This window comes from Abramis brama (assembly GCF_963993115.1).
Source record: "Abramis brama genome assembly, chromosome: 20".
NCBI classification, from domain to species: Eukaryota; Metazoa; Chordata; class Actinopteri; order Cypriniformes; family Leuciscidae; genus Abramis; species Abramis brama.
Window position 1 is genome coordinate 16,519,257 of NC_139982.1, and position 72,089 is coordinate 16,591,345.

General features: G+C 37.9%; 4 protein-coding genes across 7 annotated transcripts in view; 3 read left to right on the forward strand and 1 right to left on the reverse strand.

Annotated features, from left to right (window-relative positions):
- The first annotated feature begins 917 nt into the window (after nt 1-917).
- Nucleotides 918-16,981, forward strand: apba2a (amyloid beta (A4) precursor protein-binding, family A, member 2a). 3 transcript variants are annotated; one of them, XM_084094777.1, is made up of 12 exons: nt 940-1,072; nt 5,308-6,888; nt 8,013-8,072; nt 8,198-8,237; nt 8,422-8,567; nt 8,692-8,778; nt 8,964-9,146; nt 10,301-10,480; nt 11,612-11,824; nt 11,900-12,019; nt 12,263-12,403; nt 15,820-16,981. In XM_084094777.1, the coding sequence occupies exons 2-12, from the start codon at nt 5,338-5,340 to the stop codon at nt 15,889-15,891; spliced, it is 2,793 nt and encodes a 930-aa protein (XP_083950903.1). In that variant the 5' UTR covers nt 940-1,072; nt 5,308-5,337; the 3' UTR covers nt 15,892-16,981. The 3 variants fall into 3 exon arrangements, with proteins under 3 accessions (XP_083950902.1, XP_083950901.1, XP_083950903.1); XM_084094776.1 differs by having other exon boundaries at nt 918-1,072; nt 8,201-8,237; nt 11,612-12,019; XM_084094775.1 differs by having other exon boundaries at nt 939-1,072; nt 11,612-12,019; nt 15,820-16,026.
- A 655-nt stretch (nt 16,982-17,636) lies between these two features.
- Nucleotides 17,637-20,147, reverse strand: duox2 (dual oxidase 2; the record flags this gene model as incomplete). Its single annotated transcript, XM_084094780.1, has 7 exons — nt 17,637-17,730; nt 17,991-18,208; nt 18,306-18,520; nt 18,623-18,830; nt 18,918-19,052; nt 19,415-19,472; nt 20,001-20,147. 7 exons carry the CDS (start codon nt 20,145-20,147, stop codon nt 17,722-17,724), a joined length of 990 nt encoding a protein of 329 aa, XP_083950906.1. The 3' UTR covers nt 17,637-17,721.
- Nucleotides 20,148-21,544: 1,397 nt separating this feature from the next.
- On the forward strand, nt 21,545-42,059 carry duox (dual oxidase; the record flags this gene model as incomplete). Its single annotated transcript, XM_084095210.1, has 33 exons — nt 21,545-21,608; nt 22,320-22,403; nt 22,490-22,654; nt 23,899-24,086; nt 24,167-24,368; nt 24,783-24,949; nt 25,126-25,186; nt 27,640-27,736; nt 28,121-28,211; nt 28,484-28,586; nt 29,076-29,242; nt 30,047-30,222; nt 30,330-30,448; nt 30,545-30,685; nt 31,337-31,450; nt 31,555-31,757; nt 31,838-32,023; nt 32,141-32,354; nt 33,323-33,416; nt 33,605-33,765; nt 33,876-33,942; nt 34,035-34,112; nt 35,511-35,689; nt 35,848-36,078; nt 36,402-36,501; nt 37,669-37,718; nt 37,844-37,971; nt 38,652-38,805; nt 39,102-39,334; nt 39,964-40,122; nt 40,207-40,362; nt 41,299-41,427; nt 41,654-42,059. 33 exons carry the CDS (start codon nt 21,545-21,547, stop codon nt 41,774-41,776), a joined length of 4,584 nt encoding a protein of 1,527 aa, XP_083951336.1. The 3' UTR covers nt 41,777-42,059.
- Nucleotides 42,060-58,859: 16,800 nt separating this feature from the next.
- Nucleotides 58,860-72,089, forward strand: part of tjp1b (tight junction protein 1b) — a 126,568-nt gene continuing 113,338 nt past the window's right edge. For both annotated transcript variants that reach the window (XM_084094105.1, XM_084094106.1), the window contains exons 1-2: nt 58,860-59,376; nt 62,537-62,666. In XM_084094105.1, the coding sequence (XP_083950231.1) occupies nt 58,956-59,376; nt 62,537-62,666 (551 nt within the window). In that variant the 5' untranslated portion in view covers nt 58,860-58,955. The remainder of the gene's footprint in view (nt 59,377-62,536; nt 62,667-72,089) is intronic.

Genomic DNA, 72,089 nt, shown 5'->3' on the forward strand with positions numbered 1-72,089 from the left:
CTTTCCAGGAAATTTCAGTTGACAAAAAAATAAAATTGTGAGTGATCTAGGTTTTTACAGCGGATGCCATTGAAACACAGTCTATCCCTCACAGCCTCACTTTCACACCTGTCATGGCGCTGCTCTGAATAAGGTCTATAGTGGACGTAGGGCCTATCCCAAATGGCACTAAAATTAGTAAATGGGACACCCTACAGTGTCATGGACTTGGAACACAACCAAATACAGAAACGCGCTGCAAATAGCACAGAACACAAGGGAAATGTTTCCAGGGGACCCCAATAAGTGACGAACCCGGATGGGACATGCTTATTGCTCAATGTCTACTTTTTATTTTATGAATAAAATAAAGTTTTGTGAACTTTTGCAGTGCGTTTCTGTATTTTATTGTGTTTTCAGTATTTGGAGCACACATGTTTTGTAAAACTGATGAAGATGTTTTCTTTAATTTGCGGTTGTTTTTTCTATTTGCATGTGTTTTCTGAAGTTGCAGCGTGTTGAGCGCTCTCGGCCACCGTACTATCCACTATATTTTCGGACACCACTATAAATGTCTGTCCTCTAAAATAGTGCACTGGGAAATTTCGGATACAGACCCAACTATACTATGTTTAATATTGCATAGTGAAACATATTTTATAAAATATGCACTACATTGTAGTTATGTAGTATGCGGTACACAATACAGTTATGCAGCTTTTCCTAGACATTAATGCTATTTGATCGATAAAGATAAGACTATATGTATTATATTTTAAGTCTGTTGACTTCAGACAGCTCTTGTCACAGTGGAATAAATGATTTTTAAGTTAAGGAAGAATCTGAAGAATGTATTATTTGCTAGTAGCCTATAGCCTTCGTTGCTGTGATTTTGACTGTCTCTTTAAAAAAAAAGTCATAAAGCGCTTCACTGTCCCGGGATGCTGAGGGTGTGTGTGTGTGTGTATAAGCTACATCCACGTTCCTCAGCATCTGTGGTTCATGAAAGACAAGTCCTAACATTTGGTCTGTAAATGTCTGATCAAAACAACGACAGATATTCATTTGGTTGAGCGACGCCAAACTGGCTTCGGTAAGCACTTCATTTTAAAAGCTGATCGTCGGTCGGTTTTAAAATGATATATTACACGTTTCGATTTTAGTCAGTTTTATAATACCTGCACTAAAAAGACAAAATGCACAATGTGCTGATGCTCATCGCCACGTGTTATTTTGTCGTTGTGAGTGAGTGCAGTTTTTAAGCGCGTGCACATTTATGTGGCATCTCAATGACGCTGAAACGGCGACGTATCTTCATATTCTCTGGATGAGGCGGGCATGCTCCTTATGATGTTATGTGCAGAAACAATAGCATTTTGACCATGATTTACGGAGTATGAGCTGTGTTTTTGATTCATTTGTGCTGTGAGGAGTCCGCGTCGATGGATGTTGCAGTAACGTTAATTCAGTCTCTATATGGCAAGCTGTTTTAACTTTTAATCATTCGCAGGATATGAATTGTTGATATCAACAATTCAATGTTCACAAGTTAAAATGTGAATTCTTTATATCAGGAATTAGATGTAACAATGGCAATTTTTTTAATATCAGGAATTACTTTTCCATTAGTAAAAATGTGAATTCTTAATGTCAACAACTAGCCTACGCAATCACTCGCAGAAATACAAATTCTTGATATCAAGAATTAAATTTCAATTAGTAGGCCTAAAAACTATCATTCTTGATATCTGTTATTATATTTCCACTAGTTAGCCTAAATGTCACCATAGTCTGCCATTCAAATTCAGTTGTTATCAAGAATTGATTTAACATATCAGAAATACAAATAGTTAAATGTCATCATAGGCTGCCATTCAAACTCAAAGAATTGATTTCTCACTTGTTGAAATTCCAATTTCACATATCAGAAATACAATTCCTACTAGTAAAAATTAAATTGTTGATATCAAGAACAGACATTTGCACTAAGAACCACGCAATTACTGATATAAAAAATTATCATTTTTACTAGTAAGAATACAATTACAGATATCAACAATTATAGTTTTTACTAGTTGAAATTTAATTCTTGATATTAAGATTTCGTATTCCTGTGAGTGTGATATCAAGAATTAACATTTTTACTAATGGAAATGTAATTCCTGATATCAAAAATTGCCATTGTTACTAGTAGAAATCTAATTCTGATGTCAAGAATTAGCATTTTATGTGAAAATTGAATTATTGATATCAAGAATACATATCCTGGAAATTAATAAATGTCAAAATGGCTTGCCATAGCTTGAGATCACCGGAAGAATGGATCGTTACGTCAAAACTGCTGGGTGTGAGGGTTATTTTGGTGCTGAAGGAGGTTATTTTAGAAACTTTTAAAAAATATTTGAAATTCAGAATTGAAAGAATGTTTTGTGAAGCTGTTATATATGGCAATAGCTGTACAAATCTGACCATACAATATGTTATCTGACCATACAACCTTGCTAAAAAAAAACCCCAGCTTAAATCAGCATAAAACGCTTTTATTGTCTGTTGGGGTGTTTAGAGAGGTTTGGAACACTTTTTACCTGGTCAGACTTAGAGACCAGATAATCCAACTGAACACCAGCTTGGTCAGGTTGGGAGACCAGTTTAAACCAGTTAAGGCCAACAAAGCTGTGTTTATTTTACTTGCTTAGGCTGGTTTAAGATGGGTGTTTTTTTTTCAGCAGGGAAGTGTACAGACAAAAGCATTTACATTTAGATGAGACAGAAACTCCCTGCAGATCTAAGTGTTGCACTTGTACCTTTACATTTCAAACCATGTTTGACAGATTGTGCATTTAAGTAAATGTTCTTTACCAGCCCATTTAGCTTGTCAGATATGGGCACATCCTTGTATTGTTTTTTTTTAAATACATTGGTCATAAGGTAATATGGTTATAAGGTAATATGAAAATATAGATATGCGTAGAGAATTAGAACCTAATTAGAACTAAAGAATTAGAAAGTCATGGTAAATTACTATGGTGTTTATACATTTTCGAGTTATGTTTTAAAATATTTCATTAGTTAAAAAATTGCTCAATTCGAGTGCAATCTGTATAAATGATTTTAGTCCTTATTATGAATGAAAAAAAAAGCTTTTAAAACCTGGAAATATCAGGGCATTTTGAATATATTATTTCCTATTTATTTTCTGCTCTAAGATATTTAAATATTTGATTGAAATGGCTCTTTTGGGGTACAATTATCTCTATAAAATAAACTTAAACAAATTATCTCATAATCGAGAATTATCTGAAAAGTTATGGAAATTCATTGTTCATAATGTGTGTGAACCCTGGAATTGTCATGGAAATTTATTGGGCAAAAGGAGTGGGAACCCCGTGACATTCAGGAACTTAAGATAAACCTAAGTTTTATTGCATTCAAATACTCAAAATGGTGTTTATTTCAAACCTATTTTATTAAATGAGCTTCACAGAAAAGTAAACGATGGCACATTTACAGTATGCATTGCTGAATAAGAAAGCTCAATTTAGACCAAATGGGAAAAAACTCTGCAAATTCATTGACAGTTGCTGAAAATAAATGAAGATTAAGGAAGACGGGTATATTGGCCTGCTGGAAGTTGCTTGCTGATCTAATAGCTATACTAATGTGTTCGATTACATGCTTCAACCAAGACAACATTTTCAGCTTAGGCTTGCTGTTTTTTCTTTTAAGGTCTGGGCCAATTTACACAGTTTATCTGAAGTTGCAAACTGTGAGTTGCCTAATTAATGAGGAATAAGAATCAATTTACTTTGCAAATTTAGATAAATCACATTAAATGCAGATAGCAAACTTAGCTAATCTTAACAGTGGCTGAAAAAAAACATTCTACTGCCACCACTGAATTTCCATTCTTAAATATGTAGCAATCCAATGGCCTATAGCATTTGGACACTTAAGCCATGCTTAAAAGGCTGTTTTCAAACTTTGTTCCTTTGCTCCGCTTCTGCAGGTAGGTGTTACCCAGATTCCATATTTCCTGATTTTCAGTATCCTGAAAAAAAACAACTTGATAATTATGAAGATATCATCCTAAAACAAATTTGGCCATCTGTGTTGAAGCAAGCTTGTGTTGTATAAAAGGACAAATTAAGTGAGACACGTAATCAAAAGCAGGAGGCCGTATGTCCACTGGGAATCTGATACCTCTCATCAAGGGAGAAATCCCTGTGGTGCAGGAAAATATCAGCATGTTTCCTGCTGATACACCTGCTGAATTGTGCAGATCTGTCTCCCTGATGCTGTGGTGTACTGTGCTTGATGTGGATGAGGCTGTTTTCCTCAGAGGTTTTAATACAGCTCAGGAAATTTAATAAAGATCAGGGAAGTCAAGGTGTAGATATAAATTGCATATAGAATGATGCCTTATAATCAGTTCTGGATATTGGCGCATTTTATTCCAGGACTTGCTGGAATATTTGCACACTTTATTTTACTACATAATTTATTGTCCCAAACATTAAGTGCATACATATTGAGAATATCTTTATCTCTACCTGGCTAATACATGTTTTATTATTGGTTAGTATGTTGCAACTTTTGGACCTGTCAAATGTAGAAACTGTATTTTGCATTATTTGTATTAAATAAATGATTTAATCCTTATGATGATTATGTGGCTGTTTTTTCCCTGCATAAAGGTGCGGTCACATTTACGGTTGAAATCCAGCCATTTCAATAGGAATCCACACGATCAGTAATTTCAGGGCGAAAGATCAAGCTAATTTCAAGTTCAAGTTGGTCACATGGATTCACCACATTGACCAACAGAAAGCTGCTTGGTTTGAAAATGACTTATGTTTGAGCTGTGCTTCATATTACTGCACTATTGACAATGGACCACTTTTGTCCCCGAAATTTCACTACTGTGACCACACCTTAACCCCCTGGGGTCGTTTTCAACCAATATTGAAAAGCTAGTCTTCCACTTCCACTGTGATGAAGACACCTTGTGATTTTGATCTTAAAATCATTTTAGTGGTTTAATATGAAGAATGTTCCACATATGTGCCGCTGCATGGATATCTAGAGGGAAGATAACTTAAAAGGGATTGTCGGTAGGTTATAAAGGTAGGTAAAAGTAGTTAGAAGATGTTTTCTTAGTAGATGTCCCTGATTTGAATTGATCAACTGTATGACATTAGCGACTACATCAGTTTGACATAAACAATGTACAGTATTATGTTTCCATTTACAATCACCAACTACTGTAAAGTTGTTATATTTTCTCATCAAAGCCAAATTTTAACTCACTTTTGGCACTTTTTTTTTCAGGGCTGACAGAATCCCACTTCTGTGGGTCTGATGAAGCTAGTCATGGCTCTCATGAGAAGACCAGGGACCAGAGCCATTGTTTCAGAGCTCAATCCTTCATCCTCTAGCACTGCACCTGAGGGAAGTGAAAAGCTCAACGGAGATGGAGCTGATCCAATTCCTGAGCAACTTCCGGACGACAAGCTTGACATCCAACCATCCTCGCCTACGCCAAATAGGTCCTTTCTGAGTGATGGGTCTGGGGACGACTCCATCCCAGGCGAAAGCCCCCTTCAGCCAGATAGTATGGAAGAAGACTCGCTGTCCGAATATGATAATGTAGGATCTGGGGAAGAAGAGGAGGAGCGTGATTATGAGGAAGATGAGGAACTGCAGACTGAAGCAGATAGGATGACCTACTATGTCCACTGTTGTCCAGAGGATGAAAGCTACATGGAAGGAATGGACTGCCATGAAGGTGCAGATAGTGCGGAGTGTCCAGGCACATCTCGGGACGTCAGGGATAGCTGTACACCAGAGGAGGCTTGGAAACACTCAGAAGGCTTTTCCAAGGTACCACAGAAAGATGCACCAACGATGGTCTACAAACGACCAGAGCCCATCACAGAGACGACCTTCGTACAAGCCCCCATGGCTGAGGATGAGGAGGATGAAGAAGAGACTGAGGAAGAAGTCGAGGAGGACAGTGAAGAAGAAGACAATGATTTTTTTCACTATGTAGGGAACAAAGTGGAGTTGAACAACAATGAGGTCCCACATAAAGGCGGTTGTTCTGAAGTCTTTCTCAGAGACAACAGAAGTCGTCCCCAAGAATCTAGTCATGATAAATTGGGACAAGAAAGTGATTCAGTAAGTAACTATAGAAGGAACCAGGACATTTCCAAACACCCAAGGGATATCCCTCCAGGGTCAAGTTGTGCTCCTAGGAATCGAATGGAAAGCGTTCAGGAAGAGTGTGCTAGTGGCTGTCCAAAAGATTGTGATGTCCCAGTGGTTAGAGAATGTAGAGGAGACACTAGACAAAGTTCCAGATTTAGAGGGCATCATTCGGAGAGAGTACACAACAGAGACATTGCTTACCAGGACAGTAGCGGGGTCAACAATAAAGCTAAATTTGCAGATCCAGAGGACAGAGGTGCTTGGAAAAAAAGACATTTGCTAAAATACTCTAGAGAGGACGACAGGGACGGAGATGGGAAACATTCACACGAGCAAAGTAAAAATCCTGGAGACAGCAAAAACAGAGGACATGACCATCCCATTTGTAATCACAAACCAAAGGTTGAAAAAGAGACAAGGAGCTATGGGGATGTTGAGGAAGACCAGATTGTGATTGGAGTTAAGACCAAACTTAAAATTGCTCCAAATAACTCATGGAGGAACAAAGATCAGACACCTGATCAGACAAATAATGGGAAAGGGGCTCCTGTCAGTTCCAGGGCCTCTTCAACATCATCAGGCAGGAGAAACAGCCAATCCAGAGCCCATGTTAATACACCTGTACAGTCCCCAGACAAATGGCTACATAAAGACTCGGCCAAACCTGTTCAGAAGGAGAAGACAAGGCCTAGACAAGAGCAGGTAACTGTGAATTCTTTGGTATAACTGTCAAGAAGTCTTTGCTTTCTCTTTGCAGAGGAACTGCAACATTTGGATCCATTTGAATGGATCCTTGTTATTGTAGCATTTATTCCAGGTTAACCCATTCCTAAATGCCAAAAAATGTGGATGGTGGCTTTGCATGTTGATCAGACAGCCTGTTCTTGTCTTATTTGGAGACTCTTAACTACATTGCACTGGATTTCAACCAAGTGGTCTGCCTCCTTCTAGACAAGCATTAGACAAGTGTCTCCAATGAGATTTGAAGATTTCCATCCATCCATTCTCCAAACCTCTTGTCCCCTGTTAGGTCGCAGGGGTGTGTCTCGGGCTGCAGGGGAGGGAAACACTCTGGGCATGTGGCCAGTCAGATTTGAAGATTTGCTCTAAACAATAGACTATTCAATTGTTAGTGTTAAAGGGTTAGTTCACCCAAAAATGTAAATTATCCCATCATTTACTCACCCTCAAACCATCCTAGATGTATATGCCATTCTTCTTTCAGCCAAACACAATTGGGGTTATAATAAAAAAAATATCCTGGCTCTTCCAAGCTTTATAATGGGAGTGAATAGTGAAAAAAGCACATCCATCCATCATAAAAGTAATCCATACGACTCCAGAGGGTTAATAAAGGCCTTCTGAAGCGAAGCGATGCGTTTTTGTAAGAAAAATACAAAAGTGGTTGTTGGGAAACCAACACAACATTCCTTTATGCAAACCTTTAGCCATTTGGTTCCAATTATGCTAAAGCTAATTGTGTTAATTTAACTAATATGTATACAGGGGCCGAATTTTTGTGTTGCATTCCCTAAAAATCCAGTTGTTTCGCCCCTGCTTATACATATACTTCTTGAAATGTATAAACTTCCATGTATACCCACAAATAATCTAAACAGTTTAATACATTTTTGGGTTCTTGAAAGATGAAATTGTAACTGCTACAACTGACTAGATATTGGCTACTGGCTTTTTAATACAATAGCACTAACAATACCATTACAGCTTTATGTTTTTATCAATAATCATTCATCATCATCATGTCAATTATAAATTGTACCTATATATCAAAATATTATTATTGTCTGTTTTAATGTTTTCGACAGGTTCCTCAAAGTAGTCCAGAGGACAGTAGTACAGAGCCACCATCTGGACAAAAGAGACCGGCAAGTTACCTAGTTATATGCTGAACAGTAATCTCAGAGTCGGTTCTGTCCCTCAGAATACATCCTTTGGGGCAAGATGTAACCTGAAAAGGGATCTGTACCTTAATTATCGTTTTGCTTTTCAGCAGATCCAGAGAAATCCCTCTTTTCCAAGCTTTGTGGATAGTAAGTTCTGTTTTATTTTAAACCCAACTGAGACACAGACCTTTAAAGATTTGAAATATCCATCTGTACATTTGTTAATCATTGGTATATAATTGATAGTAGAGTCACGTTAAGGGTATTAGCTCAAATTTCAGGTGGTTTATGAGTCTGGTTGTTTATCCTGGTCTTTGAATTTGTTTTCTAGTTCCTGGTCCATGTGAGCCAGAAGATCTCATCAATGGAATCATCTTTGCTGCAAACTACCTCGGCTCTACCCAGCTGTTGTCCGAAAGAAACCCGTCTAAAAGCGTGCGCATGAAGCAAGCGCAAGAGGCAGTGGACTTTGTTAAGGTATTTTATAAGATTCTCCACACAAATATAATTTAATATCCATTAAAAATAAAAGTTAAGTTTCAGAAGTTCTTTCTCAGTCCACTAGATGACACTGTAACCTTTGTGTAACTGTGTTCTTTAGTCTGTAGAGGGTGAAGCTCAGAGTTTGACTGAGATTGACTTGTTCATCTCAACCAAGGCCATCAAGGTGCTCAATGCTGACACACAGGTGGGTAAAGTTCATATAAACCTGGTAATTGTCAATATATATACAGTATCGTGTAGATACTGATAAGTCGTTACGGTGCTCTAGTAATGGGAATGCAGGTTTGAATCTGGCCTGTGTCAATTCCCAATCCCATTTTCCCCTTTCTGTCTTAATACTTCCTGCTTCCTCCTGATCGTTGTTCACAGGAGACGATGATGGACAACGCTCTCCGCACCATCTCATACATCGCAGACATCGGTAGCGTGGTGGTTCTGATGGCGCGCCGGCGTCTGTCTAACTCCTCCTCACTCGACTGCACAGAATCAGACCTCAGCACAGAAAGTCAGAAGCAGTACCGCATGATGTGCTACGTTTTTGAGTCGGAGGATGTGAGACTTATTTTTATTTTATTTATTTTTTGGGGGAGAAAAGCTGAAGTGTGTCTTCTTGTCCTTTTCGGTTGACATGACATTATTTGTGCAATTACAAATATTTACCAGTTTGTTACTTACACACTTTAATCTAACGGTCAAAAACTGCATAATGAATCTGTCCTCATATCAGTGTTGAATGGTACCCTCTTATAACTAGCTACTATGTACTTATCTGTCTGTATATTGTTATAATATACACATATTATTAGTCAGAAACCCAAATGGAATATTTTGTGCTTTCATGCACTGATTTTATAGGGGAAAATCTGCAGAATTCTGTGGAATTTATAGATTTAAATGCAAGATTATGGATTTAAATGTGGTAAAATTAGCTGAGAGTACTGCGCTTTTAATGTTAGCCGAAAGTTAAATTAGCCTAGACATTTCATAAACAAACATGCAATGTTTAATATTCAATAAGCAACATTTAATATTTAATAAACAAACATTATATACTTAAAGGTAACTGAATGCATTATCAAATTAGCCAAAATAATTACTAAACAAACATATATATATTAAATTATAAAAAACACTCTTATTGGAAGCTGAAAATAAAATTATTATTATAAAGCATATAATATTAAATATTCAGTAAGAATTTATTTATATTAATATTTAATTAAAATAACAATCTCATTGGTAGTTGAAATCATTATCAGAAAATTAGCCTAAATAATTGCTAAGCAAATATATAATGCATAATATTCGATAAGAAATATTTTACATGTGATAAACACACACTATCTTTGGTAGATGAAGGCATTATCAAATTAGTTTAAATAATTACTAAACAAACAGGGAGAGGCAGGGCATGTGCATAGCTGTATGATTGACAGGTGTTCCAGTACTGTGGAATTCTGCGGGCAAAGATAATTGTGGGTTTGTAGTTCATTCCTCCTCTAGTCAGTTTTGTATTTATTCTTCATCGTGTTAACAATGAGCTGTATAAAATATCTGCTCATGTAATTGTTTTTTTGAGTCAAGCACTCTCTCACTCAGAGATGTCGTCACGTCTTCAAGTATCATCCTCTCGCTGAGTGGTTCACCTCCTCTCTCTCTCTCTCTCTCTCTCTCTCTCTCCCCCCCACACACACACACACACACAGGCCCAGCTCATCGCACAGTCCATCGGTCAGGCGTTCAGCATGGCCTACCAGGAGTTCCTCCAAGCCAATGGGATCAATCCCAAGGACCTCAGCCAGAAAGACTACAGTGACATACTGAACACACAGGAGATGTATAATGACGACCTCATCCATTTCTCCAATTCTGAAAACCTTAAAGAGGTAATAATGAAAGCACTGGAAACCTTAATCATAGCAGCTCGGAAATGTAGCTGCAGACGTGTTGCGATGCTCCCGCGAGTCGAACCTGTCTATTCCAGATCCCCTTCTTCCAGTCTTTCCTAATGTTTTTCTATCACTTTTAATTTTCCTATCTAGTTGTCGACCAGTTTGGGTTTCTCAATGCTGCTGCCAGTAGAATTATATATATTTAATTTATTTGATTTAATTCAACAATTTTATAACTATGGCAATAAACACAAAATGATTTGTATATACACACAAACTGTGTATCTATTATATATATATATATATATATATATATATATATATATATATATATATATATATATATATATACATATATACATATATATATATATATATATATATATATATATATATATATATATATAAACATATATAAATTATATGTATTTATTATTTTAATACATTTTTTAATATTAATAGATTACATTTTTATATTATTTACCATATTCGTTTTTATTAATAATATTATTAATGTTTATATTATTTTGTAATTAATCAAACATTTATTTTTACTACTGGTATTTATTTTATTTTCACAATATTTGCTACCAAATGATCTCAAAAATCTGAGTTTTAGAAAACTAAAATGTGCTAAAAGCTATAAATATGACAATAAAAACATGAATTAGTGTATATACACATAAACTGTTACTATTATATTTATATAATTGTGTGGATGAGTATATGTGTGTGTTTGTTAATATATATAAGTAATTATAATTTTTTACATTTTAACAAACATTTATTTAATAAAACATTTTTTTCCCCACAACATTTACTACAAAATGCTCTCAAAAAAAACATTGAAATATTAAAAAACTAAAATGTGCTAAAAGCGAGCCTGGTTATCACCTGATGTCCATAACCACATAATTGCTAAATACTGACCGATTAATTGGTGTATATGCAAAACTAAATGCAAAAAAAACACAAATAAAACGTGATCTGAGGATTTTTTTGGGGGCTCGTTCTACATCATACTTAAAATAGCACCTGCCACCCCATATTCATTTTATGAATGGAATAATCTTTGCCTTGAAGTTCTTTCTTTACTTTTAGTCAATTTTGATTTTTTGTAACCAGCTTCAGCTAGAGAAGCAGAAGGGGGAGATACTGGGTATGGTGATCGTGGAGTCGGGCTGGGGCTCAATCCTGCCCACCGTCATCTTGGCCTGCATGCTGAACAACAGCCCCGCCGCCCGCTCCGGCAAACTCAATGTGGGCGATCAGATCATGGCCGTCAACGACACCAGTCTGGTGGGCCTGCCTCTCGCCACCTGTCAGGGCATCATCAAGGTTTTGACATTCTTATGCATGTATTCAACACTTGTGTGTCGTCAGATTGCAGTATTACATATGTTTGTGTTTCAGGGCTTGAAGAATCACGTTCAGGTGAAACTGAGTGTAGTGAGTTGCCCACCTGTTACTACTGTCCTCATAAAGAGACCAGACCTGCAATACCAGCTCGGTTTCAGCGTTCAGAACGGAATAGTAAGTGTCAAGGATCAAGAAAGACACTAAAATACCTCAGTAAGATGTGTCACTGAAAAAAAATGACACACATCAGCTTTACCAACATCTAATGCTTTACCAAAAGATGTCATTTTCAGTACAATAAGCTATCTAATCTAATCTTATCTAATCAGCTGCTGTGTATTTGCACAGTTAGGGGACTTTTTGTTGTATCATGACTTCTTTGCAATCTTACTCTGTCATCCTGTTGTTGAATTGCAGATCTGTAGTCTGATGCGTGGAGGTATTGCGGAGAGGGGAGGGGTGCGTGTCGGACACAGAATAATTGAGATAAACGGACAGAGTGTGGTGGCGATGGCGCATGAGAAAATCGTCCACGCCCTTTCAGTGTCCGTAGGAGAGGTACGGCTTTATATATACATATGTTTTGGTGGAACATTAGTAATAATCTAGCCTCTGGAAGGGGTGTAAAAGTACAGCGATGCTGGACACAAATATTAGCACATTAAAATATTAGACCTTTAAAATATTAGCCCATTAAAGGGTCAGAAATGCCTTAGCCAAAAACTTTCTTTGGTTAAGGTAAAACGGTTTTCACATTTAATTGTGCTTGAATATTAAGATTAATTTATTTCAATAAGTGTGAATATATATATATATTTATATATATATATATACACACAGGGTTTGAAATGAACTTTTTCACTCACCAAAACTTTTCAGAACTTCTACTAGCCAAAAAAGAAAAAAGAAATGAACCAGATTAACTACGTCACAGTTTATACAGTATATACAGTACAGGTCAAAAGTTTGGAAACATTACGATTTGTTTATATTTTGAAAGAAGTCTCTAATGCTTATCAAGGCTGCATTTATTTGATAAAAAATACAGAAAAAAACTGTAATATTGTGAAATATTATTACAACTTAAAATAATAGTTTTCTATTTGAATATACTTTAAAAAATAATTTATTCCTGTGATGCAAAGCTGAATTTTCAGGATCATTACTCCAGTCTTCAGTGTCACATGTGACATCTGGTCTATCACATGATCCTTTAGAAATCATTCTAATATTCTGATTTATTATGAGTGTTGGGAACAGTTCTGCTGCCTAATATATTTGATGAATAAAAGGTTAAAAAGAACTGCATTTATTCAAAATAAAAAATATTTTCGAATAATATAAATCTTCTTTACTATCACTTTTTATCAATTTAACACATCCTTGCTGAATAAAAGTATTGATTTATTTAAAAAAAAGAAAGAAACAAAATTACTGACCCCAAATTACTGACCAGTATATTGTTGTTACAAAAGATTTCTATTTTTAAAACATTTTTTTTATTTTATTTTTTACTTTTTATTCATCAAAGTATCCTAAAAAAGTATCACAGGTTATGAAAAAATATTAAGCAGCAGAACTGTTTCCAACTTTGATAATGAATCATCATATTAGAATGATTTCTAAAGGATCATGTGATAGACTGGAGTAATGATGCTGAAAATTCAGCTTTGCATCACAGAAATAAATGATAATTTAAAGTATAATAAATTGAAAACCAATTATTTTAAATTGTAATAATATATCACAATATTACATTTTTTTTCCTGTATTTTTGATCAAATAAATGCAGGCTTGATGAGCAGAAGAAACTTCTTTCAAAAACATTAAAAATAGTAATGTTTCCAAACTTTTGACCTGTACTGTATATGGATTTCATACATCCATCTCCTCCCTTCCTCTTTCTTCCTCATCCTTTTTACCAAAAATGTATTTTAGGTGGAGAGATCAATACAGTGCAAAGAACATAAAAAAATGTAGGATGTTGGAAAATAAAAATGTCTTTTCTGTTAACCAAATGCTTTTTAATCATCGCTTTTGCTTCAATGCAAATGAACAAGCGCGCCAGCGTGTGTTGCGTAGTGATGGGCAAGTTCTAGTTAGCCAGATATGTGCATATTCTGCGCAATACGCTGTATTTAATATATCATGATGACTCACGAGTTGAGTATTTGCATTAAATCTGCGCAGATTTAGCTTAAACAAACTTCCCCAGCAAAGTGATTAAACATAATAAATAACACACCAATTTGGTTGGTGATTTGACAGCGTTACCCGCCACAGTGGTTTGGCGGCTGCTTAATTTCAAACGCTGTTTACAGTATATATACACACTCAATGGACACTTTATTAGGTACACCTTGATAGTACCAGGTTGGAACCTTTTGCCTTCAGAACTTAATTCAGCCTTAATTCTTCATGGCACAGATTCAACAAGGTGCTGGAAACATTCCTCCAAGATTCTGGTCCATGTTGACATGAAATCATCACGCATTTGATCTGAATCACCTGTTCCTCCACATCCCAAAGATGCCCTATTGGATTGAGATCTAGTGACTTTGGAGTCAGTTTCAGTTTAGTGAACTCATTCATGTTCAAGAAACCAGATTGAGATTATTTGAGCTTTGAGACATGGCGTGCTATCCTGCTGGAAGTATCCATCAGAAGATGATACACTGTGGTCATAAAGGGATGGACATGGTCAGCAACAATACTCAGGTATGCTGTGGTGTTTAAACGATGCTCAGTTGGTACTAAGGAGCACAAAGTGTGCCAAGAAAAATATCCAACACACATTACACCACCACCACTATCAGCCAGAACCGGATTCATGCTTTCATGCTGTTTACCCCCAAACCCTCTGAAAGTCACAGCAGAAATCCAGACTCAACGTTTTTCCAATCTTCTATTGTCCAGTTTTGGTGAGCCCGTGTGAATTGTAGCCTCAGTTTGCTATTCTTATCTGACAGGAGAAGCACCGGTGTGATCTTCTGCTGCTGTAGCTCTTCTGCTTCAAGGTTTGACGTGTTGTGAGTTCAGAGATGCTCTTCCGCAGACCTCGCTTGTATCGACAGGTTGAGTTACTGTTGTCTTTCTATCAGCTGGAACCAGTCTGACCATTCTCCTCTGACCTCTGGCATCCACAAGACATTTTCTCCCACAGAACTGCCGCTCACTGGATATTTTCTCTTTTTCTGACCATTCTCTGTAAACCCTAGAGATGGTTGTGCGTGAAAGTCCCAGTAGATCATCAGTTTCTGAAATACTCAGACCAGCCCGTCTGGCATCAACAACCATACCATGCTCAAAGTCACTTAAATCATCTTTCTTTCTTCCCCATCCTGATGCTCAGTGTGAACTTCAGCAGATCGTCTTGATCATGTCTAAATGCCTAAATGCATTGAGTTGCTACCTTGAGATTGGCTGATCAGATATTTGTGTTAATGTGGAGCTAAACAGGTGTACCTAATAAAGTGGCCAGGGAACTAAAATTATTTATCAAGTTTTTCTGAGAAAAAGTGTGAAACTGGCTTTTTATACATACATTATGTATTATTATTATGTATTAAGTGTGGATGAGGAACATGCCTAAAATAGAAAATGTATGACGTATCATTTCAACGCTGTTGTTAAATTATTAAAAGAAAATGTTAAAAGCAATTAAAAACACTCAATAAAAAACGGAAGCTAGTTATATACGTGGTTTTTTGTTATGACAGTGTAATTAGTCAGTTTTCAGATTCGACTGAACTCGAGTACAGTACAAATTCCTCAAAACAATACGCAAGTACTGTACAGTTATGAAGAATAATTAGTACTTTACACCCCTTGCTTTTTGCAGTGAGTCAAAAAAAGCTGACCTTTATTTAAGTCATCATCCTTTCTCGCATTTTTGCATTCAATTATTTTTATTACGTAGTTCATTAATGACGTGAATGCTATTAAAATGAGGTATCTTTCCTTTTTCTCAACAGATTAACATGAAAACTATGCCAGCCGTCATGTTCAGATTGTTAACTGGTCAAGAGACTCCGGTGTACATATGAGGAATCATAAACCTGGGACCTTTTCCTGCAATGTTAAAAAAACATTTACAGCTCCTCCTAAAAAAAGTAATTATATAAAAAAATATTCATCTTGCTTCATGTGGCTGCAGACTGCATGTAAAGATCATTAGAAAGAGTGCAAACATGCACACATAATCACATAATTACTTTATCAAAGGGGGGCTGTTACTTGCTTATTAATGCAATTATACATACAGTCTTCCATGGCAGACTTGTTAGTTTGTATATATGTTAAATGCCTTTCGTTCAAGCCTTTTGGTTGCACTTTATTTTACAGAGTGTGTACTTACAGTACACTTACCTAAGAAAGTACTGGGTAACATAAGGTAACTACATGGTTTAAGGTTAGGTTTAGGGGTAGGTTCAGGGTTAGTACCTAGTTATTACACAGTTATTGTAATTACTATGAAAAGTACATAGTATGTACATGGGGAACAGGTCTGTGAAATAAAGTGCTACCAGCCCTTTTGAGTTCTTTAAGTACTTAGAAGTACTTATGAATGAAAAATACCAAGTGACTGTACTAAAGTTAAGACACTGACGATTTAATCGACAAAGTAGGGCATTATCACTACATTTAATTAACAATACTCATTTCACAAACTCAAAAATTGGACTAAAGCATGCTAAAATCCAAAGATTACTGTTACATTTTCTGAATAGGCTGCATTTCAGTTCTTCTGGCTGTCCTCGGTGTCTCTGTGATAAATGGGTACTGTACACTATGAATGACTCATTTCTGTAGATTACTAGTTCAGCATGCCGGATTTTGAAGACTTAAAGATATACTAATCAGAAAACCTGAGCTACATTCATGTTCATGCATGATATTATAAATAATAGAATGAATGAGTCAGAATTATCTCATGAATGAACTCCATCTACATTTCAGGTATGTCATTTTAGTGCTTATAATTTTTTTCTCTGAGCATTAAATCCACACACATATAGCAGTGTTATTTTAGTACCAATGATGTACTATTATAGTTTTTGTTGATATTTTGAATTAGATATTTTGTTTTCATTTTAATTTTGGTCATTTTAATAAAGGTTTAGTAATTTTGTTGTTTTTTAGTTTTATTTTGTGTGCTTTTTTATATCTATATAGTTTTTCTGTAATTGTAGTTTATTTACTTTCATTAAAGTAAATGAAAATATTTTGAGAGATTTTTTTTATTTAATTTTTATTTCAGTTCATGTTTTTTTATTTCAAGTATTGCTGTCAAATCGATTAATCGCGATTAATCACATTTAACATATATACACACATTATATGAACACAAAATTATGTTTATATATATACACATACACACACAACACATATATAATATATACATGAATACAATAATATATATACACACATATATTATATAAACACAAACTTTTATGTTAGAAGCGATTAATCGATTTGACAGCACTAATTTCAAGTAATGAAAATGGGTTTTTATGGTTTTAGTTTCTAGTTAATGATGATAAGCCTGGTTTAATATACCTTGAATTAAATTACCTGTAAACTTCCACATTCATGTGGTTATGAATTCAATCTTGGTATCGCCAAATGTCGTTATTGCAATAATGTGTGCATAGTATCTCATTTAGTTCATACTGTAACACAAATAATGAAAATGGACACATTGTAGAATTTGATTTTTGTTTTAAATATTTTATTTGTGCATTATGTACATGTATATGCAGTAGAACAATAGAATAGAACAATAGAATCAGTAACAATTTTATATACAACAACTCCCAGAAAGTTTCAGTCTGCAAGTTTTCAAGTAGTAGTTGTGGACGACAACAAACCGCCCCTCAAAGCTTCTGTTGAAAGAAAGAAGAAAAGAAAAAAGAAAACAATTAATATTTCAACAGCAAAGACAGCATTTTTAAACAATTAATGACATCATTTTGGTGTTAGTAGTAATATGCAGTCGTTGTATGGAAAAGAGCAGCATGAAGATTCTTCAAAACATCTTATTTTGTGTTCCACGGAAAGAAACTGAAATGAGAGTGCGTAAATAACGACCAAATCGTTTCGGCTAATGTTAATGAAAATGCATTTATTTGTGTAGAAAACATACTGTTATTGTAGTGATCTGCCGAGGCAAAGAGCCATTCCCCGTCGGCGTGATGTCATCAGAGATCACTCCCTCTAGAAAGCCTGAGTTGAGGTAGCATTCACCGGTATGGCATTCGTCTTCCTCGTTGTCCACGCCAACACTGAACGCCTCCCTCATCCTCGCAGGAAATAGACAATCCAGTAACACCACCACCAAACCAATCACAGCGCACAGTAAACCTGAAAATCAACCGTAATCGTGTTATAAAGTATTTTATATGCTTTCCAAGTCAAAAACCTTTCGAGAGTGTCCCGCTTTCACATTAGGAGCATTTACCCGTTGCCAAAGCGATCCAGAAGGAATGGCTATAGTCTGTCCTTAAGGACTCTGCACCTATACTGAAGTCACACTGGGGCAGGTTGTATATAGTTGAGAAGGAAGCCATGGAGAAGAAGATGAAAGCAGCCGTGGCTATCATCATGTACCCGGCGTAGAGGATGACGGGCATTGAGAAGAGGATATTGGCCACCAGCCAGCAGCAAAAAGCCGTCCTGCGGGAGAAGGCCATTCTTTAGCTTGTTTGCATTTGTTGAATAGGACGGAGTTTCTTTACACTACAGTAAGAGATTGGTGGTGACTGTGTGTTGGTTTACCAGAGATTGGCTGAGGCGAAGCGGCCTGAGTATCTGTACTGGAAGATGAGCCCGCAAGCGCTGTTGCGTGTGAACTTCTCTGCGATGTAAAGGATGGGGTTGGGAAGACCCCTCTCGAGCGCGTCGCCGTACTGCTCATCCACGCTGCTCGACCAACTGAAGATCTCGTTGTAGTCAATGGTCTCGTTTATCTGTGATACGGGCTCGCCTGTTGGAACAGATGTCAAAAGACCCGGTCAGGGTTTTTGTGGACCAAAAAAGTGGACCAAAAATGTCGCGGACTCGTCCTGTTCACCTCTGAGTGTTATGTTTATTCCGTACAGGCCCACGTGAAGTCCCACCTCAGCGGACACCACTGCGTTACTGAAGGATTTGTAGGTGGCGTTGGCCTTCACGCTGGCTTCAGCCCAGTCTCCGGTAAAATTCAACACTGAAGCAGACAAGAGGAGTTTAGCAAATCATTAATGAAAATGTAGGCCATACAAGTTTTGCATCTTATATAATAAGTGGACTTAAAGGGATATTTGTTTCTATTGTTCCAGCTGAATATTTCGTACTCGCACTTAAAATTGTTAATGTCGTTGCATTACATAACATATATGTCAAACCAAGTGGCATTAAATTTAATGAAAGACAATCTCTGGTTATTACTTTGACCTTGGTTAAAAGTCATTGAAAGATTGGTGAAGTAAAGCATAACTTTAACTTGGAAGTGTGAAAAAAGTTTTTGAGGCCACTATACAGTAACAACTACTAGATTTCTTAATGAACATACTTAATCAAAATACTCACCAACTAAAACACCACCGATAAATAAACTAATGATTATCCTAAACATCCAGAACAGTCTCTGAAAAAAAGAGGACATTATATTTTAATGTTCTTTCATGTTTTGCAGAAATGTAAAAAGAGATGATGTAAAAGACTTTTCACTATGGTTTATAAGTTAATAAGGGTTTAAGTTATAAGTTAATAAAAAATGTCACCTAAACTGACAAAAGGTGTTATTTTAGTCTTAGTGTAGACCTTGTGATTAGAAAATAGAAAATTAATCTCAATATTTGTAAAACAATAGAAAGAAATACTTTAAATAGCCTACTATATAGGCTATGTTTGACAACTCCGGTGAATTCAAGGTACAATGAAACACCTTTTACCTCAGAGTTTACAACAATTTGACATTCACAAAATCAAAATGTAAAAGAAATGGCATCGTCATAATATTACATTTACATTTCTTGATGTTTAAAACAATAATTTCTTCGCCTTTCTATCATCTCACATTCTAATTTTTCATTTTCCCTTATTGGAAAGCTGTAGAAGATGCATTGTTTTTAAAATAGTGTTCTAGAAGAATTGATTCAACTCGCTCACTCACCGATTTTCCACGTATTCCTGGTAGAATGAAGATGAAACTGACAGCCAGAACCGAGAAAACCAGGATGGCGACCAGCAGGCTGATGTCGACGATGAACGGGCTTCTTTGTAGCGAGTAGAACGGGTAAATGCCATCGTAGAAAGTCATCTTCCCTCCACAGGCGAGAACTAAAGCTGAAAGCAGGACAGTGTTGGCAAGAGGCTCGGTTACCTGAAGATTGCAGATAACAGTCTAGTGTGCGAATTATACAGTGACTTTCAAGGGTATCGAAATTTTACGGCCGCTATTGAAGTGCGTCTCGCGCAACCCGTTAGTTTGGTCGTTCCAGAGAAATTTGCAATCGTCAACCATAAACCCCCTTTTTTGTAGTTTAGCACTAATTAAGTGCTAAATTATTGAAATTGTAGGTTGTTTTGTTGAAATATCGTACAGATGTGCTCGAGCAGCTTGTGTTGCTGGTTACCTCAGTTTGCAAGCTATTTCCCTTGTAAGAATGTTTTGCTAATGTTCGAATTAAGTTATAAAAAAAGTTATTTATGAATATTCTCTGAACGCTAAACGTCCAGTTTTATACATGTTTTTTTTTTTTACTAAAAATTTAAAATGTAAAAAAATTAAAAATTAGGCATAGGCTAGTTCAATCCTGTTGAAACAAATAGTAAAAATAATAATAAAATAAAAGAGAGAGAGAGAGAGGCTCATAATGTAGGCTTCTTTTTAGACCTCCCAAATTCAATTGTCTTCCAGGAGGATTTAAATTAAATACGGGGGTCAAACTCCGATCATTTAACCCATCACCTTCTCACATTTTCGCACTTATGAATATGATCCATCTTTAAAACATCTATGCAATTACTTAAAATATGCTAAATATATGGCCTAGCCTACAACACAGAAAACGCTACTCATAGGCTATAACAGCCCGTTATGCCGCTTAGGTAGGTCCGTCCAGGTAAACGCACATTTTGATTATCATAAATTTATTCTCTTATTCTCCAAGTCTGACAGAATTAGATGCCGCTTAACAGACATTTACAAATCTCAACCCAACCACAATGCCGCACTGCAACTCACCTGTGGACGCAACGACAGCCGTAAAACAAGACGGGAAAATATGAGTCCTGGAAATAAGATGATCCGGTCTGCGCTCATCTTTTAAACGATCGCGCTTCCTAATAACAGCTTTGATTTGCATTGATTGGTATTTCCAGAAAAAGGAGTCAACCGCTCATGACCAGCCCTGCTTCGTAAACTCAGTGCGAAACAGTCAGGTGTGGATGTGGGTCGGACTCTCATTCCGTCACTCTCAGACTCTTCCTTTTGTTTTCACTGCCATTCGATCTACTGACAGGCGAGGTCTGCTGTTCTCTAAAGACAGGTGTGACTGTGTTTTCTGTTTAATTGCCTTAATATTTGTTTCGAGGTCCATGCTTTGTCATTCTTAAGGTAAGCTGGGTCTACTTTTACACTCACAGCACTTAGTGTTTTCTCTAGTCTGAAGTGAAGTGCTCTTGGGCGAAGAGGTGCTTCATTGGTTTGCAAGAATGGGCTTATGTGAGGTGATCTGGAGGACTTTAACTGCACTGTCTGTTCTCTGTCAAGCTGTTGGTGAGTCTATCTATCTATCTATCTATCTATCTATCTATCTATCTATCTATCTGTCTATCTGTCTGTCTAATCTATTCTATTTTGAATATATAAAAATAAATTTGATCCCCCTTGCATCACTCTTTAATATTTTATATTCTTTTTTAATTCTAATAATACAATGTGTATTGTTAAAAATAAAAATAATTATTATTATTATAAAGAAAAATGATATATAGAAGCAGTGGTCACTCTGTTTAAATAGGAAAATGCATGCATTTCCAGCAATTTGAATATTCATTAGCTATTGGTTGACTAAACATTTGTTAAACATTATGTTACATAATAATATCAGTTATCTTATTCGTGAAACTTACTATGAAGTGTTGCAGTAAGATTTGTGCTTAAAGGTTATTAATTAAAAAAACTATTTCGCAATAAATAAGCAGTGTAGAAAAGTCTCATTGTCACATGAGCTTTTATTTGCCCTAGAAATAGAGCAGAATTTTGCATTTTTCTCCTTCATTTTACACTATAACTATACTTTAACGTTGGTAAGTTTTGGGGTGTAAATTAGATTTTAAAAAGTCCTAGATAAAAAAAGTATGTGTATTTAAAGAACATACTGAATGAACATGCAGTACTGTGAATCATCATATAATGTTTGTTAATGACTTATTCATGTAAGTTATTATAGTGTTGCCAAACTCCCTTTGATCTTGAACCAAACAGGTGCGAGTTCTGCCATTACCTGGGAAATTCAAAGGTATGATGGGTGGTACAATAATTTGGCATATCATGATCGAGGGGCTGCTGGTGAGTGAATTAATTCTTCTTTTATGCTTTTTACAAAAAAATGTAAGACATATTTTTTTCTAAACATCAGGATGTTGCCCCTACAGATGCAGCTCTGGTCCGTTTCTTGCCGGCGCAGTATACGGATGGAGTTTATCTGCCCCGACAGGAACCGCACCTGCCCAACCCCCGCCAGATAAGCAACACGGCCATGAGTGGACAATCCGGTCTCCTGTCATACAAGAACAGAACTCTTCTCTCCCTGGCCTTCGGTGAGTGTCTTCCTTCATTTAAACTAGGTGCAGCCTGTTGATTGAGACACAGCCAGCTCTTTAATTATAGTTTCAAGACATTTTCAGTAAGATTCCATTTCAGTAAAGGCATCCTGAGTGTAATTTACCTTAAAGTATGGAAGCTTGTTTCCAACATGAAATAAAAAAATGAAAAAAAGATAACTGCCACTCACAATAACAATAATAATTGTCATCTCACAATTGTCATCTCACGACTTTTTTCATGAATTGCGATTTTTCTTCTCACAATTCTGACTTTTTTATCGCAATTGCGATTTTTTTTTTTTAATCTCACAATTCTGTTTGGCGATTTTTTGATCTCACAATTCTTACTTTTTTTCTCGCAATTGTGATTATTTTATTTATTTTTTATCTCACAATTCTGACTTTTTTTCTCGCAATTGCAAATTTTTAATCTCATAAATATTTAACGCAATTACTGGTTTATATCTCACAATTTTGACGTTTTTCTCACAATTACGAGATTATATTTCACAATTATGACTTTTTTCTCGCAGTGGCGATTTTTTTATCTCACAATTCGTACTTTTTTTCTCGCAATTGCAAGTTTTTAATCTCATAAATATTCTAACGCAATTACAGGTTTATATCTCACAATTCAGACTTCTTTTCTCGCAATTGCAAGTTTTTTATCTCACAGTTTTGACTTTTTTCCTCACAATTACGAGGTTATATTTCACAGTTATGACTTTTTTCTTGCAATTGCGAGTTTTTTTTATTTCACAATTATGACTTATTTCTCACAATTGCGAGTTTATATCTCACAATTATGAGGTTATGTATTTACTTTTTTTTCCCAATTGCAAGTTTATATTACAATTATGACTTTTTTTCTCACAATTATGACTTTTTTCTCGCAATTTACGAGATTATACTGGTCACTCTTTTCCATGCAATTACATGAATGGGAACTTTTCGTCCTAATCTTCCTCCACGCTACAGCGCCACTGTACACTACACTTTTCAATCCAATCTAAATTTCTTTCTGATCTATCTGTTTACATTTAGGGTTTTCACTCAGCCTGAGCCATCAATCCGATAATATACAGATCATTTTGGTGCATGTAAACGTAGCTAGTGATTGCAGAGGTTCCCAGGGTTTTGCAGCTTATTTTCAAAAGATGTTTTCTTGGTATTGAAAAGGTCAAGGAGAATTTGGTTCCGATGGCCACTTTAACACATGCTCTTTATTACTACATTAGGTTACCATGTGTGGTCTGAGATCTCAGAATCCCGTAGACCTGGTTGCCCACCTGAGTTCATGCATATTGAAGTCCAAAAAGAAGATCCCGTCTTTGGCTCCAACTCCTCACAACCGGTCCTGCTCCAGTTCCAGAGAGCAGAGTGGGACCCGAGCACGGGCAAAAGTCCCAACAATCCCCGTACACAGGTGCGCATGTAGTCACAATTGACTGTAGGAGATTTGGAATAGGCCTTTTGAGTTTTTGATCTACCCATAATTCATTTCAGGTGAATCACGTGACAGCGTGGATAGATGGCAGCTCCATCTATGGATCTTCCAGCTCATGGTGTGATGCCTTGAGAATGTTTTCCAAAGGACTCTTGGCTTCAGGCTCCTCACAGGACATGCCCAGGCGTACTAGCAGTGGTTACCTCATGTGGAGTGCGCCAGACCCCAGTAGTACAAGTCCCGGCTCACAGGAACTCTATGGTGAGATATGGAACAGCTACTTTTTAAAGTTGTAGTACATTCATTTATCACCACACAACAAGTAGTTGCATGGCTAATCAGGAAATTTTGGTTTGGTAAGACTTGAAATATCAACTATTTTCTAGTCATTCTTTCTTGAAAGATTCCTTACAAAAATGCACCATGGTAAACCATAGTTTCCTCCATGCAATAAAGTACGTGATACAGGGCGGAGTGACTTAAACCCCTTTAGATGTTTTATTTGATTACTGTATTTTCACAATATTGTATGGTTTTATTACTTATTTTTATTCTGTTATGTATACCCTTTAATAAAGTGTTATTTTATTACTCAAATGTCTTAAGTGCATTGCAAGAAGCTCATGAAAATGTTGCATGTTGTGGTTTTCAAGTGCACGTTTTGTGTGTTCTCAGAGTTCGGGAATGCCTGGGCCAATGAGAACATCTTTTCGGTCACTGAGGGAATTATTTGGTTTCGTTACCATAATTACCTGGCCTCCAAACTGTACAAGGAACACCCCTCTTGGTCAGACGAAGAGCTTTTCCAAAATGCCCGAAAGAGGGTTATTGCCACATTACAGGTAAAGCAAATAGTCCTCAATTACTGACTCACTTCATGTAACAGCACAGCTGCCAATTTGGAGGGATATACCGCAGTATCCTTCACTTCACATTTCCTCTAAAAACTAGGTTATGAATATAGGGACATTGGTCTAGATTTTAGGATTTAAGGTGTATGTGTTTTGTCTTTCTTCAGAATATCGCATTCTATGAGTGGCTTCCGGCCTATCTGGGAAAACAAGTGTCTTCCTATCCAGGTGAGTTGTGTGTGTGTGAATGTGCACGTGCTCAGGTAATCTGTGGTTTGTTTCAGTCTCAGATGACACACCTACTGAAAGTCACACTACAATTTAAGTTCCATTCACTTCCACTCACATATCACATTAAAGTGCCCCTAATATGCTTTTTCAGATATCGTCCATGTAGTGTGTAATAGGGCTGGGAATCACTGGGTACTTCACGATACGATACGATACGCGATACATTGTTCACGATACCGATAATATCACGATATGGCGATACTGCGATAATCGATATATTATCAGTAATAACTCACAATATATCATGTTTTAAGAAATAAAAAGATTTTTTTTTTAATTAGGAAAATGAATCTCCATTTCGTTTTTGGATGAAACACAATAACAAAAACAACTTGTGTCTTATCAGTTGCAACAAAACAGTCACAGACACTATTTTTGTTTTGCTGCAGATGATTTTTTTCACTCGGGAGAAATCGAGTGGAATCGGTGATGCTCGCATGGTCGCGGCTCGCAGCGTGTGAGAGGAATTACAAGCCGAGCCGAGCACGTTACAAGCACCTCCCGACCTCCCGATAATTTTTAAACATGTTTTTTCACCAGCTGTCCCCTGTTGCCAAATCATACACAACCACGTCGATGGGACTATACCTCAGTGGCAGCAACCATACAGCGTGCGCATACACTGTCACTGTCACACACACACACACACACACACACACACACTTTTCTCTCTCTCTCTCTCTCTCTCTCTCTCTCTCTCTCTCTCTCCCATTCGCAACATGACAGTTTAGCGCGAAAGCCCACGTGATTGCTGCCGGCTCGGGATAAAATTCATGCAGGACAGTCGTGCCTTGTACCAGCTGCTTTGACGCGATTATCAGTTAAACTGATCTCACGACCTCCCGAGTGTCCGAACTCGCACCGTGTACGCCCGCCCTAACGGCTTTTAATATCGATACTTGGCAAGAGCGCATCGAGAATCGATCGCGGGAGAAAATATCGCGAGATATCGCCATATCGATATTTTGGCGCACCCCTAGTGTGCTAGTGTGTAATATAGCTGTTTGTGAATGTAGAAAGGACTCGGGCTTGAATAGATATGATAAAACTGACACCATTGTTACTGTTCATATCTCTGTGTATCAAGTGATAATGAAGACCAATCACAACAGACTGGGCCATCTGACCAATCAGAGCAGAGTAGACCAATCACAACAAACTGGGCCATCTGACCAATCAGAGCAGAGTAGACCAATCACAACAGACTGGGCCATCTGACCAATCAGAGCAGAGTAAACCAATCACAACAAACTGGGCCATCTGACCAATCAGAGCAGAGTAAACCAATCACAACAGACCGGGCCATCTGACCAATCAGAGCAGAGTAGACCAATCACAACAGACCGGGCCATCTGACCAATCAGAGCAGAGTAGACCAATCACAACAGACCGGGCCATCTGACCAATCAGAGCAGAGTAGACCAATCACAACAGACCGGGCCATCTGACCAATCAGAACAGAGTAGACCAATCACAACAGACCGGGCCATCTGACCAATCAGAGCAGAGTAGACCAATCACAACAGACCGGGCCATCTGACCAATCAGAGCAGAGTAGACCAATCACAACAGACCGGGCCATCTGACCAATCAGAGCAGAGTAGACCAATCACAACAAACTGGGCCATCTGACCAATCAGAGCAGAGTAGACCAATCACAACAGACCGGGCCATCTGACCAATCAGAGCAGAGTAGACCAATCACAACAGACCGGGCCATCTGTCCAATCAGAGCAGAGTAGACCAATCACAACAGACCGGGCCATCTGTCCAATCAGAACAGAGTAGACCAATCACAACAGACCGGGCCACCTGACCAATCAGAGCAGAGTAGACCAATCACAACAGACTGGGCCATCTGACCAATCAGAGCAGAGTAGACCAATCACAACAAACTGGGCCATCTGTCCAATCAGAACAGAGTAGACCAATCACAACAGACTGGGCCATCTGACCAATCAGAGCAGAGTAGACCAATCACAACAAATTGGGCCATCTGCCCAATCAGAGCAGAGTAGACCAATCACAACAGACTAGGCCATCTGACCAATCAGAGCAGAGTAGACCAATCACAACAGACTAGGCCATCTGTCCAATCAGAGCAGAGTTTCTATAGAATATATATGTATTATTGTGGTATATCGAACAAAATGAACTCTGGCTGATCACTTGACATGGGTCAGATGGTCTCTTCCTGTTTAATGGGTGGTTCGAGGGCAGAATATGCTGCAAACGGGAGGAGACCTTATGCGCAAGTCAAAAGGTTGGCTAATTTGTGGTTTGTTAAAATATCTCTTATGGTTTGCGTAACATGACAGCATGCAGTCGGCATTTACGTCATTACAGGTTAACAGATTGCAAGCATGTCATTTCGTTCTGTCGTTCTACAGGTTATCAGAAACATGTTGATCCAGGGATCTCTGCTGAGTTTGAAGCTGCTGCTGTGAGGTTTGGACTGACTCTTGCGCCATCTGGTGTGTATAAAAGGTACATTTCTCAATTATTCACTTTTGTAAAATGCACCTCATCAGTTGAATGTTGAAAGCCTTTTTAAAGTTATTGTTACAAACCACTGTTGATAATAATATTGAAGTATTTCTATTAAAATCTTAAAGTATTACATTTACTTACACTACCATTAAAAATGGTTTTGGTTAAAATTTCAGCATCATTACTCCAGTCAAATCATTCTAAAATGCTGATTTGATGCTCAAGAAACATTTCTTATTATTATTATCAGTGCTGAAAACAGTTGTGCTCCTAAATACGTTTGTTTCCAGGATATGTCAATGAATAGAAAGTTAGTGTACATACATACAAAATCCTCAATTGTATCTGTAATTGTGTTGAAATGTGATTTTGGGGATTCAGAAACAGGGCGTGTCACTACAAAAGAGCTGTGAACAACGATGCAAGTAAATCTCCTGGCCTGCGTTTATGCAACACCTTCTGGAACCGAAATGTGAGTCATAACAGACAGGGTTTGGTTTGGATTATGCGACCATATAATTAAAATTTCATGCATGGTGGCTTGGTACTAAAATTTTGCCTGATTTTGTCCCAAAAGATTTATTTATTATATATTGTATAATTAATTTTTATTTATCAATCTAATTAAATGCAATTTTTTAGAAATTAATGTTTAGAAATTATTTCAGTTAAACTGATTAAATAACAATAATAACATTAATATATCATTAAGTTATATTTTATATCTAGTTATATATGTTTTAGAATCCAAACCTGCAGTCCAGTCAGGATGTAGATGAGCTAATAATGGGCATGGCTTCTCAGATCACTGAGCGCGAGGACAACGTCATTGTCGAGGATTTGAGAGGTTGGTTTTTCTTTTGATTAATTGAAAGTGGGCATGAAACGGAAGTTGCGATAGTCTTTTATTATTTATATTGTGACTTATTTCCAAGTGAAATTGCTTCTCGAACAAGAAAAAATATAGGACGGGGCTTGATGTCCATCAGGAATTGATTGGATGGTTGTGGTTTGCTATTGGTGGATCTCATGTGAGTGACAGGTTGCTCCGCCCTCATGCCAGAAAACACATCATCAGAGAAGAGAATAAATTATACTGCAAGAGGGAGGGGAAGTTATTTTGATTAAAGATTATGAGGGCACATTAATTAAAGGGATTTTCATTTTTTGGTGAACTGTCCCTTTAAAAAGTGATGTGCAATGATAAATCATTTATATTAAATACTGTATTTTTTGTTTTTTTAAAACAAGAATGGTCCATTTTGATAAATTTTGTGTATGCTTGACATCAAGATCTATTGGTTAATTCATCTTCTCTATTCCTTTTCTTCATTAGATTACATGTACGGCCCCTTGCGGTTCTCACGCTCTGATGCAGTGGCTTTATCCATCCAGAGGGGGCGTGATTTTGGGCTGCCGAGTTATAACCAGATCAGAGCGGCCCTCAACATGCGGCCGGTTAACTCCTGGGAGGAGATCAACCCTAAACTGAATAACACAAAGGTGCTGTTTAGAGTATCAAAAGGGGCTTTCGCACCGGAGGAACCTTTTCATAGTTCTTAGAACTATTGGCGAAAGTACGCGGATTTTGGCGTGTTCGCACCGCAGGAAATGGGAACGATTTTAGTTCTAGGAACTCCTTTCGGGGGAACTAATTTAGCTCCTACTTCAGAGTAGGGTCTAATCCAGCATTATAGAAACTACCAGTGATGTTAGTGTACGCTGATTGGCCGAACGCACGCGAAACACAAGCACCCGCCATTTTAAAAAAAGCTGTGTACACACAGATTATAGCCTATATATTTACTCCACTAACTAACTCTACAAACATGGAAAATAGTGATAGATGGGCCTCTTGACCTTTACACTGAGGAAAAAATCCAACACAACTTTGAGGGGACCAAGCGAAACATGATTATGTATTTCTGCGCAGCTAGCGACATTGGGCATCAACCACACAGCATACACTAATACCTTTTCATTACTGTCTACTTTCTATGTATAACAGTTCTATCTAATAATGTATTAGACAGGACTGTTAGACAGATCATAAACTAATGAACACGAAGAATGGGAGCATCAGGCTCCGGCATGGTTCTTCCTAGGGGAAGCATTAGATCTCTGGGAATCACCCTGGTAACTAGTTCCGAGAACTACACGGTGCGAAAGCTCCTAATGGCCTGAACGATCAGCAAACATCTTAATAACAATTAGCCCAAACCCCCTTTATTGTGGCGGCGTTGCTTGCACTTGCAAACGCCAAAATGTTCTCTCTCTTTAGTTACATCTCTTTTCACTGCTTTTCAGTTGTTAAGGGAGCTTGCAGAGTTATATGAGAACGACACCTCCAGACTAGAGCTGTTTGTGGGTGGCCTACTAGAAACACAGGAAGGACCAGGTCCAGTGTTTTCTGCCATCATCCTGGACCAGTTTGAACGCATAAGGAATGCTGATCGCTTCTGGTTTGAGAACAGACAAAATGGGTGGGAAAATTTCTGGCGATGATTACATAAAAAACAACCATGTCAATTTGGTCAGACGAGTACACGTAAAAGGTATTTCTGGCTAAGTATCGGCTGCTTTCTCTCAGGTTGTTCACTGAGGCGGAGATCCAAGCCATACAGAACACCACATTTCATGATGTCATTCTGGACGTCACCAGTGCAGAGGAGGGCGACATTCAAAAGAACGCGTTCTTCTGGGTGGACGGTAATAAACAACCCACACGCATCAACATATTCCACACACACATAAAAAAATAATATTGAGAAGTCATGATTTGTTTATTTTGGGCTTTTTGTACAGGTGATCCCTGCCCCCAGCCTCATCCAGTCAGAGCCTCCGATCTTCACCCCTGCACAAAGGCCGTCTCTGTGAGTTACTTTGACGACAGCAGCAAAGCTGGTTTTGGCGTAACAGTGGTGGTGCTGTTCCTGTTTCCTGTTGGTCAGTGTCATTCATAATTTACTTGTATGCAGTAAAGATGCAGTAAGCGATTTTTGAGAAACAGGGCTGAAAGTGGATCAGACCGAGCACCAAAACACACTTGTAGCCAATCAGCAGTAAGGGGCGTGTCCACTAATGAGAGGGGTGGTGCCTGTGCTGCATAGCGTGTTTGTGAATTTAGGGGCGGGGATATCAAGATAGGGGTGTGGTCCTTTTGGGCAGGGGCGTGTTTGTTTTGGTGATTTAAAATATCAACAGTTTCTCAGAAATTACGAACTGCACCTTTAAACTATAACTGAATTACAGTCTCATGTATTTACTTCAGGCAATTGTATTTGATCTGGAATTATAAAAGTACTTATGTATGAATGTATTTTTATTTTATTTTTTAATCCGGGAAAAAACAACAACGTAATAAAAGTATTTTATGTAATAATAATCATGTATTTTAATATTTTGTTTCAAAAAAGATGGGAATGTTATACATGTTATGAAATAAAAAAAAACTATTTATTTATTTATTTATATATTTTATTTACTTTTCTTTAACTTTTTTGTAAAAAAAAAATGTCACAAGTTACGTGTTAGTTAATATAATGCATATGCCAGCCAAACATTTTTCAACACATACTTTTTCTGATCTCTCGACAGTAAGCTACATAGTAGCTTGTGCAGTTGCTCATGTTCGGACAGCCAGATACAAACGATTCCAAAGGAAGCTCAAAGGTTCCACAGAACACAAGGAACCTGCTCATGGAACTTCTGGTCAGTAACATCACCTGCAATGTCATGTTGGCCTGATATGCCAATGAAGTTTATTAACTTCTGGGGGTGGGTTTTTTGGTGTCTGATTTCACTTTTGTGTTCAGCCAAAGAGTGGTTGGGGCACAATACGGCACCCCGACAAGTCACTCTTGCGTTCAACGAGAAGAAAGTATTCCAGACCTTTGATGAGAACGGCTCTCTTCTCAGCTCTCACAGCTTCAGCAAACAAGAACATCTGAAAGTGATAATACCCAATGACCATCAGCATCGTTCTCTACTCTTGAAGATCCCCAAAGAGTATGATCTGGTAAGAATTTGGTAGTTCATTCTGCTGTCATCATGCAACGAATGCTCAATAAGGCATTAAGTTGGATTTCTGGCCGAAAGGTTTTGTTCTTTGAGGACGTTGGTCAGAGGTCAGAGTTCTTAAATCACCTGAGATCTGAGCTGGACGGCAGAATTCAGAGTCTAACTGTGATGGAAATGAGTGAGAAAGAAATTCTTAGAGATGCAGTGACCAGAGAACAGAGGGAACAGATTGTGGAGACGTTCTTCAAGCATGCTTTTTCAAAGGTATAACATAACTTTCTGTTGTTTCTTCATATGTCTGAAGGTCATTTTGTCCTCATTCCACTGGCAATGTGTGACAGAGTTGAGAGGTAGCATCTTACATGTCTTTTTTGACTCCAGGTCTTGGACATTAATAAAAGTGATGCAGGAGACTTGAGCAATAGGACCCGAGAAGCTTTACAGTGTGAGCTCACGCGAGCTGAATTTGCCAGAGTGTTCGGTCTGAAGCCCGACTCGCTCTTTGTAGAGTCTATGTTCACACTGGCTGACAAGGACGGTAACGGATACCTTTCCTTTCAGGAGTTCCTGGATGTTATTGTCATTTTCATGACAGGTGAGGTTGTTCAGATCTTTTATATGGTAGTTTAGTGTTAATAACTTAAGACTTATCGCCTCTGGTCCATAAATGTTGTTACAATATAATTTTACAAAACTACAAAGTTAACACCACTACAATGTTACAGTGTTACGTTACGATGATACAATGCTGCAAGATTACCTTGTTACATTGTTAGGATCATGTTACAATTGTACCATTTTAAACTGTTACAATGTGACTGTGTTACAGTGCAGTTGGGATGTTACATTTGTACAATTTTACAGTGTAATGTTACAATGTCACATTTTTGCAATTTTACAGTGTTGGTGTTACAGTGTTACTATGGTAAATACTACAAAATTACCTTGTCACATTGTTAGGATGTTACATTTTTGCAATTTTATAGTTTTGCTATGTTACAGTGTTACAATTTCACAATGTTACAATGATACAAAGTTGCCTTGTTACATTGTAAAATGTAAAAATGTAACATCCTAACAATGTGACAAGGTAATTTTGTAGAATTTACCATAGTAACACTGTAACATCAACACTGTAAAATTACAAAAATGTGACATCCTAACAGTGTTAGAATGTTAAAATGCTAAAAAAATTCCTTCTTACATTGTTGGGATGTAACAATTTTGGGTTACACTTTATTTTAAGGTGTCATTGTTACAGTGTAATTATATATTTAAGTACTGGGGAATATTAAGCAACTACATGTACTTACTATAGAGTTAGGGTATAGGATTAGGATTTGGTTGAGGGTTAGTTGTAATTATGTATAATTTATTGTTATTAAGTACATGTAACATATGTAACAAGGACACTGTAAAATAAAGTGTTACCCAATTTTGTAATTTTGCAGTGTTACAATGTTACAAAGGTACCTGGTCATGTTGTTAGAATGTTTTACAGTGTTATTATGTTATGTTGATAAGAGCGTTCCAATGTTTGATGTTTTTGGCTTGTAAATTCAGGTACCCCAGAGGAGAAGTCTAAGCTTCTGTTTTCAATGCATGATATCAAAGGAGATGGCTTCTTGTCCAAGGAAGAGTTCACTTCCTTACTCAGGTCGGTTCAGATGTCAGATCCTGTTTTTTGAGCCTTGAAGAAAAAAGTTACCGAAGAATTTTTGATAATCACCTGAACTTTGAGATTCAGATGATATATAACTTTGAGATTCAGATGATATAAATCAATAAAGTTCCTCTGAAAGATTTCTCATTTCTGCTAGACGCATTTTCTCCTTTCTTGTGCAGGTCTTTCATTGATATCTCTGGAAGTGCTCTATCTAAGAGTCAGGCTGATGATGGCATAGAAGCAATGCTTCAGGCCGCTGGTCTTTACAACAAAGATTCCTTCTCATGGGAGGACTTTCACTTTCTGCTGCGAGACCATTCAGCTCAGCTCAATATTAAAGGTGAAGGATATATTTTTCTTTATGCTCTAATCCCCCATATGTCTCTATAATTATAGGTACACTCAACAGAGAGGTATTTTTCTTTGAAACTGCTGTGCATGTATTCTCAGGAATGAAAGTACTTGGTAAGAAAAAACTAGCCAGACAACAGCGAGTGTCTTTCATTAAGAAAAATGGGTAAAGTAATAAATATATAACATTGTACTCATTTTAAAAAGTGCCATATGAGTTTTCTGTAACATAGCTGATAAGTTGTTTTTCTTTTGTAGTTCTTCAGCAGTGGAAGAGCTTACTCACAGGTCTGAGGGGGAGCAAGGCCAGGAACTTCGTCAAAGACAGACCAAGACGTTAATGTATAATATATCTGTCGTGGTCATTTTAGAGCATGTGTTGCATTATGCAACATGTTCTGACATGTGTATGGTCATTAGGAGCTCAGCTAGGTGTTAGATTTAAGCCTTTGTGAAACCTGTCATTTGTTGGTTATTGAGAAATGTGGCAATCAGTATTTGTGGGAACTGATGCCATTCTGTGACATAATGTCCGCCAGGTTTCATTTTAAACGTCATCATCTTGAGTTGACTTTCTATTAGGGATGCTCAGTATCGGTATCGGCTCCGATACTGCCATTTTTGGCGGATCGGGTATCGGTCAGACAAGGCCGATCCAAATCCGATATTGTGCGTATACTATTCAATGTTATTGTTAAGCCCCACAAAAGGCACACAAACATTATAAAGCACCATAAGTTTTCGTGCACAATATTATAAGTCTTCTGAAGCCATTATATAGTATAATGTGAGATATAAATTAATATTTAAGTCGTTAAATTCAAGATCACGTAAACGTTTCCCTCAGCTGCGGCTGTCAATCATTCTTCATTCAGCACTCAAACAGCACGTCGCGTTCGGTTACGACAGTTAACACGATGAAACTCTCTCCAAGATGATTCAATGTTACTATTATTATACTTGATCTGTAGATAAAGGTCTATGGTTTCGCATAAAACAACTTTATCTTGCTGGACTTTATTGCTGTACCTTAATCATGTTACTTGATCTGTAGATAAAGGTCTATGGTTTCGCATAAAACAACTTTATCTTGCTGGACTTTATTGCTGTCTAAATTGATCGTTTTGTGGTGAACAATTCATCCATGCAAGTCAATCCACACAAAAAAAATGTTTGGCTTCGTAATCTTTAATCAAAATCTGAAAATGCCCCTCCCCTCTGCATTGGAGGACCTTCCCTGATGACGTAGGTTTGAGGACTTGGGTTGGGAAACGCTTAACCACTCCCCTCAAACCGGTCTATCTGTCTATCTATGTAGTTAGTTATTTATCCACCCATCTGTCTGACTAATTTAGTTAGTTATCTCTCTGATTGTCTTTCTATCTAGTTAGTAATCCCCCTATCTGTCTGTCTAATTAGTTCAAAAAACAGCCATATAACTAACTAATTAGACAGACAGATAGGCGGACAACAATCTAGATAGTTATCTATCTGGCATTCTGTCTATCTAGTCAGTTATCCACCATTCTGTCTAATTAGTTTTCTGTCCGTCTGTCTAGTCTAACCTACCAACTAGCAAGACATACACATACAGTATACAGATAAAATCACGAATCTGTTACAGTGACCCGAGTCAGAACAGGCTGAAAGTCTGTGCCAATGTAGCCTTTTTAAAATTTGAGCAATAAAGCTATGTTGTTTTTGCCACATAATTAAAATGTTCAGTTTCCCCAGAGTTGGACAAAGCAACCCCAAGGTGTACGCGAGTCCTCAGAGAGAGCGCTACAACCGAAACCCAGTGAAGAAATGGATCCAGCAGTTCAAGCGCTTCATCGAAAACTACAGGAGGCATATCATTTGCGTAGTCATTATGTACGGGATCACAGCTGGACTAGCACTGGAAAGATGCTACTGTAAGTGTCCAATCTCTTTTCATCATTGAATGTTGTATTGTACATTTTTAAGGCATTTTATTGTACATTTAAATTTATTATGATCATGTTGAATTGGTCATGCATTTTGACACTGGAGTTCCACACTAACGGTTGCAAACCAATAGCGATGTTTTTAGACTATGGTTTACAGGCCCACGCCAGTGGCGTCCCAGAGACCTCCATGGTGGGCGTGCTTGTGTCTCGCGGTTCTGCGGCCGCCATCTCCTTCCTGTTTCCCTACATGCTCCTCACCGTGTGCCGTAACCTGATAACCATGTGCAGAGAGACTTTCCTCAACAGATACATCCCATTCGATGCGGCCATTGACCTTCACCGCCACATGGCTATAACTGCTGTCATCCTCTCAGGTCAGGGGAGAAAAATTCCCTCTACGTGCAAAACGCCATTTAGGAATACTTTAATTACTGTGCCACATAAAAAAATGACTACATAATCAATTCAATGGAACTTATATCACCATATTGTTGCTTTAAAAATTTGTATGTCCGCCAAGTCTTGTGTTAGTTTATGGCATATATGACTCAATGATTACATTTAATGACCAGGTTTCAAAGTTCCATTGTGTATTGTAACTTCCTCAAAGTGATATGTAATACATTCATTATAATTATACACTTGATATTTGGTCATTCATTCTTTTATTTCTTTAAATTGTATTTTTGTGCCATAGTTGTTCACAGTATGGGTCATGTGGTCAACGTTTACATTTTCTGCATCAGTGACCTCAGCATTCTTGCCTGCTTGTTTCCTAGAGTGTTCTCCAACAATGGGTAATTCATATTATTGATTGAAGTATTGGATTGATCTTGACATATAAAATAGATGGATGGATGGATGGATGGATGGATGGATGGATGGATGGATGGATGGATGGATGGATGGATGGATGGATGGATGGATGGATGGATGGATGGATGGATGGATGGATGGATGGATGGATGGATGGATGGATGGAACGATAGAACGATAGAACGATAGATGGATGGATGGATGGATGGATGGTAAGACAGATGGATACGATAGATGTATACGATAGATAGATGGATGGATGGATGGATGGATGGATGGATGGTAAGACAGATGGATACGATAGATAGATGGATGGATGGATGGATGGATGGATGGATGGATGGATGGATGGATGGATGGTAAGACAGATAGATAGATGGATGGATGGATGGATGGATGGATGGTAAGACAGATGGATACGATAGATAGATGGATGGATGGATGGATGGATGGATAGATAGATAGATAGATAGATAGATAGATAGATGGTAAGACAGATGGATACGATAGAACGATAGATAGATGGATGGATGGTAAGACAGATGGATACGATAGATGTATACGATAGATAGATAGATGGATGGATGGATGGATGGATGGATGGTAAGACAGATGGATACGATAGATAGATGGATGGATGGATGGATGGTAAGACAGATAGATGGATGGATGGATGGATGGATGGATGGATGGATGGATGGTAAGACAGATGGATACGATAGATAGATGGATGGATGGATGGATGGATGGATGGATGGATGGATGGATGGTAAGACAGATAGATGGATGGATGGATGGATGGATGGATGGATGGATGGATGGATGGATGGATGGATGGATAGATAGATGGTAAGACAGATAGATGGATGGATGGATGGATGGATGGTAAGACAGATGGAAACGATAGAACGATAGATAGATAGATAGATGGATGGATGGATGGATGGATGGATGGTAAGACAGATGGATACGATAGATGTATACGATAGATAGATAGATGGATGGATGGATGGATGGATGGATGGATGGATGGATGGATGGTAAGACAGATGGATACGATAGATAGATGGATGGATGGATGGATGGATGGACAGACAGACAGATTATAGACTATTAATAAACTAATGCTGTGTGTTGATCATTTGCAGGTCTGAGCTTCCATTGAAATGGACCTTCTGGTTTTTCAAGACAGTTCCTGGTATGGCTGCCAATTCAAAGTTGTTTTGATATAACCAGTAATCAATTAATAATGTATTATTTTTGTGGATGTATGTTTTGTGTGTTCTTTGTAAACCTCTGGGTTTCTTTCTTTTTTTCTGTCAGGTCTCACTGGGGTCCTTTTGCTGCTGATTTTTGCTTTTATGTACGTCTTCGCCTCACACTATTTCAGACGCATCAGCTTTAGAGGATTCTGGATTACACACCACCTTTATGTGCTCGTCTATGTCCTGGTGAGGGGGAAAAAAAGACACCACTAGTTTCATGAGTGTCTGAGGTTCAGTATTGTGTACTGAGAAAAATAATGTTAAATATGGATAAAATAACAGTGTAGGGCCACTGTAGGATTTTTAATTGCCTTTTTGTTAGACACTTCAACTGTTTATTTGCTTGTCCTGAAAAAATGTTTTTTGTGTGTGACTTGAGGTGAAGAGGACAAAATTAATAATGTTTGTATCAAGACTACAATCCCTCAAAGTTGCAATTTACTGTATCATTGAACAACTATAACGAAATTTTAGAACGTTGAGGACAAATTAACACGGTTACACTTCATTTCGATAGTCTACTGTCGAAACAAAGTGTATCCATTAATATGAACATATTTAATAATACTCTTTAATGCATACATTATTAAACCACAATGGAAAAATATTACCATAAATCATTTTATTTAAAAAAAAAAAGGTATAAAAAATACTGGGAATGTTATTTTTATTTGTTTGTTTGATTGTTTTGTTTTGTGTTTTGTTTTGTTTAAAAAAGACTGGGAATGTCATTTTTAGTTTTGAAATAAAAAGAAACAGCAACAATAATTCATTTGTTTGTTTGATTTTTGTTTTGTTTTATTTCATTTCGTTTTGTGAGAAAGTTCCACATCTGACTTCCCCCTTTCTCTCGTCTCCTGTGACAGACGGTGATCCACGGCAGCTACGGCCTCCTTCAGGAGCCCCGCTTCCACATCTACCTGATCCCCCCGGGCCTCCTCTTCCTCCTGGACAAGCTCATCAGCCTCAACAGGAAGAAGGTGGAGATCCCAGTGGTGAAAGCCGAGCTGCTGCCCTCAGGTAGACGACACTCAGACTCAGCAGATACAGCACAAAGCTCTTTTATCTGCGAGTCTCCCAGGGCCCGAGCACACAGCGCTCTGTCATGTGCTGTAAAGTGTCACTCCTAATTGCTCTGGCTGTGAAATCATACAGCATCTCACAACAGGGAATCTCAAGTCTCAAAATGATATAATACACGCACAAACCTGTCATATCACATCTTTGTTGTCAAATACGTTTAAAATCACCAGTTATTCTGAGGTAACAACGATAGGTAACAACAAACCCGCTTCTCAATTCCTTTGAATTGGCAGATGTAACATACCTGGAGTTTAAGCGTCCTCAAGGTTTTGTCTACCGCTCGGGACAGTGGGTACGTATCGCATGCCTGGCGCTGGGCACGGATGAGTACCACCCCTTCACCCTGACCTCCGCACCCCACGAGGAGACCCTCAGCCTTCATATCCGTGCAGTGGGACCCTGGACCAGCAAACTCAGAGAGGCCTACACCCCTGAGAAACTCCAGGAGCTTGTAGGATATCCCAAGGCAAGGATGGAAAGTTTATGTTTGGATTATATAGATGGAAATAAACCGGAATGCACATGGTTATGCCAATAAAAATGATTTTTATGGATCAGATCAGGTAGAAGTACTTCCTTAAGGTAAAATGCCCAAGCCAGACACGCCACAATTTTTATTATATTATATTACATTAGTTATGTAAGGGATAATGTAGAGCGAGGCGGTTGTTATAGCGACAGGACTGTCAGGACAGTCTTGAATCAGCCTGAAGGGGTTGTATTCACTGTAACAACCGCCTCGCTCTACATTATCCTGCTTATTACATGGCTACCCGCCAAATAAATCAATAATTTGACACAAAATATTGATTTAAAAAGGAGTTTTTGATTTAAAAACGATTGTATTGCTTCCGCTAAAGAAAATAGTCCGTTCCGTCTCTACGGTTAGAATCCTGCGTCCATAGCAACGCTCTGCTTTTCATGGCAACAGTGTTATACTTAGCAGCGGTCTGTTATCAAGAAATAACAGACCGCATTCTACATTAGAATTCAACCAAGCCATGTAATAAATTATGTAAGGGTTAATGCCCGACGAGGTGTATAAATATAAATGTAAAAGTATATGGTTTAAATTGAACAATAATTCGCACACAGCTGTATCTGGACGGGCCGTTTGGGGAGGGTCACCAGGAGTGGACAGACTATGAGGTGTCAGTGCTGGTGGGTGCTGGGATTGGAGTCACACCCTTCGCTTCCATCTTAAAAGACCTGGTCTTCAAATCTTCAGTCAAGGTCAAATGTCAGTGCAAAAAGGTACAGTTTCCTTTTTTTTTAAACATATATTTTTTGAACGTCCCTTGATTGAAGTTTTAAAAGACGCGTGTCCTCCGGCTCCAGGTGTACTTTATCTGGGTGACACGGACCCAGCGTCAGTTCGAGTGGGTGTCTGACATCATCAGAGAGGTGGAGGACATGGACGGCCAGGAGCTGGTGTCAGTGCACATCTACATCACACAGCTGGCTGAGAAATTCGATCTCCGCACCACCATGCTGGTAAACCCACTGGGCCCTATGATACACCCGGCGCAAGTGTGTTTTGCTAGTCTCAGCCCGACGCACTTATCATTTTCACGTCCTGCGCCACGTTGTTTAAATAGCAAATGCATTTGCGCCCATGGGCATGCTGGTCTGAAAACGAGGTGTGTTCAGGCGCACTGTTGCTATTTTGAGGACACTCAAATAGACTTAGTCATTGACCAACTGAAACCTGGTCTAAAGTCAATGGCGCAGTATTTTTTTTTGTTATTTAAGGAGCGCGAGTAATGTGCGCCTATAGGCGGGTCCACAACGCACATACACTCTGATTATTACACACGGTGGGATGCGCAGCAGCACACAAACTAGCCAAATATTAAAAATAAAAGGATTACAATGTAAAACATTAATATTGTGTACATAAAGATATGGTGAATCCGGCTTGTCCTGTAGATGTTCTGCTTGTGTGCTTTAACCTCGCGCACGATCAGATCCGTTTCCTCTCTAGAGACGCGTTCAGTTTTAACGCTTACAAATTCCACCATGTAAATAGCAAATCCGCCATGGCGCAAGCGCAACTGGCTTTTAAAGGGAATGGGAGATGAGACTCTGATTGGTTTATTGCACGTAAAGCCCAAAATACACCCTTTATTTATTAAGAGAATAGGGACAACTCTTTTAGACCATGCGCCGGGAGCGCCAACCATTTTTCCCGTCGTTAAACTAGCAAAAGTGGATTCTGACATGACCTAAGTGAACTTGTGCCGTGCGCTTTAGACCATGCGCTTAGATCCATAAAATAGGGCCCATTGTGTTTATATGAGAATGAGTTTATGACTTAACACAATTGGTTTATATGGTTATTATCCGTTCCACTAAACTACTGTGACATAATTTAAAGCATCAGCTATGAAGTCATGTCTGGTTATTTCTCTTTCTCTTTCTCTTTTCAAGTATGTTTGTGAGCGGCACTTTCAGAAGGTGCGGAACAGGAGTCTGTTCACCGGCCTGCGGTCCGTCACACACTTCGGTCGCCCACCCTTTCTGGCTTTTCTCAGCTCGCTACAGGAAGTTCATCCAGAGGTCAGAAAGAGAGTTCATTTCCCTAAATTACAGCTTTTCCGTTAAACTCTCACTGTTACATTTTTCTAATCATCCAGTATCAGTAGATATCTGTGATTTGCATGGAATCCTGTGAAGGAAGTCATTTTTATTTTAAGTTATTAAGTCATCTAATTTAATCAATGTGGCAATTGTATCAACCTCACGTACGCAATTCATGAGCGGTTCTTTCTACTCTTGCTTAAAGGTGGAAAAGATCGGCGTGTTCAGCTGTGGTCCTCCCGGTCTGACTAAGAATGTCGAGAAGGCCTGCCAGCAAATGAACAAACGTGACCAGACACATTTTCTTCACCATTATGAGAACTTCTAGACCGTCTATGTGTGAATTATTTAAGGAATAACTGTTAGCGAATCATTTAGTAATCAATATTTATTCATTTTATAAGGGCTGGACTCATTTATTCCTTTTAAAACAGCCAGTGTGAGTTTTCTAGCTGTTTTACAGTCAACATTTCTAGTTGGTAAAATAGAATTATAAAGCAGTCATCAAATCACAAATTAGTTTTAGTAACAAACATATTAGGGGTGTATTTCATTCAAAGAAATTGATTACTGCCAGAGGAAAGATATTTTGTTCTGCTAAATTAATCATTTTTAAATCTCTCTGTCTGAATGCAAAAGTACATTTGTTATACATTTCTATAATGGATGATCAATAAATTCAGTATTATTAAATTTTTGACTGTATTGTAGTTGTCATTTGAGTCTCATTATCATTGTCACATGATGCAATAAACTGTTTAAAATCACTGTCGCTGGTATAATGGTTTTAAACATGGAAAATATAAATGTATTACACTGTAAAAAAAATATATGATCAAAAAGTTATGACAACATATGTTTTAACATTGATTTAACTCATCACAATAAGTTAAGACATTTTCATCTTTTTTTGATAAAAAAAAGTTATACAAGATTCACTTTTTTCAAAAATTCATTTTTTAAAGTCCGTTTCATGTAATTTAAGTTGAAATTACTTAAACATCCAAGTTGATTGTGCAGCATTTTTTTAAGGCAGCATTTTTTTAGTGTATGTGTATGTGAGTGATTTATATTATATTACATTATATTTATTATATTATATTGTAATATATTATATTATATTATATTACCGGTATATTATGTTATATATTTATAAAAGGTGGAGATACAGTTATTTTCAAACATTAATTTTATAATAGGAATAAGGCAACTTATTTTACAATCTAATTGTTCCCTCATTTTAGAAAGGAAATCTTTATTTTTCTTAAGTATCAGAGGCAGATGGTCTGTCTATTATGTTTTACATGCATTTATTTATATAAGGAATGGATTAATAATGAAAAAATCTACACACTTTTTTCTACACAGATTTTTTTGCGATTATTTCATTTATAAAGCATTTTGGACTATTGAGCATGAATTTTTCTTAGGAAATATTATTAAAATGGTTAATTAATAATAATAATATCAACACTTTTAACAGTTTTCCCATAAAAGCAGGCATTGAGAGATGATTGAGGGACGTCACTTTTTATTGATTGCACAGTTGTAGAATAACTTTTCAGAATAATTCAGATATGAAAGGCTTGGCTGCCCGATTACTAGATATTATTTGCTCAATCGATCTATTTCTAGTGGACTTGAGTTTTTAGTGGAAGGTGTAATTATTCATGACCCTAATAAAATAAAATACTTTATATATATGCATGAGTTAAAAAAAATAGTTTTAATTCTGTTTTATTATTATTTCATTTCACAACAGAAATTGTACAATATCGTTGAAACTTGATTAAGGTATTCATCTGATAGAATTATTTAGCAAAAAAGGCAAACTAGCTACAGGTTTTATTTTTCAATGCAAAAAATAAATTAAAAATGCGTTGACTACAACATAATCATTATTAATATTTTGTTGTTCTGTCTGGTTTTTGCATATGTTCATAATTTCTTTGTATAACAGCCTGGACAAAAATGTTTCACTGTGTTCTCACAAATAAAACAATTGACTCCAAGCACAACTACACAATATGCATTACAAAAATCTTTACAAAATGTTAAAAATATTAGAATAAAGAGTGAAGGTGTCAATTTTCCTAGACCGGACATCACGCTTGGACAATATTGTATATGTGAAATAAAATACTAAATAAAATAATATTAACAAAATAAAAGAGTTGAATATTTACATGCTATATATTGTGCTTTGTTTCCTTTGTCCTCTTGTGTGACTCATTTCCATAAAAATGTCTCAATTTACGGGAAGTGGCAGACGTGCAGAAATGTCATATAAGTGTGACTGGACACACAGCCACACACACACACACACACACACACACACTTGAAGTTTAATGGCCACCATGAAAGACACATCAAAACGAATCAATTCAAGCATTAATCATAAGCGAAGATTTTCAAGAAGTAAATGGTAATGATTTTTTGGGTAAAGATGTAATATAACAATAAAAATGTACAGTGGCAATGATGCTAACCCAAATCTAGTGACAAGGGGATGAATCATCTATTCAATTTTCTGAAGAAACTTCCTGATTATGTAATAGAGGAGGTGTATTATTATCAAACATTTTAGTGAAACCCCTTTTTTATTATCATGTGGAACTGATAACTGAGGGTTGGGTCGTCACGTATGCATCCTGAAACATTTTTCAGTGAAATATTACCCGATTGATTCACTTTCCACTGCAGTGGGAAAATCAATGTCAAAGAATCGGTCACTATTAAATGCAATAATGAAATAAGTCTTCGATGAAAAAAAAGTGGCAGTATCATGGTAAAATGATGGCATCTGATGGTAATACCATAGTCCTTTTATAAGGCGTGACAACCAGCCTGTTGTCTCATTATAGCATAACATTTAGTCTGGGTTGGTCTTATTTTTGTAGGCCTACTATTAAATTCAGTATAGCTTGCTTACAACTTTAATAACACATTAACCTAAATTGGTGCCAAATTTCTTAACTGTAGGCTATTGTATTGGCATTATATAGTGCTTACTGGAACTGCATATCTGAGTCAGAGGGACAGCATAATGTTTATTTGAAAGGGAGGATTTAAAGAGATACATGCTAAAATAATACAGATAACATCACGTTATCAGCAAGCTTGACGTCTGCATCATCTACTGCTGATGGTTACGGATGTTTCCGTGATGTTGACTGAAGTAAAGGTATAGCTTTTATAGTCATATAATTGTATTTAATTAGTTCTTTAATTACCGCATGACAGTTCCATCACTTCACCAAATGATTTGAGTTATTTCAAAGGTCCTTACAGCTTACAACAGCAAAAAAGCCAAAACAATAGGTTACTGTCGTAACCCCAGTTCTCTGAAACATCGAGTGGAGAGATCCACCTATGGGAAGGGCATCCGTACCTGACCTCTGCAGAAGCATCCAATTGCACCAAGTCTGGCTAGACAGACAGAAGCGCGCAGCCAATGCCAGGTAAGGCCACACCCCCTTACCTAGGCATATAACTTCTCCGCACGCTGCTATTCCTCAGTAAGTATATTCGCTTCTCGTGCGGCAAGCGGGGCAACGCTGGTGGATCTCTCACTCGATGTTTCAGAGAACCGGGGTTACGACAGTAACCTATTGTTCTCTTTCATCATCTCGTTTCGAGATCCACCTATGGGAGAGACATGGACAGGTCCCCGATTGCCCAATACACTCACAGTGAGGTTCTGAAAGCCAGAGAAGGACGGTCACCTCAGAGAGGTGGTGCCTGACACGTCCCACAAACATGACCCTGCAAGGGTGACGCCACGCTAAACTGCTGTGGACAAGCAGGGCATGAAACATGCACGAGACACATACATGATAATGGCCCCTGCACCACCAATGCACATAGCTAAACCCAAGAAGGAATGCGAATGCTTGGTGACAGGAATGAACATGGCCAGCCGGCCCATTCACTCCTCGTTGGTTAACCCAACGGGGCTGTGGGAAAGGGCTAAGAGGACCCTACCCCTAGGACCGAGTGTGCCACCGAGGTTCTGGTGACATCCAACCGGTAGTAACTCTCAAAGGTATGAGGAGAGGCCCAGCTGGCAGCGGAGCAGATGTCCTGCAGTGGCACTCCCCTGAACAAAGCCCAAGAGGCGGCTAAGCCCCTTGTGGAATGAGCTCTGATGCCCCCTGGGGGCTGCACTCCCTTTGCTTCATAAGCCATAGTATAGCGTCCACAAGCCAATGTGAGAGGCATTGCTTTGAAATGGGACTCCCCTTGTGCGAGGGAGCCCTTGAAACAAAGAGCTGGTCGCTCTTGCGAAAGTACTGGTCCTGGTCATATATGCTTGCAGAGCACGGACGGGACACAGAGCATTCAGCCCCTGATCCTCCGGGGAGGCAAAGGGTGGAGGGTGAAAAGCGGATAGCTCCAAAACCTCCGAAGTGAACGCAGGGAAGCATTTCGGCATGAAGCCGGGTTAGGCTTAAGGGAAACCTTATCTCCACTTAGGAAGAATTTGGCGCACGAAGGGTGAACCGAGAGTGCATGTAGCTCACTGACCCGTATAGCAGATGCCAAGGCTGAGAGCAAAGCTGTCTTGAGGGACAGCAGCTTAAGGGAAATACTCCCCAGAGGCTCAAAAGGATACAGAGACTGCGCTTCCAGCACCATGGAGAGGTCCCACTCTGGAACAGATCTCCTGATGACCGGCAAAGAGCGGCGTGCACCCTTCATAAAACTGCGGGTTAGAGGGTGCTGCCTGACGGTGGAGCCCTCAAAACCCACATGACGGGCTGAAAACGCAGCCAGGTAGACCTTAATGGTGGAAAAGGACCTGCCTCTTTCCATGAGGTCTTGCAGGAAACACAAAATATCAGGCACCGAGCTCTGATAAGATGTGAGACCACGCCCATCACACCACCCTTCGAACACTTGCCACTTACAGCCATATAGGGATCGTGTGGAAACAACCCTGGCATTCTGAGTAGTGGCGATTACACGCGGCGGGAGCTCCAGTGCATTTAGGTTCGTCCTCTCACGGGCCAGGCCCAGAGAGCCACCCTGTCCGGGTGGGGGTGGTAAATCTCCCCGTTGGCTTGGAACAGTATGTCCGTGCGAGGGGGGAGGCGCAATGGCTCGGCGTATAACAGAGGGATTATCTCTGCCAGCCACGGGGCTTTGGGCCACCTGGGTGCTATCAGAATGAGAGACAGGCCGTGCTCTCGCACCCTGGCCAGTGTTAAATTATCAGGCACAGGGGAGGAAAAGCATACAGCCGCACTTTGGGCCATGGGTGGGCCAGTGCGTCTGCCCCGAGGGGCGCGTCCACGTCCTTTAGTGAGAAGAACATAGGACAATGGTGGTTTTCGCACGAGGCGAAAAGATCTACGGCTGCCTGTCCGAATCTCATCCATAACATCTTCACTATCTGCGGGTGAAGACGCCAATCCCCGTAGATTGGGTTTCCCCTCGATAGCAGATCCGCGCCTCTTTTCAGAATGCCTGGAACATGAGTCACGCGTAATGACAGAAAAACCCATCTGCTCCACACCAAAAGCCTGTAAGCTAGAGTGTGGGGTTTCGACGAGCGCATGCCGCCCTGACGGTTGATATAAGCCACTGCCGTGGTATTATCGCACCGTACTAGAACGGGTTGTCCCTGCAGGTGAGGCAGAAAATGATTCAGAGCTTTCCAAATGGTAAAAGCTCTAAATAGTTAATGTGCGCTGAACGTAGTCTGCTCAGCCACAGACCGTTCACCGTTCTGCCTTCCTGGGTGGTTCCCCAGTCTGTTAAGGATGCATCTGTCGTCAAAACTTTTCGCATCATAACCGTCCCGAGGGGGGTTCCCCGTGCGTAAAAGTTCTCGCTCTCCCAATGGCGCAGGGCCGCCGAGCGGCAGAGATCGCAAATCGGGCTGAAATGTAGTGACAAAACCCATTTCGTGAACGCTCTCATTCTCAGGAGACCCAACGGCACAACTTGGATAGATGAAGCCATGAGACCCTGCAGCCTGAGGCATGCGCGATATTGTACTCTCGCCCCTTCTCTGAACTGCGACAGACAGTCCATCAGCGAGCGAACGCGCTCTTGAGAGAGACGCGCTCGCATGGAGACTGAGTTCAATTCCAAGCTCAGGAAAATGACATTCTGACTGGGAGTCAGATTGCTTTTGCTCGCATTCACCTTGAACCCGAGGGATGTAATGTGCGCGAGCACCCGGCCGGTGACCGGCGACACCTTCTCCTTCGATTTGGCTATGATGAGCCAATCGTCTATGTAAGTCAGAATTCTCAGCCCTGATAGTCTCAGGGGCGCCACGCCCGCCTCCGCACCTGATTTGTGAGGCAATGGCGCCCTCTTGTGGACGGACTCAGGGCGACATGCATGGGATCAGAGAGATTTGCTCTCTATGTTGGCAGATATATAAATCTGCACGAATTCATTTGATTCGTTTGTTAAATGTGTTGTTTAGTAATGTATGTGTTTTGTGTTGGGAAACACTGGGGCCGAAGCCTTTAATAACTGGGTGAGGGGAACCAAGTGCGTGCGGTGTGGTAACACTGCTTATGTACTTTTCCTCACGACAACGTCACTAAACACACGGGCTGGGCAGCCACGAGACGGGATTAACCGACCGTCCGCGGGAGACCCTGTGTCTTTTGGACAGGGGTTCCGGGAACGGGAGAGAATCCGGAGGGCTCGTGGCCCGTGAAAGCGGGCTCGATATTCCCAACGGTCGAACAACAGGCAGGCCGCTTGCGTTCGGGGCCGCCTTCCTAGGAAGGCATAATTTGAAAGCCTCAACACGTAATCGTAACACATCAAGGCCCGTGAGACCGTGTTAACAGTCTAGCGGGACGCTCCAGCCATGCTGGAGTTGTTTCCTCCTGTGGAGCTGGCCACACAATGTTGAGACGAACGGCCGCTCGCTCACAAACTTCCAGGAGGATGGACTGAGGCAAAGCCGCGTGAGCGCTAGCCTAGGGAACGCTAAAAGGACCGCGTCATCCCCGTCATTGGAACTGGACGGTTCGTCAACGAGAGTGAGGTTTTCCCGCGAAGATGTCCTCTTCAGGGAATGCGGACTGGGCTGATGTCAGTTCAAATATTTTAGAGAGGTGGCGCTCCGGGAGTCCCCCGGTAGCGCGTCATCATCACAGTGTCCTCCATCAGAGTCAGAAAGGCCGAGCACGGCGCGCTTGGTCATGCAACTAAAAGCCGGCTTAGTAAAAGCTAACGTTACACGGACAGCAATTACAATGACCGCAATTCTCCGGGTTCTCCAAAGCTTCTTGAGCGTGTAAAGCCCAAGCAGACCGCGCAGAACGAGAGAGTCCTTAGCGGCGATGAGAGCACCACACGCGGCCGGGCAGGCTCGTCGTGATAGGCTGTTCCCCGGAGAAGCGGCGGTTTAGGCGGTCACATAGCCATGGGTGGGCCAGCGGTAAAGAACTCGGAAAAATCCGTGGCGGGCAGCCATGTAATGGGCCTTTCACACAGGACGCGGTATGCGCGGCGCTTGCCACTTGCCGCTGGGTTCAGCGTTGCCCTTCAGATACAACGCGATTTGCGCTGCGCTATGGCGTAGGCGGAGTTTTAAAAACTTTTAGCGGGAGCTCTATTAGTCTGTTGTTCCTCCTTTCGGTCAGCAGCAAACATGTATCTGTCCCGTTGTAAGAAGCGAGCGATAGCGCTAGTCCTGCTGATGAGAATTAAGAGAGAAGCAAGGAAGAAGAGGCTGTGGGTGCATGAAACCCTCAGGTCCAGAGAGCAATTTGGTGAATTCAGGCTGGCAAAGGAGCTCCGTTTCCACAGTGACCGGTTCCAGGTGTACTTTCGCCTCAATAGGGAACAGTTCGACTGTTTGCTGGGCAGAGTTGGACCTAGAATCTCAAGGATCCACACGAGCTACAGAGAGCCAGTTTCTTCAACAGAACGTCTGGCAATTTGTCTGAGGTGGGTGATTTATATTAAAATAAAAAATAATTAATTACACCAGTTTCTTAATTGGAAGTGGTTAAAGGTTTTTGCGGTTTTAAATTGTACTTATAGTTATATTTGAATGAACATTACAATGTCATTAATTTTAGATACCTGGCAACTGGTGACTCCTACACCACCATTGCCTCTAGTTACAGAGTGGGCATCTCCACTGTGGCAGGCATTGTGCCAGAGGTGTCCAAGGCCATTTGGGATAGCCTGGTTGATGAGTTTCTGCCTGTTCCAAAGACTGCTGATTGGCAGGAGATCGCCACTGGATTCAAGGAGAGGTGGAACTTCCCCAACTGTGTGGGTGCAATAGATGGGAAGCATGTGGTAATCCAGGCACCACATAATTCAGGCTCCCAGTACTTCAACTACAAGGGTACATATTCTATTGTACTTCTGGCGGTTGTGGATGCAAGGTATCTTTTTAGGGTAGTGGATGTTGGAGCTTTTGGTCGGAACAAATAAGTATTTGAACACCCTGCTATTTTGCAAGTTCTCCCACTTGGAAATCATGGAGGGGTCTGAAATTGTCATCGTAGGTGCATGTCCACTGTGAGAGACATAATCTAAAAAAAAAAATCCAGAAATCACAATATATGATTTTTTAACTATTTATTTGTATGATACAGCTGCAAATAAGTATTTGAACACCTGTCTATCAGCTAGAATTCTGACCCTCAAAGACCTGTTAGTCGGCCTTTAAAATGTCCACTTCCACTCCATTTATTATCCTAAATTAGATGCACCTGTTTGAGGTCGTTAGCTGCATAAAGACACCTGTCCACCCCATACAATCAGTAAGAATCCAACTACTAACATGGCCAAGACCAAAGAGCTGTCCAAAGACACTAGAGACAAAATTGTACACCTCCACAAGGCTGGAAAGGGCTACGGGGAAATTGCCAAGCAGCTTGGTGAAAAAAGGTCCACTGTTGGAGCAATCATTAGAAAATGGAAGAAGCTAAACATGACTGTCAATCTCCCTCGGACTGGGGCTCCATGCAAGAGCTCACCTCGTGGTGTCTCAATGATCCTAAGAAAGGTGAGAAATCAGCCCAGAACTACACAGGAGGAGCTGGTCAATGACCTGAAAAGAGCTGGGACCACCGTTTCCAAGGTTACTGTTGGTAATACACTAAGACGTCATGGTTTGAAATCATGCATGGCACGGAAGGTTCCCCTGCTTAAACCAGCACGTCAAGGCCCGTCTTAAGTTTGCCAATGACCATTTGGATGATCCAGAGGAGTCATGGGAGAAAGTCATGTGGTCAGATGAGACCAAAATATAACTTTTTGGTCATAATTCCACTAAACGTGTTTGGAGGAAGAAGAATGATGAGTACCATCCCAAGAACACCATCCCTACTGTGAAGCATGGGGGTGGTAGCATCATGCTTTGGGGGTGTTTTTCTGCACATGGGACAGGGCGACTGCACTGTATTAAGGAGAGGATGACCAGGGCCATGTATTGCGAGATTTTGGGGAACAACCTCCTTCCCTCAGTTAGAGCATTGAAGATGGGTCGAGGCTGGGTCTTCCAACATGACAATGACCCGAAGCACACAGCCAGGATAACCAAGGAGTGGCTCTGTAAGAAGCATATCAAGGTTCTGGCGTGGCCTAGCCAGTCTCCAGACCTAAACCCAATAGAGAATCTTTGGAGGGAGCTCAAACTCCATGTTTCTCAGCGACAGCCCAGAAACCTGACTGATCTAGAGAAGATCTGTGTGGAGGAGTGGGCCAAAATCCCTCCTGCAGTGTGTGCAAACCTGGTGAAAAACTACAGGAAACGTTTGACCTCTGTAATTGCAAACAAAGGCTACTGTACCAAATATTAACATTGATTTTCTCAGGTGTTCAAATACTTATTTGCAGCTGTATCATACAAATAAATAGTTAAAAAATCATACATTGTGATTTCTGGATTTTTTTTTTTTTTGATTATGTCTCTCACAGTGGACATGCACCTACGATTACAATTTCAGACCCCTCCATGATTTCTAAGTGGGAGAACTTGCAAAATAGCAGGGTGTTCAAATACTTATTTTCCTCATTGTATATATATTAGTGGTATATTAATACACAAAACTGATGGTTGAAACATTTATGATTATTATCACTGTTGAAAACCGTTATTTACATTTTTATTTCAGGATTCTTTGATGAATAGAAAGTTCAAAAGAACAGCATTTATCTGAAATAGAAAGCTTTTGTAACATTAAACTCTACCGCTCAAAGGTTTGGGGGCAGTAAGAATTTTTCTTTTCTTTTTTGGGGGAAAGAAATAAAATAAATCAGTACTTTTATTCAAGGATGAATTAAATTGATCACAAGTCTATAATCATTTATAATGTTACAAAGATTCTATTTCAGATAAATGCTGTTCTTTTGAACTTTCCATTCATAAAAGAATCCTGAAATAAAAAAAAGCTAGAAGCCTGAAGTAAATAACGGTTTTCAACAGTGATAATAATTATAAATGTTTCTTGAGCATCAAATCCAGTATAAAATACTGATTTGTGAAAGATCATGTGACACTGATGTGACATGTTACCTTATATATGAGTATAGATGATACATATATTATTTTTAGTATTTCTACATATTTTTTTTTGTTTATACATACATTCATACACGTATAATTTTAAAATGTTTCATTCTTGGTTTAATAATATTCAACTGTAGCCTGTATTTATAAATGGCGTTTTTCCTTCTCACTTTATTACAAGGAGGAATGTGCTGAGGCCCTATCCTGGAAGAAACCTCTCCCAACCAAAGAGGATCTTTAACTACCGCCTTTCACGAGCCAGAAGAGTAGTTGAGAATGCCTTTGGGATTCTTGCTGCACAATGGAGAATCTACCACCGGGTGATTGGAGTGAGCTCTGCAAATGTGGATGCAATTGTGAAAGCAACAGTGGTCCTTCATAACTTCCAGAGGTGGAACTCCACAGTAGAAGTCCCAGTAGATGAACATCACATCCCTGCACTTACACGTGGAAGGAGAGTAGGCACCAACAACTCCACCCAAGAGGCCGTAGCTGTACGAGAGTCCTTTTAACAGCTACTTTTCCTCTGCCGCTGGTGAAGTGCCCTGGCAACACAACCTAGACTGCTGATGTGCTCACCTGTCGTCTTTGCATCCCATCAACATAAAACAAAGGCTCTTTTAAGAGCCACCCACTTATTTTAAACTGCAATATCTGAATCAAAACAGGAATCATAAAGTCAGCTCTTTTTTAGAATAAGACATTTATTCAAAACATTAAATCTGAAACTAAGGAACAAATTTTATATAGATAACCTCTTGAATCAAAAAACGAATCATGAAGTCAGCTCTTTTTTAGAATATAACATTTATTCAAAACATTAAATCTGAAACTAAGGAACACATTTTATATAAATAACATCTGAATAAAACAAAAATCAGGAACTCAGCTATTTTTTTAGAATAAAGACATTTATTCAAAACATTAAACATGAAATTAAGGAACAAATTTTATATAAATAACATCTGAATAAAACAAAAATCAGGAACTCAGCTATTTTTTTTAGAATAAAAGACATTTATTCAAAACATTAAACATGAAATTAAGGAACAAATTTTCTATATATAATATCTGAATTAAAACAAGAATCATGAAGTCAGCTCTTTTAGAATATAACATTTATTCAAAACATTAAACCTGAAACTAAGGAACACATTTTATATAAATAACATCTGAATAAAACAAAAATCAGGAACTCAGCTATTTTTTTAGAATAAAAGACATTTATTCAAAACATTAAACATGAAATTAAGGAACAAATTTTATATAGATAACCTCTTGAATCAAAAAACGAATCATGAAGTCAGCTCTTTTTTAGAATATAACATTTATTCAAAACATTAAACCTGAAACTAAGGAACAAATTTTATATAGATAACCTCTTGAATCAAAAAACGAATCATGAAGTCAGCTCTTTTTTAGAATATAACATTTATTCAAAACATTAAACCTGAAACTAAGGAACACATTTTATATAAATAACATCTGAATAAAACAAAAATCAGGAACTCAGCTATTTTTTTAGAATAAAAGACATTTATTCAAAACATTAAACATGAAATTAAGGAACAAAGTTTCTATATATAATATCTGAATTAAAACAAGAATCATGAAGTCAGCTCTTTTAGAATATAACATTTATTCAAAACATTAAACCTGAAACTAAGGAACACATTTTATATAAATAACATCTGAATAAAACAAAAATCAGGAACTCAGCTATTTTTTTTTAATAAAAGACATTTATTCAAAACATTAAACATGAAATTAAGGAACAAATTTTCTATATATAATATCTGAATCAAAACAAGAATCATAAAGTCAGCTCTTTTAGAATATAACATTTATTCAAACATTAAACCTGAAACTAAGAAACAAATTTTTTTATATATATATATATATATATATATATATATATATATATATATATATATATATATATATATATATATATATATATATATATATATATATATATATATATATATATATATATATATATAAATTTGTTTCTTAGTTTCAGGTTTAATGTTTGAATAAATGTTTTATTCTAAAAAAAGAGCTGACTTTATGATTCTTGTTTTGATTCAGATATTATAGTATATATAATCGAGAATTTATCTCTCAGGAAAAGTCAGCCCTATGTAAAGTAGTGAGGAACTCTATTTTAACTTCACTCCTTTTTTCAAGTGACAGGTTTCTGAGACGTGGTGCCAGACTCAATAGAAAAAGCTCCTCCTCATCTGCAGACTGATTGAGAACATTCATCAGCTGGTTCTCGAATTCATCATTCTGCCCCTTCCTTTTTTTGTTCCTCGTCGATCCCTGTGGTGCTGGCGTAGCACGTGGAGTGCTGGTGCTGCAGGGACATGTGATACATGAGGTGCCGAGGTAAATGGTGGCCCCCAGGACACATCAGGAGGGTCAGACAGAGTATCAGAAGACTCAACAGCCAGAACTGCAGGGGTAGACAGGGTACTGGGAGATACACCAGTCAGGTAAAGGGTCAAGGTTTCAGTTAGGGCACCAGGTGGGGTGCCAGGTGGTGGGGTACCAGGTGGTGATGACTGAGGAGCCAGGGGTGATGCGGTAACCTGGGAGCTGGTCAATCTCTCTTCTAGGGATGGGGTCATATTAGATGAAGTGGCCCTCTCTTTCACATGAAGCTCCAAAAAACTCATTATGGAGAAATACCTCCATGTGGTCTTCTGTTCTGCCCCTGCACCACTCTTCTTCTCCCTCATAGCCTTTCTCTCCTTTATAAACCTGTCCCTGAGATTTTTCCATCTCTTTTTACACTCATCCTCTATTTTATCTTTTTTAATAACACATTTGAAAACTATACCTCTACTCCACGTAATTTAACTGGTGTAGAGTTCATTCATGGGGGACACATATTAAAAAACTGTTTACACACATTGCCTACCTACAAGTTACCTGACAGTTAAAACACAATTATTTTTAATGTAAATGACATGTAAATTTTTTTATGTAAATCTCTCTGTATTTAATTTTATCAATCAATAAATTCCACTAGAAACAAACCTTGTTGTATTATTTTATTTTAATTTAATACTGTGAAGCTGCTTTGATACAATCTGTATTGTGAAAAGCGCTATACAAATATACTTGACTTCACTTGACTATGAGACGATCGTTAATACCATACGATGTCTTAATATAATTCACTTTACAGTTCAGGAGGAAAAAAGGCTTTTAACACATACTGCCCGTGCATACGTTCTATGTATAACAGTTATGATATGTATAACAGGAGTTATAATACCGTATAGACAGATCACCAGGTGATCGCCCATATTGCATATCTACAACAAGCTACCTGATTTATGCCAACTTGAATGGAGATATGTCTCCATGACACAGCTTTCCTGACGATGTCCCTATACGACCTCAAACTTGTATCGTACAGCTCAGGAAATTCTGACACACACAGTACTAGCCGTTCATCCATTTTGATTTCCGTGCATACGATGTCTTAATATAATTTACTTTCATCCATTTTGAATTCCGTGCTTGTTTGGATCCCCCGATTCTATTGGCCGCGCTGGTAATCGTCACAGAGCGCAGCGGCAAAAGTTGAACTATTTTGAACTTTGACCGCGGCGTGCGCGTGGGCACGCCAATGATGCGCACCGCTGCGCTTGCGCTCTGGTCGACGCAGCAACAAAACGTCCTTGCGCGGCGCAAGCCATTGAGATGAATGGGTTTTATAGCGCAGCGCCGCGCATACCTCGTCCTGTGTGAAAGGCCCATAACCCCTCATTTACACTGCACACGTGTGCGGTGCATTACGTCTGCGACAAGGTTTTATTCCGTCCTCCACGCGGTGCCAACTCACACCAGGAGCATTTCAGAAGCGGAGCAACTGGATGCGCGAGACCACGTGATTTGCCTGTCCGACGTGGTTTTTCTTGATTTTGGAGGTTTCTACCTTACAGTCTATGCTTTCTACCAAGGATATATTGGTGTGCAATACAATTGGGAGTCTGCACATGGTGTTTATTTTGAAATTGACAGTATTTTTTTACTTTTATTTTGTATTTCCGGTGCGACTTGGACGCGCGTCCGTCAAAAATAGACTAGGCGCCTATATTTAGCGAAGCGGCGCGGAGAGCCGCTTCTGGGAAGCTTCTGAAACGCGCCGCGTCGCGGCCAGTGTAAACACAAGCATTGACTAGAATGGGCGCGATCAGCTCCGGTAGCCGTGTCGCAGCCGTAATGCGCCGCAGACGTGTGCGGTGTAAATGAGGGGTAAGGAGGAGCAGGTGAAGGACAGCGAGAGCGCGGGCGGCTCCGGATGCAAAAAACACAGCGGATAGGCTGAAGAAACGACTGTCACTCACGTCTGGCGGAGGCTGATCTGGCGATATGTCCTCCTGAAGACTCGAAAGTCAGCAGTGTAACGTTAATCCAACCGAACTGTGTCAGTGCAGAGATCGCGAGAAGCGAATGTCAACTGAGGAACAGCAGCGCGCGGAGAAGTTATATGCCTGGGTAAGGGGGTGTGGCCTTACCTGGCATTGGCTGCGCGCTTCTGTCTGTCTAGCCAGACTTGGTGCAATTGGATGCTTCTGCAGAGGTCAGGTACGGATGCCCTTCCCATAGGTGGATCTCGAAACGAGATGATGAAAGAGAACCCTCAACGACACTGAGCAAGCGAATAAATATAGTAAACAATAGGATAAAAACAACAAATTATTTCCATGTTTTATTGTGAACGGAAAGCTATGGAAGCTTGTTTCCGCCAGAATAAAACATTTTAAAAGATAATTGCGACTTTTTATCTCACAATTGCGAGTTTACGTCTCGCATTTCTGACTTTATTTCTCAAAATATAAAGTCAGAATTGCGTGAAATAAGTCGCAATTGCGTCTTATAAAGTCAGAATTCTGACTTTTTTTCTCGCAATTGCGACTTTATAAGACGCAATTCTGACTTTATATCATGCAATTCTGACTTTATAATACGCAATTGGGAGATATAAAGTCAGAATTGCATGATATAAAGTCGCAATTGTGTGTTATAAAGTCAGAATTGTGAGATATAAACTATTCTGAGGTAAAAAAAAATAATAATAAAAAAAAGTCCGTCTTTTTTTCCCCCTTAGAATTGGACTTTATAGGCCTATCTCACAATTGTGAGTTTATATCTCACAATTCTGAGAAAAGATGTCAGAATTGCGAGATATAAACTCGCAATTATGTGTTATAAAGTCAGAATTGCGTGATAAAGTCATTTTTTGTGTATTCGTGGTTCAAGTGCAACAAAGGCCTAAAGGTCTGAGACCACTCCGATGAACACTCAATGTTTTGTAAAAAATTTTACAAATTAGTTTCAGGATCAAAATGACCTGAGGGAAGAATAATTAGACCTATAAATCAATTAAATAATTTATATAGTATCAAACTAACAATAAAATATTTAGAAAATATAAATTTTATAGCACAAGGCTCTGTTTTTGGAATTAGCATTTTGTAACTTTTATAATAATTGTATAACTTAAAATATATGAAATACTGTAAATCCATTGAACTACAACACCGTTTGACCTAAAGTTATTAAACCAACTGTAAATTATCCCGAATATTATTCCCTATAATGCACAAGGCATGTTTTTCAGATTATTAATCTGATATTTTTAATATACAGTACTGAACCCATTTAAATGAGCATTTTATAACTTTTATAATAATTTTAGAACTTAAAATGTATCCAATACCGTAAATCCATTAAACTACAACACAGTTTGACCTAAAGTTATTAAACAAATTGCAAAAAATATATTGGTAACATTCTGAATATTTTACTATTAGTTATCTCATAGTTAAATAGTTAAATTGATTTATAGGGTTAATTAATATATATTGTATTTTTTTAAATTAAGTCTTGTGCTATGTATAGGACCCCCTCGGGTGTGCATTACTTTCAATTAATTCAATGGACCGGAGTCAATTATTCCTGACTTAATAATCTTAGTTAATGCATAAACTTTACCTAAGTTTTATAAAAAATCAATAAAAATGGATTCTATTCGACATTGCACCGCAATAACGTGTGTAGGCTATAATAGGGTGACCACCATCATGCAGATAACTATTTTTGAAACAGTTCTGACTAGTCCAACTAAAATCCAACAAAATAAATAATGAATAAATCAAATATAAAACAACATGAAATTAGTTCATTGACAGTCTTATATATTAAGAATAATTATATTAAACCAAAAACGTTCATATTTTTAGAAAGGATGTGAATTAAAACAACCACAGCAGGCAACAAGTTAATAAATTAAATTAAATTTTAAATTTACCGAATTAACCATTTGTTTTCTGACAGGGAACACATGGAACGAATCACCGCTGCACATTTTGATTGACAGCCGTCACAACCAACTAGTGACCGTGTTTACTCCTTTCTTTTCAACCATTGGATAGGATTTAAAAACTGTGCGGTAAAACACAACGTGGGACGGGTGGTCACCCTGGCCTAGTGTATATCCGATTTAGGCCAACATTCTCAGTCTCAACCGTTCTCAACACTCCTCAGTCTCAGATATTTTCTGTGTGTTTAGTAACCTGGGACAAATGAACAGCAGGACCAACAGTCGAGACTGAAACTGCGCCGCCCTCTGTTGGCAGAGTCTGCTACTGCAATCATCATATTTTTTTATTATATATCCAGAAAATATAAGATGAAGTGTGTTAATTATGCTTAGGCTAATAACTCTTTGTCTCAAAAGACAGTTATTTTTAGATGTCAGATTTCATATACATTTATGTTTTCTAGCAATAGACAGAGCAACCTAACCTCGTCTGCTTAAGACAAAGCTAATCCTATTACTGTCTGTAAGTACCAAGCACGTATTTTGTGTCTGTCCAGATTGTCCTGCTGTTCCAGACACTTTGGGTGTCACAACAAATGCTGTGTTTACAGGGACAGAACAATATGTAGGCATGATCGTGTATTGTTTGTAAAAAATATGCACTTTCCTTTCTATGATGGAACTGTTAAAGACGTCTTAGTTGGAATCCTCAATGCGAAGATGTTTGGAAGTGGCACTAAGAAGTGGTTTATCAAGAAGAATAAAAGACAGAGGACTAAAGGAAGAAAGCCTGTCACCAGGAGGAGAAAGAAATGGGTCGCCAAGGTCCTGAAACAGAACAGGGAGATGATTCTGAAGGAACTGGATGTCAACAAGGTGCTGCCGTACCTGGTGTATGATAAAGTGTTTTCTCTTGGGGAATACAAAGAGATTCTGGGTCAAGACTCCAGCAAGAAACGAGCCGAGCTGTTCCTGGATCATCTGTCCCAGAAGGGCCCGTGTGCGTTCAACGCCTTCTGCTCCGTGCTGGAAGAAGTGTGTCCTCACCTGCTTACCTGCTTCCTGCTGGATTGGGAAGGTAAATCAGACTTTCAGAAACTAGTGAGCTGACTATTTAGATCACAGGTGATGGGCAAATCTCATGAAAACATCTTCAGATCTCATTTCAGTCCTAACTAACTATTTAAAATATGTGTGTGTGTGTGTGTGTGTGTGTGTATTTACGTATTTAAAATAAAATAATAATAATTATTAAAATAAATATTTTGAATAAATAATGAATTAAAGAATGTTTTTAAATATTTCTTTATTTACTTATTTAAACAAATTATTAAAATAATTAATAAACAAAAAATAAATAATATAATTATTATAATATACATAATATACTGTATGAATTAACATAATATACTGTATGAATTTTAATTTTTTTTAAATAAATAATGAAAGAAAGCAGGGAAATTTATTTTTGGAATATTTATTTATTATTATTAATTTATTTATGTAAATAAATAATATAATCAATAAATTTAAAAACTAAATATAATTATTATAATAATATACTTATTAGTATATTATATACTATTTAAATAAATAAATACATGTTTATTTATTTTTAAAGAAAGAAAAATAGCTATTTGTTTTAAAAAATATTTATTTCTTTAAAAAAATTCTATAATTAATACATATAAAAAATAAATTATACAATTATTGTAATAATACACTTACTAGTATAAGTAAATACAAGGTTTTACTGAAGCATAACTGTCAGTATATAACATTTTCTCCAGCAGGGTAATTAATTTTTTTTGTTTTACACCATGGAAGTCCTTTTCCACCTTGATATAATTACACTCACACAAAAAAATTCATTACCCTTACTTAATTTAATTTAAGACATTTTTAAACACAACTTAATTTAGTTTATTCAAAGTTTAGTTGAGTCAACAATTTTGTTGGTTTAGATCAAATTAATTTACTCTAGCATTTTTAACTTCATTACATTAGTCAAACTACATATTTTAAATTAAACACATTTTTTATTAATTTTAATAAATAGAAGGCTTTATTAACAAACAAGTAGTGGCGTACTCTTCTAAATCTACTCTCCTAATGCAGTCCCTTACAGAGCATGCTGGGAACTACAGATCCACTGCCCAGGGGTGCGTTTCCCAAAGCCGACTATATTTTCACACGTTCTGTCTTAACCAATAAAGTTCAATGGAACTTGCGACCATACAATGCTTTTGGGAAACGCACCCCAGGGCAGTGGATCTGTAATTCCCAGCATGCTTTGCAAGGTAAAAATTATTCATGTACTTTTAACTCAAATTAATTAAGTAAAATATATTAGGGGGATTAAACATAATTAAATTAAGTTGTGACAACATTTTTAATTGTGTTACTTTAGGTCATTTTAATTAATTAAACTGAACAAGAGGCAAAAATAATTTTTTGAGTGTATGTTTGTTTTATAATGTCAATTGTGATTTTCACTTTGATGCAACATAATAACCTCAAATCACAGTTGCTCATTGAAGCAAGATGTCCCGAACCATGACTATACTGCCCTCTATAGGTGTGGTGCAGTCGTAGTGTTGTGTCCATCTTAAGCTTTATTGGAAATTGTATATTGGGTCAATGTAACTCAATTAAGTAAAAACGGCATTCCCTTGTTTTATGTTACATAAACCTGATTGAATTAGGTTACAACAACACAATAATTTATAGGTCGAATCAGGTTCGTAACAACTGCAGTTTTAGTGCAGTTTGAAATTCAATGCTCTGTTAATAAAAAAACTGGAAAAAGTTTGGAAAAAGTGACCAAAGTATTTAAGTTCCCATAGTGACTAAAAAAAAACTGTAATAAAGATGAAAATAAAGTCATAAAATGATTAGGCCTATTAATGCAAAAATAATGAATTATTTTTTACAAAACAAAAGTTATAAATAATACTCCATAGTATAGGCTAGGTTTCATTTTCATTAGACAGACAGACAGACAGACAGATAGATCAGTAAATGAGGTTTTCATAGGTGAAAATATGGATCCTGCATAAATGCAAAGCCTCAGTACCTTCACAAACTCCTTTTGCGAATCGCTGAGGGTTGTTATCGTAATCTAATCTTAAAGTGTAGTTGTAGGCCCTACAGCACAGAAAGATCAGTTTAAGCCAGTGCGTCCCACTAAGAGCTGGCAGAAAATAGCCCGCTTAAATCCGCCCCTCTGAGGAGATTACCGGCTAGCCTGGGCGACAAACCCAGCATATGGCCTCAAACTGTCTAGGTTAAACCTGTTAGCTAATTTAGCTTAATCTAGCATTTTAATGCAGACAGATTATTGTGAGGATGATAAACAGGCCAACATATCAGGATAGCTCAGCTATTACTCAAAGCTAGGGGGTCTTATGATTTATTCATGCAATTAATCTACAGTCTTTACCCTTATAGAAGACCTTGGTACAAAGTTTTTAGCAATTAAACTCTCAATCTTGTGTTACAGACGCTTGGTGATTTAATATCAACGGTAGCAGTTTGATTTGAAACCTGAAGGAGGCGCTCTATGTGCTCGGCATAAAGACCAGCAGTGTTTTTCACAGCCTCGGATTTAGAAACAATGTAAAAACTCTACGTTTTGTTTATCATAAACTTATTTAATTTCTTTACTTACCATTTTTTTTGAACGAGTCTCCTAACAGCCGTCCACCTAAACATAACAACACACGTAAAGACTTTTGCTAACATTTCACATAACTTTAATTAATTAGCCTACATAACAAACTAAATATAGGCCTATATTTTATCTAATCCTTTAGTCAATACGTTCAAAACGCTAGAAATGTAAACATAAACTAGTGAGATGGTAAGTGTGTTTGCTTATGTTTTATAAAATAATGCTCACTTCTTTAAATGACTGCATGGATTGTCATTTGATTTTGACTAAAGTTGTTCAAATATTAATAAGGAAAGAAAATCTAAATTAACTCAGGAAGTAAAATCATTTTTGTCATAAAAGTGTAGACAGGTCATTGTATGAATTGCTTTTTTTATGAAATTTTTTGTTGTTGAATTTTGATAGCCAATTTCGTTCGTCCACAGGCTCATGGACGCTGATCCAGGAAATGAATCGTCATTACATTACTATTCAGATGCTGAAGTCAAAGTAAACTTTCCAAAGGTGTCTGAAAGATTTTTGTCTCCTAAAAGTGTAGTTTCTCTGTGACGTTTCTCCCTCACAGATGGCTCAGCTGGAGGAAACAAGAAGCAAGGACAAACTAAGCCAGCTCTCAGCCAAGAGAACGCTCTGTCCAAGGGACAAGACACAGTTTGTTTTCCACCTATGTACACAGACCCACTTTTTGACACGAGGTAAGATATCCTATCATCGCCTACGCTGTAGTTGTTGCCGCAATCTGTCCGCTCCAGCTCCCTCTGTGTTGTTTTACATTATCGAGTGAATGAGAGCCTGAAATGGCCTAGTACTCTAGTTCTGTGTAGAGCTCAGACTTTAAACTGCAGGTTTAATGCGAGTCATTTGACTTTAAAGGCAGGGTTGGTGATTTGTTCCAGAAATATTTGTTGTTATGCTGGTTGAAAGTCTAAGTCAAGTGGTCTAAATGTATTTATGTGTATATAATCTAGTCTGTGGAAGGTGTAGAACCATAAAATGTTCGTCCAATCATTGCATTCGGTCCGAATATCCTACCGGCCTATAAACGTATGTATTTGAATACCTCATACATTCTCATCACACGTATCGTGGATCTGCACATCATGTTAACTTTTTTTTTTTTTTTTTTTCAAATACCCCTCAGGTCTCCTTTAATTATGGAAGCTTGTTTCCGCCACAGAATAAAACATTTTAAGAGATAATTGCGACTTTTTATCTCACAATTGCGAGTTTACATCTCGTAATTCTGACTTTATTTTAATTGCGAGATATAAAGTCAGAATTGCGTGAAATAAAGTCGCAATTGCGTCTTATAAAGTCAGAATTCTGACTTTTTTCTCGCAATTGCGACTTTATATCACGCAATTCTGATTTTATAATACGCAATTGGGAGATATAAAGTCAGAATTGCATGATATAAAGTCGCAACTGCGTGTTATAAAGTCAGAATTGTGAGATATAAACTATTCTGAGGTAAAAAAAAAAAAAGTCCGTCTTTTTTTCTCTTATAATTGGACTTTATATCTCACAATTGTGAGTTTATATCTCACAATTCTGAGAAAAGATCTCAGAATTGCGAGATATAAACTCGCAATTATGTGTTATAAAGTCAGAATTGCGTGAAATAAAGTCGCAATTGCGAGAAAAAAAAGTCAGAATTCTGACTTTATAAGACGCAATTGTGACTTTATTTCACGCAATTCTGACTTTATATCTCGCAATTCTGAGAAATAAAGTCAGAATTGCAAGATGTAAACTCGCAATTGTGAGATAAAAAGTCGCAATTATTTTTTAAAATGTTTTATTCTGTGGCGGAAACAAGCTTCCATATTTAATAGAGTAGAATTGGCTAGGTTTTGCTGTCACAAAAAAACTATTGGGTCCTATAATAGCGGTTCTGAAACTGCAGGTTATTGTAGGGATTATATTATCGCCTTTAATTTGCCTCAGTCTATCAATGGAGTGGCTTTTGGAAGAAAAAAAACTGAATAAAGCGAGATCAGGCAAAGTGGGCCTTTTTGATGGCATCAACACATTTGGATAGATAGGCAGAGATGCTGAGGATGCTGCTGTTTGTCTCTTGTGATGTGTGAATCCTTCTCATCAGTCTTCTGTATTTCTAGAGTCTCTGGAGACATTGACCTTTTCTGTTCGGGATGCTTATCAGGCCTGAAGGAATGTCCGCATTTCTGTGCCCTTTCAATGGCATTTCTTTATTTGTCTAACTGCAGTTATACATGTAGTAATTAAGGCAACGTGTATCAGCCGCTGTAAGTGCTTTGGAAAGAGTAATCTTATTTGACTAATTTTCTGCCAGGACATTAGCCATTTTTCAGTGTTTTTCTTTTAATTGTAAAAGTCAATTCAAAATATTAATGATACTAAAATAACACTGTTCGTAATATAAATAGGTTCTGTTATGAAACCTGCTAACAATTTCATTGTTAACTGCACAGCACAAGCTGTTTGGCTCTGTTTGCATTGGCAGCCAATGTGCTTGCTGTTTAACATTTAAGTGGTTAGTCAGTGTTTGCTGTAGCAGTAGCAAACCCTCCATCTTCCCCAGCTCCACCTGTATAGATCTGCTATGGGTCATTTCATATATGCTATTTGTGAGGCAGCATGTTGTCTTGCTTGCTCACAGCAGCATGTCTGTGTGTGTATTGGTAATAGCAAGTCTCTTTACAAGTCCAAATACATTAACATTGTCATATCCATTAGTATGCTAAACTTCCAAAAGTTGTCATGATAGATATAGTTAAAGCTGCAGTCCGTAACTTTTTTGTGTTCAAAATTTACAAAAATTATATAACGAGCGAGTACATCATGAATTCATTTTCCAACCCGTTTTTTTTGTCTCATCCTGAATCACTACGGTACACCTATAATAACTGTTTATATTGGGACTATTTTAGACTGGTACCGCTGCGGAGTAGCCCAGTACCTTTGTGACTCGTCATAGATATAAACAAATAGAAGTAGCTCCGGCTACTATGTTCTTCCGCGAGACGCATGCAGTTCTGTTTATTAACCGCTAGAGCGCCAAAAGTTACGATCTGTAACTTATTTATTTAGGATTGCATTAGGATCCTTTGGGATTGGTTCCAAATTGTGAAGTACAAATCAATATGTACAAATATGTTTCATTCCGTTAATTCCTACACAATGTTTGATTAAACTATGTGTTCAACGAAACTCTTTATTAAAAATCACTGGACTACATAAAAAGAAATGACAAGACATTTTGGTGTTCATCCAAACACCATCCTCAGTTGACTGTAACTTGATTGTTTCAACCCCCTTTTTCGTCTTGAATAGGTTTTTAATAAATGCCTAATGGCAATCTGGATAACCACAGTCCTTCAGTGCATGTTTAATGTAGTTATTTTAGTTATTGTAGTTCCCTGGCCTCAGGATAAGTGGGTACACACTCTCTGCTCAATGTTGCGAAGTTTAGGTTACTAAACTTCGCAAAAGTTACTTTTAAAAGTAATGTGTTACAATATTGCGTTACTCCCTTTAAAAGTACCTAATTGCGTTACTTAGTTACTTTGTATGGAAAGTAATGTGTTACAATACTTCTGTGTTACTTTTTCTCACCTGAGCTGGGCTTGCTTGTTTGTTTGCTTTTTAATTACAAAAAAAGTTATATTTTTGGCAAATCTAAAGTTCTTATTCACAGACTTCTGAGGCAGCGCAACGGTTTAATGAGCTACAGAAAAATAGTGAGAACTAAGCTAAAGCTAAGCTAAAATGTATTTACTAAAATTTTAATAGTAATTTCTCGCTAGAAATTACATCAGAAGTGGAAAACATTGGTCAAAAACGTACATTGTGAAGCTAGCATTGCCTTGATGCCTTCCTACCTTGGAAAGCGTCCTCCTAATGCAGTATTTTTAAGCTTTCAGACGCATCCTCTTATAGATAAAAACAAAAAAATGAAACATGCACAATTGTGATATTTAACCACTGTAATTTTTGCTTATTCCTATGGTTTAAATGGATCGGCAGCAAAGACAGCAAAGGTTAATAAAGTGAGATTAAATACATAAAGTATATTTGTGTAATTTAACATTTAATTTTTCCAGGTTTGTGTAATATTCTGAGTTACATTTCACTGTTTTTATTCATTTTGAGGAATCCTGAATCTGTTTCTGTGTAGGTGAGATGAGTAAACATCATGTTCACACACAACTTCTCTGCACTTGCTCCTGATTTCTCTCAACATGGGGACAAATGAAAAAGTTATTTGAAAAAGTAATTTATAAGTAATTCACTACTTTACTAGTTACTTGGACAAAAAAGTAATCCGATTACGTAACTGATGTTACCTCCCCATGTGGCTGGAGTATCTGAGAAGTTCAGAAGCGTTGAGACATTGAGACAACGTTTGGTCCATTCTTTTTATGTGTCCAGTGATTTTTAATGAAAGTTTGTTTGAACATTTTATTACCTGGATGTTTTAGGAAGTCATGAATTTACATTTAAATTAGGTCTACAGTATATCTTGTTATACCTGCACTGTGAAGTGTCCTGTTGCCACGCAAATCAGAATTTTTGCCTTTGACTGTGAATAATTGCTGACATCACTGTTGCAAGTTTGCTTATCTCATCTCCCTTATGTAAACCGACTTCACCTGTCTGTTTAATAGGAAGACTGCATCTGTTTGTAACTTGTATACGGCCATAATTGGACTCCACGTCTCAACCTTGTCTTTTAAGCATGAAGAATTTTGACAAGCACCAATACATCATTTAAGGCCAAGGAAAGTGTGCTGAGAGCGTAGATGTAGTATGCATGAGACAGAGAGTAGGCAGTCGTGCATGTGAAGCTGCTTTATTTGTGGTGTCAGCGTGCTGTTAGATCAGGGAAACTAATAGCTGACAGTGATTGTGAGAGTGTGCTGTGTTTATTAGTGAGTGGGATGTGACATGAATGGCCTGCTGGGCCACTAGGAGAGGAAGGTGTGTGTATTTCAGGTGTCTGTACATGGTGTGATGGAAGACGAGGTAAAAATAGGAAACGGGGCCTTCGCCTAGCAAGTGATGTGTGCACTTCTGAATTAATGGAGAATGCTTTTTAAATCTGGTGTGCGTGATGGACGTTTGAATTTAAGGAATTAGAATTAAAATGAGCGATGCACGATATATCGACCACTATATCGGTATTGGACGATATATGTTGATATTTACTGTTATCGGCTCAGTAAGAAAATTTGGCGGATATATTAAAGCCTATAAGTAATGGATTATTTCCTTCATCTGAGACGCTTCTGATGCACATTGTTCGCCATGATGGTTTTGAATTGCATTAAATATGATTGGAATCTTTTCAAAAAGGAAAATACAGTTAAGTGCAACATGCGCAGCGCAAAATCTGTCATATGGGCTACATAAAATTATAATGAGAAATCATTTTAATTGTGTGCTTAGGACATGGCTTTTAATGGTGAGACTTTTGTTTTTGCAAATATTAAGAATTATTGGTTATCGGTATTGGCCAAAATTTCGGTGCATCCCTAAGTAAATGTAATGAAATTTGAAGAAATGCTATAGTGTAGTCTTGCATTTAATTTTTCAGTATGAATTACTGATAAACCTTATCACAGATGGGACATTTCCAGAAAAAAATACTAATTAGTGTTTGAAATTCCACCAATAAAAATGTATTTAATTAATAAAGGCTATTTATTATGTTATATAGCATATATAATTAAAATACATAAACATGTCACTAGAATATGTTAAAAATATATTTTTTAATTAATTAAATGTATATATAAAATAAATATATGTATTTTATATAATGTAGATACAGTGTATTTAAAATGAATGACGTTAAAATTATATTATATTATTTATATAATATGCTATTTTAATTGTAGATTAGTCTTGGACTGAGAGTAAGAATATTTTTAATTTGTAAAATTATAAAAATATATAATTAGAATATATAAATGAACTGTTAATTAGAATATATATATATATATATATATATATATATATATACAGTGAGGAAAATAAGTATTTGAACACCCTGCTATTTTGCAAGTTCTCCCACTTAGAAATCATGGAGGGGTCTGAAATTGTCATCGTAGGTGCATGTCCACTGTGAGAGACATAATCTAAAAAAAAAATCACAATGTATGATTTTTTAACGATTTTTTTAACGATTTTGTTTTTTAGATTATGTCTCTCACAGTGGACATGCACCTATGATGACAATTTCAGACCCCTCCATGATTTCTTAGTGGGAGAACTTGCAAAATAGCAGGGTGTTCAAATACTTATTTTCCTCACTGTGTATATATATAATATCATATTTGCATATCTAAATAAACTATTTTAATTAAACTTAAATATATTAAATCAAAACTTGTGTGTGTGTTTTTTTACATTTTAAATTGCAATTCAAATCCCACTTCAACTTCCAATTTAACTAATGGATTGAAAGGGCCTTAAAGGCAGGGTAGGTAGGATTTTTCAAAAAAAAAACATTCCAAATTTGTTTAAATATACCAATACATAATTAAAATATAAGTACTCTGAAAAAGAGAGTATAAAAATCGAGTGTCTGTAGACCTCTCACGACTGTTGTAAACACAGCTAATTATTTCCATTCACTCCCACCCCCTCCCTTCTGGGCTCCTTCCAAAGCCACGCCCCCAAAACACATGAACGCGCGACGCCAAATGCTCAGGCTCAGGAAGACGCATTTATTTACCTGAGACGAGTGCAGAGGAAGGAGCGCAGTGCATGCAGTGACATCATGTCAGAATCACATGTAATAAAATACCTAACTTTATCACTAGAAATATAAACAAATAAGATGGCTTTTAGTACTCACTATCAAGCTAGCATATCGATACTGGTAAAGTTTAAAATATATTTTGTTTGATTCGGTAACGAGCTATATTTAGGCTATAGGTAACGAGCTATATTCATAAGGCAAAGCTAAAAACAGGTTGCATTGATACACGTTTTTCCATTACCATCAGTTACACTGTGATGAAGGTGAATTTCGTGTAAGAGTCATAACATACGGTGTTTTGCATGTAAGAGTTTACATGATGAAAACATTGTTGACTCTGATGAGGACTAACGTTACACTCCGGAGACAAGTACCGCATCGTCGGTTCAAGGACAGGTCCGGGGTCGAGGGCGAAGCAGAGAAGGTCGTTCAAGAGTGCGGGCAACCAGGGTCCGAGGAAGTAGTTTTTGCCTTGTTCGCCTTCGCTGACTGCATATGCAGGTGCTTTGAACCTGAATGCTCTTTCTCTGCCATAATTTTACTCTTCGTAGGTTCCGCGCCTCTCTTGCACTCCCCTCAAATCAAACGGGTATGCGCGCATATGGGCAGATCTAGCAACAGTGGTGGTAGCCATGGTTGCGAGAGTGAGTGACAGTCGCCCAAACCAATCAATTGTTTCGTCCCGGATGGAAATAATGAGCTGTGTTTATTGCAGATTAAAAGGTCTACAGTCACTCGATTTTTAAACTCTCTTTTTCAGAGCACTTACATTTTAATTATGTATTGGTATATAAAGACAGTTTAAACAAATTTGAAAAAAAGTTTTTTATAAAAATCCTACCTACCCTACCTTTAATTCTTATATTCTGAATTTTGCTGCGAAATGGAGCCCTGCAGATCTGGTTAATGCACAGATAGTTTTGGCCCTTGTTAAATCAGGCTAGATCAAATCTTGGCTTGAAATAGAGGACGTGGGCTCACAGTGGGGGAGGACAGACATGGGAAGATGTATCTCTGTGAGGTGAAGGCACACTCAGGCGTATTGTTCGCTAAACTAGGCCTCCTTCATGTCTGACTGACAGCAAAGTCATCATGGAGACGACAGCGCACCGGTTTGACCCAGAGCTGCAACACACATCAAACACACAGTCACTGACGTGGCAATATGACAAAATCATTTTGGGTCACACAAGTTACAGACAGACACACAAAGGAGCAGGACAGTTAGAAAACCGCAGACACTGTAACAGAACAGAGCAGAGAGGCATGATCATGGACACCATGACGGGAGTGCAGCATTACGGCCACTGTATGTAAGTACACGCTTTATGACAAAGAAGATGTTTTAGGTGCGAAAGTTCAAGGTTCGTTTGAAATGTGTTGGAAAAAGGAGAACGCACGAGGACAATGTTGAATATGGATGAGGAGTACGAGTATGGAATGCAAGAACATCTAATTCGTTATGATATTTTACATTTACATATATACATATTTATAAGGTAAAGTTATATAACCTATGCAATACCGTACATGATATGAGTGAGTCTCTAAGTTGACTTTGATTTCCTTCGGATTGATAAAAATAGACTTGGATGGACAAAGTGAGCCACGATCTGAGCAGACGTCTCTACGATGATGCATTGGCGCCTGGGGATTGTCACGTTTTACGGAAACTTGTGTTTTTCAGATAAAGAGTAAACACAGCTTTTAGCTAAACAATGTCTTTACAAATGTTGGAGAATGAGGCTAACAGGGCAATTTGTGTGTTTGAGTAGCCGTTCTTTGTGGAAGTAGGACACGTCCTGCCTCCAGCTGGGCTTCATGACATTTGCACATAGTGTGTATATATTTTTTCGTCTTGTTTGCATGTAATGCGCGTGTGTTTGTACAGTATGTGGCTTATGGTACACTCTTAAAAATAAAGCTTAGAAAAGGGGTTTTCGCAACAATGCCATAGCAGAACCATTTTGGGTTCCCCAAAGAACCTTTCAGTGAAAAAAGAACCAGTGGAGAACATTTTAAAAAAAGAACCTTTTGTGTAATGGAATGTTTCCAAAGATGTTAAAGGTTCTTCATGGAACCATCGATGCCAATTAAGAACTTTTTTTAAATGAACGTAAAATTAAACTTTGGTCCGGCAGTCTGTAATTTCAAATGGTAAAAAGTGTAATGGTCGATTACATGATGCTCTTTTTTTTTTAAATCTGGAATCTATTCATTTATTCAAAAAAGCATTAAAATGCAATGCATACACACAATGACTTGATTGAGCATGTTTTTCAAAATTAATTTTGATATTTTTTGGGGGAATCAGAGTCATGTGTTCGACCAACAATGTGCAGATCTCCATTATGTTGTCAATAAGCCTCTTAAAATATCAGATAATTTGGTAAAATGTCATGCAGTTTGACCCACCAAAAGCATAATAAATCATTATATTTGAAAAATAACATATTCTTTACTCTTAAAAAAAAAGAATTCTAAGCGTTTTAGAAAATAATGATCAAGATGTGTAAGGGAAATATTTTTGATGGTTTCCATCTCATTAAATTTAACTATGGAACCTTTTCACAGACTGTGATGATTCAAATAGCCCGCCTTGTAGGATAGCAGAGGCTATTTACACTAACTCTGTCCACCAATGTCTGATTGAGCCAGACAAAATTAAAGGAGAGTAAAGGTCCTTGCACACTGAGTCCGAAATTACGTATGCGTTTTATCGTATAAATTGTCAAAACACCTCTCAAAATGCTTGGCTGAGAAAAACGCAGAAAATCGAACCCGATCCGATTTTTTTTTTTTTGACTGACAAAAGTTTCTGAGGTAAAAGTAAACGTGATTGATACAATGTGAGATCGTATTTATTTTTTTATCGTTTGAAAATGTCAGATTTTCAGAAAATTTCAGAAGAACAACAACGAGTTTGTCCGTTTAGGGCCACTGTAGAAACATGATGGCGCGAAATGGCTATTTCAATGTAAGGTGACCTGCGGTGTATGTAGATAGAAATGGCTTATTCTAAGGTAATAAAAACATAACGGTTCATTATGTAGTGTCTTTATACACCACTGAAAACAGTTATGTATATGATATTGCATTTCAGATCCTCCTAAATATTACACAATGCACCTTTAAGTCAGGTGGCATTGACTTTTGTGACCGACCTGAGTTCGAATTCCCCTTTTTTCTAAACTGATTTTTCTCCCTTTTCCCATCACATATCAGTTTAGAGAGGGGTTTATTTTAAATCAAATTTGATAAGTTTCTCTCTTCTGACCAACATTATCAATCTCTCAATATTTTTTCCTCTTTTAGAAAGTCATAGAAATGCAATCATGGATTTTTTCTTTTGCCATTGGTTTTGCTGTTA

What these genes read in the sequence shown, in the direction of transcription:
- apba2a (XM_084094775.1), top strand. Translation starts at nt 5,338, where the DNA reads ATGAAGCTAGTCATGGCTCTCATGAGAAGACCAGGGACCAGAGCCATT. An exon ending in ATTCTGAAAACCTTAAAGAG is followed by an intron (nt 10,481 to 11,611) that starts GTAATAATGAAA and finishes TTTTGTAACCAG; the next exon opens with CTTCAGCTAGAGAAGCAGAA. An exon ending in TCAGCGTTCAGAACGGAATA is followed by an intron (nt 12,020 to 12,262) that starts GTAAGTGTCAAG and finishes GTTGAATTGCAG; the next exon opens with ATCTGTAGTCTGATGCGTGG.